Source organism: Nyctereutes procyonoides, unplaced genomic scaffold, assembly GCF_905146905.1.
Source record: "Nyctereutes procyonoides isolate TBG_1078 unplaced genomic scaffold, NYPRO_anot_genome, whole genome shotgun sequence".
NCBI classification, from domain to species: domain Eukaryota; kingdom Metazoa; phylum Chordata; class Mammalia; order Carnivora; family Canidae; genus Nyctereutes; species Nyctereutes procyonoides.
In genome coordinates this window covers 52,218,330-52,276,133 of record NW_026575046.1, presented here as the reverse complement: position 1 = coordinate 52,276,133, position 57,804 = coordinate 52,218,330, and the positions used below count along the sequence as shown (strand labels likewise).

Sequence of the window (57,804 nt, the reverse complement as noted above, 5' to 3'; positions counted from 1 at the left end):
AACTCATTTTGGCTTAGTGTCACATCAGTGAACCAATCCAGTCGGTCATGCCAGGAGAGAGAAAATATGTTCAGCTACCCAGCAGCCATTTCCTTTTCTTTGGATACAAGCACCCTATTTCATCAGGGGAACTCACTGCACCCCATGGGTGCCATCATGCTGGACCTGTGAACCCAAGTGCCCAGCTCCCTCCATGCACAGTGAGCAGATTTCCAGCTGGGCCTTTTGTGCTCCTTGGGTTTGCAGTAAGGCTCAATGATGCAGACACAAACATGGCTGTAGCATCTTACTCCTGGGGATCATACCCTAATGAGAATGGGGTCTGTGACTAAGACCCTGGAGGTGTCCCAGTTCTGGTTCTTCCTATCATGTTCCCCCATATCCTCGTAACACTCTAAGTTAGTTGAAGGACAGTTCCGTCACTTGCAACCAAAGATCTCTAACAGCCTCACCGGGGTCACTCTGGGTGTATATGTATGCAGCGCATGCAAACCCAGCCCCATCAAAACCACGTGGACTGAGACAGGAGGTTCCCCAAAGTAAACATGGGGTGATTTTTGTACATACTAGGCAGACATCCCAACACAACCAGTTGAAATCCTTTAGGGACATCCCTGCCTTTTAGATGGGGCCCCACATCCTTAACATGGCTTTCAAAGCCCTACGTGGTGCTCACAGACTTGGCTCCAGTCGTTCCCTTCACCCACCCATCATCACCCACCCCACCCCAAGTTATCCTAAACCACCAGAGGCCCTAGACCATCCATCTGGCTCCTCCACCCAGGTACTTCTGGTTCTGTCTCCTGGAGGGAACCAATTCTGAGACTTTTGTGGCCAAGAGGGCTCCCTGCTTGGTGTTGTCCTCCAGCCCCAGTCCCTCAGCATTCGCAGCCCCGCTAGCTCTAGAATCATGTCTGCGATAGTGCTGATTACACTGGGGCTTACCTGTTCCCATTTCTGTCTCCCTACCAGACTGAGCTCCAAACAGGCAGGGGTCCTGTCTCCATTTGGGTCCCCAGCTCCCACCATAGAGATGGACTCCCTAAGTAAGAGCTTTAAGGTAAACTGGACTATAGCCAACCAGTTCCTTGGGTGCCCACCTAACCCACGGGGGGAGCTTGGTGGGAGGTCTTGACCCACTTGCAGGTGGAGTGCTCTAGGGACCTATTGGTCCAACTCGTCCCCACTCGCCCTTGTACACCTGCTCAGGGCTAGGCTTTGACCAACTGACACCTAACTGCCCTCCCACCAAAACGGAAGGGCAAATGCACCTCAGGCCCCAACATTACTCATTATAGGTAGGATCCGGCTTCATCTTCAGCTGGCTTCCTTGCTACCATGCAATAGCCGCTCACCAGCTGGAAGACCTTGGGCATGGCCCTCTCTGGTTCCTCTTGTTAACGGAAGCAGCAGCACATACCATCAGAGCTGGGCCACCACCACAGGGGCCCCTTTCACTAAGTCAGTGCTTACAGCCTTCTGGCTGCCCTTGAGACAGCCGTCAGCTTGGCACCCAGCACCCAATCCTCTAATTGGTAAGGGTCCTGTCAGTGACACAGGGGCAAAGGGAGGTGATTGGCTGTTTTCATGGATTCTCACAGTTGCCCTGTGAAGTGATGGGTATCACACCCATCTTTCTCAACAAGGGAAGGGCCTATGCAAAGCCAGCTTGAAAAGTGGCCCGGCTGAGACCTGAACCCAGAACTGCCCAACTACAAACCTCATGAGGCCCCTGTGGCATTGGAGCCGAGCCCAAAGGCAAGAAACAAACCCTTACTGTGGTTACAGAGCATCCTTGGAGGGCTGGGGGCATTGGGAGACTATGGAGTAGCAACAGGTTTATGAAGTCTAAGACACACTTGTCAATGGACTGTCATCTCCTTCGCATAGGTGGAAGGCTATGGGATGCTCCCCCAATCCCTCTGTCTCCAGGTGGATAAGTCTCTTCTAAGACCTAGCTCAACTTTCCAGAGAACTCCTGATGCCCTCATGGCTGGTCCCCACCCACCCTTGCCGCAACCTAACTTCCAGCATCACCACTGTCTCATCTCTGCCCAGCCACATTTCCTGCTTCCAGGGCAGAGGGATGGCTTAATTCACTGGCCCTGGGCGGAGCACACAACAGGTGTCCAGGGGAGACAGAGTGAGCAGATGTTTCTAACAGCAGCTTCTACCTTGCTCCCCAGGCTGCTCCAAGCCCATAACCAGTCTCCAGGCCACCCTGGCCTTGGAGGGGATCCTGCCAGCTAAGTCTGCCTCCCCAAGGCAGAGCCAGACTCACGCCCTAGTGGGGACCCAGGCTTCTTCCCTCAGGCCTCATCCCATTTAGGAAGCTGAGAAACCCACCAGGTGAGCCCAGAGGCCACCAAAGCCTGGCTGCCTGGAGAGGTTATGCCAAGATCAGCCAGGGGGGAAGGGTCCAGGGCATGTTGGAAAGGTAGCCCCCACCAAGCCCACCTCTGATCCCTTCCCACTTCCAGCAGGGTGAGGAAAGCAGGAAGACCCCTGGAATACCAGGAGCAAGAAAGAGGCAGGCAGGGCGGCTGGCCAGGTATGTGCTCGACTGTATTCACTCAGAGACACGTGGCAGCTTACATTGGACAAAATGAGTAATAAAAATTGGCTTTAAATACGGAAAAACCAGGGCCCTGTAATCCCATGCTACCCTAACACTGGGACCAGGATGGCCATCACAATCTGGGAAGAACCAGAACTGGGGTCTGGGGTATAGGCACACACACACCTCGACCTACCCCCTTCATGCACACGTTCAATCTCTCTCTCTCTCACACACACACATACCACAGGCACACACAGGGAGGGATGGATTATTGCTGGGCACACGTGTCTATTGTTAAGAGGGGAGTCTGGAATGTTTGAGAGTTGGCCAGGGACAACCTCCTCCCCCCTTCCCATGGCCTGGGCCGGGGTGTTTCTATAAGAGGTGTCTTTAGGACAGGGCCCAGCACGTAGGACAAGGCGCCCTGGGAGCTGCAAGGCAGAGGCAGACCCATCTGGGGCAGCTTGGGCAGTGGGCTGATGGGTCCCACAGCCAGCCTAGTCTCTGGTCACACTTTGGCACAGGCCTAGGGGATACAGAGGCCCCAGATCCAGCTTTGACAAGTGCTGAGAAGGGACAACATTGGACCCCAGAGGTGGTGGCCTGAGCCTGGGGCAGCAGAGGCAGGCAGGAGTCTCACTCGGAGGTCGGCGGTGGCGAGCACAGTGCTGGGGGCTCAAGGGCCTTGGCCTGTCCACGCTGGGCCCAAGGAGCCCTGAGTTTGGCAGTGGCCCCTCTGCCAGCTCCAAGGTGGGTCTTAAGAATGGTCTGGTTGCTATATACATTCATACAAATACATAAATACAGAAAGCCCCGAGCTCCACAGACAAGAGCTGAAGGGACGCACCTTTGTCCCAGGGACAGCCCAGGCCTTGCCGAACTCAGCCAGACAGGGACTGAGGGGCAGAGGACGCTGCGGAGAGCTCCGCTGTGTTCCCCAGGCCACAACTTGCGTGGACAATGGGGAAGACCACTGTGCAAAACTGTAAACAGTGCTTGGAGTAGCTGCTACCGCCAACCACCGGTGAGGGCCTCAGGCTGGGGGCTAGAGGCGGGTGGGGAGCTCGAGGCGGGTGGGGAGCTCTTCCTCACTGTCGCTGCAGTTTCCACAGCAATCCTGGAGGGATGGGGAAGACACGGAAGGAAAGAGGCAGAGCAAGTGCCATTAGCCACTGGTGCCATCACCCAGGCTGCGGCCCTGCCAGGAGCTGCCCAGAGCCACGCTCTGGGCTGTGGGATCCCCATGAGGGGCCTGGAGCAGCAGCTCAGGCCAGACATGGGTGGACATCAGTGCAGAGGCTACTGGCAGCAGGCTGGAGTAAGAGGGTCCAGGGGGATCTCAGGCTTTGCCAGAACAAGGTCCCATCCAGACCCTCTCCCTCTGGAGATGGTGGAGGCAGAACATGGGGAGACAGATGGATAAGCAAAGCTAGCAGCTTGAAGGTGCCAGGGTGCAGGAAATGAAGTAGTGGGGGGGGGTAGCGGGCACCAGACTTCTTTCGCCCACATCTTGCCTCTGCCATGGAAGGGCTGCCCGTGGCTCCCCGAGGCTGGGCAGCAAGGCCAACCCATGGGGAGCCCACACTGCTCACCTCTGGAAAGAGAAAAGAGGCCGTGAGCCCAGCCAGGGGTAGGGGACAGGCGGGAATGAGGCCAGAGACCCTGGGCACACCTGGCATGGCTGGAAGATGCCCACTCCCAGCACATGCGGGCACATGAGGCTCTGCCTCCCACCCACCGTCCCCTGGAGCCAGGTTACGAGCCGAGATAGGACACCACTGGGGGTTACCTGGCGGCTGAAGAGCCTCTGCAGCAGTCCCTTCTTAGGGGGTGCAGGTGGCTGACCCTTCCAGTCCAGGTCTGGGGGAACCGAGCCATCTAGCCCAAAGACATTCAGCTCCTGGAAGCACTCGGTCTCCACCATCTGCCGAAGCACAGGCAGCTGTGAGAGCTGCCTCTGGGGCTGCTCCTCTGGAGCCCATTACACCAGCTGGGCAGGTCCTTACCTCATTCTGCCAGGGGATGGGCACACTGCCCGTGGCAAACTTCTGGTAGAAGTCCTGGTCAGTGGGTTCCAGCTCCACACCCTTAACTGTGGAAAACTGTTCAATGTCCAGAACATCCTTGCAGTAAATGGCCTGGGGCTGGTGGGGACAGAAAGAGCAGTCAGACAGGAGCAACACACACACACCAGCATGCACACAGAGCATGCCTGCCCACACATGCGGGCAGCTCAGCCCTGGAAAATAACTCCAGCCTTGGCCTGGCCGTGCCCAGACCCTTGCAGCTCTCTGATTTGGAGTCAGAAACTAGGTACCCCATGCACTTCCTACACATGGCAGTCCCTCCTCTTTGAGGTTATTTCCCCTTTGTAAACCAGGGATCATTACTAATCCTCATTGCTTTTTTTTTTTAAGATTTTATTTATTTATTCATGAGAGACACAGAGAGAGAGAGGCAGACACAGGCAGAGGGAGAAGCAGGCTCCACGCAGGAAGCCTTATGTGGGACTCGATCCCAGAACTCTGGGATCACACCCTGAGCCAAAGACAGACACTCAACCGCTAAGCCACCTAGGCGTCCCACTCTCATTGCTTCTGACTGATGAGGCTGCGTCAAGGCCATGCCTTTCCTAGCCGATAGTAGCTGACCTGCTGCAGTCAACTAGCCCCCACAGTGCTTTGGGGCATCAGTGACAGGTACCCCCTCCACCCACACATGGCTGTCTGGGGTTGCAACTGCTGAGGTGCGGGCAGGCACAATCTTAGCTGGTTGTTTCAGCTGAACATCTCCATGCAGGAACTGGAGCTGACAGGTCCTCTGTCCCAGGATGCCCAATGGCCTGCTCCATCTCCTCAAGCTTCATGGCCAATCAGAGGATTAGAATAGTCCTCCTAACCCCCCACACTCCTGGGGCCTCTGCTGGGAGCCCACTTCACTCCAGAAGGCCAGTGTCTTTTTCTATCTTCACACTGTTTTCTAAATCCTACTATTAAGGATGTCAATTAAAACAACATCATGGGATCCCTGGGTGGCGCAGCGGTTTGGCGCCTGCCTTTGGCCCAGGGCGCGATCCTGGAGACCCGGGATCGGATCCCACGTCGGGCTCCCGGTGCATGGAGCCTGCTTCTCCCTCTGCCTGTGTCTCTGCCTCTCTCTCTCTCTCTGTGACTATCATAAAAAAAAAAAAAAAAAAAAATCATGGGGATCCCTGGGTGGCGCAGCGGTTTGGCGCCTGCCTTTGGCCCAGGGCGCGATCCTGGAGACCCGGGATCGAATCCCACATTGGGCTTCTGGTGCATGGAGCCTGCTTCTCCCTCTGCCTGTGTCTCTGCCTCTCTCTCTCTCTCTGTGTGACTATCATAAATAAATAAAAATTAAAAAAAATTAAAAACAAAAAACAAAAAACATCATAATGTAAGATGGTACAGCTGCTTTGGAAAACAATCTGGCATTTCCCCAAAAGATTAAAAGTTATTAGCCAGCAATTCCAATCCTAGGTATATATCCAAGAGAAATGAAAACATTATGTCCCCACCAAATCTTGCATGTCAATGTTCATTGAATTATTTGTAATAGCCCAAAGTGAAAACAACCCCGATGTCCATCAACTGATGATAAACAAAATGTGGCATATTCATACAATGGAGTATTACTCAAAAAAAGGAACAAAGTAAGGGTGCCTGGGTGGCTCGGTCAATTCAGCATCTGCTCAGGTCATGATCCTGGGATTGAGCCCCATGTCAGGCTCCCTGCTCAGCAGGGAGTCTCCTTCTCCCTTTCCCTTTGCCCCTACCCCCTGCTCATGCTCTCTCTTAAATAAATATATAAAATCTTTTCTTTTTTTTTTAAGAATTTATTTATTTATTTATTAATGAGAGACACACACACACAGAGAGAGAGGCAGAGACACAGGCAGAGGGAGAAGCAGGCTCCACACAGCGAGCCTGACGTAGGACTCCATCCCGGGTCTCCAGGATCACTCCCTGGGCTGAAGGCAGGAGCTAAACCGCTGAGCCACCCAGACTGCCCAATAAAATCTTTTTCTAAAAAGGGGGTCGGGGGGCATCCCTGGGTGGCTCAGCCGTTTAGCGCCTGCCTTCGCGGCAGGGCGTGATCCTGGAGTCCCGAGATGGAGTCCCACATCAGGCTCCCTGCATGGAGCCTGCTTCTCCCTCTGCCTGTGTCTCTGCCTCTCTCTCTCTCATGAACAAATAAATAAAATCTTTAAAATAATAATAAATAAATAAATAAATAAATAAATAAATAAATAAATAAATGGGGGTGGGCTCCTGGGTGTTTCAGTCAGTTAAGCATCTGCCTTCGGCTCAGGTCATGATCTCAGGGTCCTGGGATAGAGCCCCACGTTGGGCTCCCTGCTCAATGGGGAGTCTGCTTCTCCCTCTGCCTCTCCCTCCTCTGCTTGTGCTCTGTCAGTCTCTTTCTCTCTCAAATAAATAAAATCTTTAAAAAAAATTTTTTAGGGATCCCTGGGTGGCGCAGCGGTTTAGCGCCTGCCTTTGGCTCAGGGTGCGATCCTGGAGACCCGGGATCGAATCCCACGTCAGGCTCCCAGTGCATGGAGCCTGCTTCTCCCTCTGCCTATGTCTCTGCCTCTCTCTCTCTCTCTCTCTCTCTCTGTGTGGGACTGTCATAAATAAATAAATAAATAAATAAATAAATAGATAGATAGATAATATTTTTTAAAAAAATTTTAATTAAAAAAAGGGACAAAGTACTAATACAAGCCTACGATACTGATAAACCTTGAAAATATTACACTAAGTGAAAGACACAAAGGACCACATATTGTATAACACCACTTGCATGAAATGTCCAGAACAGACAAATAGATAGAGAAAGAAAGTAGATTCGTGATTGCCAGGGCCACAAAGAGAGGAAAATGGGGAATGAGTGCTAATGGACCCAGGGTTTTTGTTGGGTGGGTGGAGAGAGGTGATGTGAATGTTCTAAAATTGATTATGGTGATGGTTGCACAAATCTAAATATGCCAAAAGTCATTTAATTACACGCTTTGAGTGAGTGAATCATATAGTATATGCATTAAATCTCAACAAAACCATTAAAAATAAAAATATCATCATCAAACTTGCTTCTCATCTGTTGCTTCTAAAAAGTTAAACTCCAGGGCACTAATTTCTAGCTTTGAATAAGACTCTGGGGTGGTGGGATGATTTCAAGGTTAAATGAGATGACGTGCACTGGAAGTAGTATCCCTGATGGCTGGGCAGGCCCCAAGCAGGCTGCTCTCAGTTCAATCACTCACAGCAAGGCCCACACCCCAGGGTGCTGGTGAGGCCTACAAGACACAGTCCTTCACAAGCAGTGGCTCCCTAGCTGTCCTCTTGCTTCTATTCGCCACCTCTGGGCCAGCCCCCACAGCTTGCAGGCCTGCTCTACAGTCCCCAGAGGTCCTCTGTCACACTTAGAATAAAACCCTGTGCCTCCCCCAGCCCATGCTCATTATGGCCACACTGGCCTCCTTGCTATTCTATTGCTAGAGGTTTCTCCTTCTCCCTGGAATGCTCTTACCCCAAAGTTCTGCATGGCGCTCTCCTTCATATATTTTAGGCTTCTGCCTAACCATCAGGTCCTCAGAGACCACCTTGACTAAAAATACCCCCCCCCTTATTCCTTATCTCCCTCTTAGCTGGGTTTATTGTTTTCATATTATCTGATATTCTTTCTGTCCTAGTGCTTTATTTCACCATGCTCCCCACCACAACAGGAAGGCAGGACCGGGTTATGGTGACCTCTTTATCTCTGAGGCCTGGCACTTATGGGCACTCAGATATTGGCTGAGTGAATAAACAGTTCCTGTGTGGCTGCCAGCCATCAGTCCAGTCTGCCCATTACCTTCCTGCCTCCCCAGAGGTCCTGGTGAACTGTCAATCTCAGGACCCAGTCCCCTTACATATGGGAGGGAGGCAGGCACAGAACTTCATCTTGGCCAATCACAACCTTCCCTGTGATTTCACACAAAGCAGCCTGAATTCAGAGGGAGGACAATAACAGGTTGAAGGAGAGCCAAGAGATGAAGTCCTGGCAACATCACACAAAACCCCGATGTTGGCCCTACTCTAGGATCTAGGATCTTCTGGCCCAATGAATCAATAAGCTCCATGTTGGACACAAGTTTTAGCCGGGTTCATGCCACTTGGAATATGATGACTCGAGGATGTTTCTGCCTGCAGAGACACTTGGTAAGTGGGTTGAGACTCCACAAGGGTGAGGTCAGCACTACCAGGTATGGTGGGCGACCAGAATTCAGTCAGCCTAATAACTCCTTAGCCCTGCTGGCAACAGCATTCTTTAGGAGACTGACCTCCCCCTGCCCCCTGCCCCAGCAGCACTTTAGGTGGGCAAGTGATCCAAGTGTGGCCCCTGAGGGCCTCTGAGCCATCAGTGACAATAAGCACTAGCCTTAGGACTTTTCTCTCCCCGTTTAGGACCTCTTTTGAAATTATTGGGCAGGACGTACACCGTGTCTCCCGGGCTGGCCGAGGAAGGGAGACCTGAAATGCTGGCTTCAGGATGAATGCACATTTTCAGGATGTGGACCTGAAATGCTGGATTCACCACTACCATCCCCTAGAGAGAGTAGCCAGGAAGTAAAGACTGCATCCTGGCCAGTAGAGTGGGGAGGGAGAGGAAGAGGGAATTCCTGCAATGTAGCTGGAGCCCCAGATCCAGGTATGCCAAAAGGCCTTCCATCTGCCTGAGTCCGGTGAGTTATGTTCTATTGGAGAAGCCATCTGAGTTGGGTTTTCTGACACTTGCACTGAAGGTGTCTAGACCTCTCCTCCAAGAGCCCCACCCTGATCAGGAGTGAAAAGCACTCACGTCGGGCTTGAATGGTGGCTCCAGCATGCCGGCTCCCAGCCGCTTGAAGTTCAGCTTCTTGAAGAGGGGGTGTTCCTTCACCTCGCGGGCACCACCTCCACGACACCCTAGGCGCTCAGCAGGATCCTTGCACAGGAGCTGCACCAGGGCAGGGGCAGTCAGGGTGGCCTGGGAGCAGTGCCCGCTACCCCCCAGCCCCAGGCCTGGCCACTCAGCCTCCTGCTGGCTGCCTTACCTGGGAGCAGAGCGAGCGGGCCTGCGGGGAAAAGCGTTCTGAGTATTCCTCAGGCACCTCCTTCACCAGCCGCTCCACCTCCTCTCGCTTAATTTTCTTTTTCCTCTGTTGGAAGGGTGACTGCCCTGCGATCATCTCATACAGGAGGCAGCCTAGTGCCCACCAGTCTGGGCTAAATGTGTACCGTTCGTTCTTCACCACCTCCGGAGCTGGGCAGAGTGAAATGGGAGTGAGGGCTGGGCAGGAGGCAGGAACCAAGCCCTGGGGCCCTGGGAATGCCCAACACACTTCAAATGGGGTATCAGCTCAAACAGCTGCCTGCCAGCAGGCACAGCCTGGTAGGGACTTCAGTGCATAGGACAGCACATGCCCCATCAAAGGGAGCCAGTGTGGCTCTGCAGGAGGCCAGGTCTTCTGATTTTTCAAAAGAAGTCAGAAGTTTGTATTTTATAATGTGAAGCTGTCTGGCCTATCAAATGTTGGCAACTCATTCCAAAGGTTTTAAAAACAATTTGATTTAAGTACAAATGTAGGCCACATTAGGCCTGTGTGGTTACCAGTTTGCAACCTCTGGATTTAATACAGAAAGAAAGAAACTCATCTGCTGTATGCCTACTGCCTGCCAGTGGGCTCATGGGGGTTTTTGCCTCTCCTCCCTTTTCATCTTCAGGCAACCCTGGGAGTCAGTATGAGTGCTTTATAGTTGGCCAAAGTAGGCTAGAAGCAGCAGTATATGGCCCACGGTCACAGAACAAACAACAGGTGGGCCCTGGGTGACTGGGGCTCTGTCTGCTGTGTCACATAGTCCCCAAGGGGAATATGAGGGCACTTCCTCTCTGAACCTGGGCAGGTCAAAGGAGGGCAGAACTGAGAAGATAAGATCAGCTCCTTCTCCTCCTCCTCTGGAAGCCAACCTGCAAGCCCAGCCAATAGGAAGAGCTCAGTATTTGGTGAGTGTGTATTCGCAGGTGTGTGGAGTCCTGGCTGAGTCTTGGTCCTAATTTATAAACTAGAGTTATCACCTCTTTCTACTCCCTGAGACACAGAGGTGGAGGGGTCCAAAGGGCAAAGAAGTAAGGATGGAGGGAGACTCACCCATGTAGCCCACAGTGCCCACACGACCCTTGATGGTCTGGCCCTCTGGCACATGCACAGCCAGCCCCAGGTCAGAGATTCGGATGTGACCTGAATGTAGGTGGAGGGCGGTGGGGGGAGCATTAGACAGGTGGGCCAGACCCTGCCCTACTCCACTACATCCCACCTCTGTGGCCCTCTCACCCACCATGGTCATCCAGTAGGATGTTCTCTGGCTTCAGGTCCCTGTGGGGAGAGAGGGGCAGGGTCAGATGTTCAAAATGCAGAGGAGCCAGACAGGACGGTACCACCTCCTAGCTCACTTGTCTTCTGGAATGGGAAGTGCAGCAAGGTGCAGAAGCCATTTATCATCAGGGTGAGGGACAGCTCTGCCCTCGCTCACCACAGCCCCGACTTGAGGGAGGCAGCCTGGGGATCTGTCCAGCTAGGACCCATCCTGCAAGTCCCCAGGCAAGTGGAGAGCAGGTCCTTGGGAAGGCAGCACCAGGAGCTTTGCTCACCACTAGTGCTGAGGTGACTGACTTTGGTGGCTAACTCTACGTTTCCTGTCAAAGGGGCTACTCATCTGTCCTCTCATGGGGCTGTTACTGGCAGTGATTTCATCTGAATATCCCAACAATGCACAGAGCTCTCTGCTGCCAAGCCCTCCATGCCAGGCTCTGTGCACTGCACTGCATCATCCCATTTGGTCCCTAAAACCAGCTACAAGGCAGGAATTACAGTCTCTGCTTCCCAGAAAAGGAAACAGTGTAGGGAGCAGGAAGCTGACTGGCAGAGAAGGGTGACAACACTAGCATTCCCGTGAGTGAGCCAGACCCAGAAGCTCTCAAGTCCGCCTGGCTAAGGGCACCCCAAGCCAGTGCGCAGCAGGGCTCAAACTGGCTTATGCCTGCCACGACAGCCCCAGTACACTGGCATCCTTTCATAGCCTCCACCCATGCCCAACCACAGACCCCCACAGGGAGGGCCAAAGCCCAGAACCTGTACACGATGCGTTCCCGGTGTAGGTCCTCCAAGCCACAGCAGATCTCCGCGGCATAGAAGACAGCTCGAGGCTCGGGGAAGCCGGCCTGGCCCATGTGGTAGATGTGGAACTTGAGGTCGCCTCCATTCATTAGCGTCAGCACCAGGCACAGCGCATCCTTGGTCTCATAGGCATAGGCCAAGCTCACCTGTGGCCGAGGGGACCCGAGCCCTCAAGCAGGGGCCAGGGGCCACCTGATGGCAAGGCTGGCACCAGCCACCCAAAAAATCCTTCTCAGTGCCACTCCTTGGGGTCCCACCTGCTCCCCAGGCCTGATGTCAATACCCCAAGCCTGCCCTTCCTAAGTATTTCCAAGGGCAGGAAGAGATCTGGCCTGGTGAGCGGGGAGGGCAGGGCAAGTGCATGGCCAGGGGAAAGGGAGGGGTCTCCTGTCTGTACTTACTACAAACCTACTGTTCACTTTCTCCAGGATCTGTTTTTCATTGAGTGCCATGGCCTCCCCTTTCCGCTTCTTGATCCGCTTCTTTTCCAGCTTCTTGCAAGCGTACATCTTGCCTGTTGCCCGCACCTGGCAGGCACACACCTGGAGCCAAGGCAGATGGGCAAATAGGAACCAGCTGTGCCCTTCCTGGGGCCACAAGGGTTTGGGGACGGGGGTTGGTCCAGGGCCCACCGTACCCCACATTCCCACTCCATCAGAGACTCTGGCGTGGCCACTTACCTCACCAAAGCCACCTTTGCCCAGGACTCGGTACTGCCTGAAGGTGTTTTTGGTCACTGGCTGCCTGTGGGCATGGGATTTCAGAGCAAACACTGGCTGAGCAGGGCCCCAAGGCCCGTGAGAGTCCTAGAAACTCCCAGCCTTCAGGGAGCTCACCTTTCCAGCCACTTCCACTGTAGGAAACGGTTGAAGTAGATGCTGTCGAGGTAGTCGGCAAAAGGAGCCATGCTCAGGTACTCATGGGTCAGCCTGTTGAGAGGTTCCAGCCCACTGGTCAGTCCCTAACACCTCAAGTTCTCGGCCTGATGGGCCAGACCCCCTGCTATGTGCACGCTTGGCCTGAAAGGCAGCATCATGAGCCAACCCTCTGGCTGACCCAAAGAGAAGGGAGGCATGCACCCATACAGAAGCTGAAGATGCTACAGAGAGGGAAGGCCACCTGCCCAAGCTCACACAGTGCATGCAAGGCTAGGGTGAGAGGCTGAGCTCCCTCACCAGCTGCTGAACTGTTCGCAGCCTTCCAGGCCCACAGAAGCCCCCTCCTCAGGATACAACTCCAGGCCTGTGGGCAGGGAGAGGCTTACCGGCTGAGCTCCTGGAAGAGGTCTTTGCAGGGCCCCTGCTCCAGCCGCTGGGAGCAATTAGTCACCAGCTGCCGGGGAACCTCAGGAATGAGGTCAGGACCCTAAGGACAGGCAACAAATAGGTCAGTGCAGGGGGTCCTGTGGCCAGCTGCCCACTCCCAGGGCAGAGAAAGCCAGTATCTTGGGCCTGTGGCGCACCAGCCTGCCCAGATACTGAACTCAGTTCCACTGCTACCCTTGAGGCAGGGTGAAGCAGAGCCACCGGCTCTGGCCCACCCTCCTGGGCTCCGTGCCCCTGGTCTGCCAGGTGAACTTGGTGCGACTCCAGGGCACTCTCTGCCCAGGCTGCAGTCATTCCTCTCTCCATCACTGAGCTCTGCCCACTGGTGTCATCCCTCCATCGCTGCTCACTCACCGTGTGGCTCAGAAAATTCTGCATTAGCTGTCGCCCGCAGGCCTTCCGCTTCTCATCAGGGGTCACTTCATACTCAGCCTGCAGGGGGGAGGCAGAAAAGCTTGGGGTCTGGGTGCATCAACGGTGTGAGGAGATGGAGAGCACTTGATTTGGGGACCTCTGCCTCCCGCTCAGGGCCAGGCCAGGATGGGCCGCACTCACCACTCCATCCAGGAAGGCAATGCAGCGGGTCAGCTCAGGCCTTGTTGCACAGAACTCTCGGAACAGCAGGCGCCCAATAGGCTGCCGCTCACACAGGCTATGGTAGTCACGTTCTGCAAGCAAGCGTAGGAGCTACTGGGTTCCCAGACCTGGAGACTGCCAGCGGGCCACTCCTATCCATACCACCCAGGCCCTGGGCCCCAATAGCAGCTCCTAGCCCTGTAGTATGAAAGCCATTATCTCCTTTAGAGCCCTCACTACAACACTGAGATGGGCATTACTCTTATTTCCATCAGACTTTGGGACTGAGGCCCAGAAAAGCTAAGTAATTAGCTCAAGGTCACACGGCCAGGAGTATGGCTCCAGAGGTAGGCCCTCACCTCCCCTGCTATCTCCCGGTTCACACCACCTACATACGTGACAGTGCCGGGCTTGGGTGTGGTTTGTGAGGTTCCGGCCCGGCCCAGGCTAGGCCCAAACCTGCTGCCTGCCTGGCGAAAGTGCAGGAGGAAGCTGTGGCTTCCGGCGAGCTCAAGGCTAGGCCTCCTTCCAGGCGGTGGAAGCAGCCACGGTATACTCCTTGCCCACATGCAGGCCATCAGAGGGCTTGAGACAACCCTGGGTGCTGCACAAACCTGGGGCCTCAACCAAGATAAGCAGGAGCCGGGGTCCCGGCCCCTCTGGTCAAGGCTTTGCTGCCCATCCACCCCCACCTTACACTCACCCCACACCGGGCTGGGCTGTGCTAATAAGCACAGGCTTGGGGCTCCTAATGCATCAATCTGTGGGTTGGCTCCAGCCTCCCTTGTGCTCTCTACCCCTCAAACCCTAGGCCGGGCCCTCCTTTCCTCTGCTTCTCTCAGACTGCCCCGAATATGTCGCTGCCCTGCTCCTCATCCACTCCCTCCCTCAACCCCCGCCCCCATTGTCTGCACTGTGCTCTCCACCCATCTCAAGCCCAGGAACTGAAACTGGGTTGGGTGGTGCAGCCTCAATCTTCCTGCTCCCAGGACCCTCCACCATGCCCCTCTGCCCCAGGGGTGAGGTCTGAGGAGAGGCCCTCCAGCACCTCCAAGTCTATACCCAGGCCTCACCGAGGCTGAGCCGCAGCTCTTCACACTGGCTGATGTGGGGGAACTGCAGCATCTGTCGCCATTTCTTGCTTTTGCCTTTGCGATTCCCACCACCACCTATGGGAACAAAGGGGCACTGGGTCTCCAGTCCCACAGCCACCACGCTTCACCTCAAGCACTCTTCCCCTCAAGCACTCGGTGTACCCAGAGGCCTTCTGGGCTCAGCCCAGGCCCAGGCCCAGCCCACTCCAAGAGGCACCACAGGTCTCCATTCTGCATGCTTCAGCATGCCCTCGCTGGGCTCCGGGACACCCAAGGTACCCTGGGCCTCCTGCTGGGGGCTCCTGGGCTGCAAGATCCAAGAGGGGTGGTGAAGACAAGGCCACCAGGCCGGGGGAGGGGGGTAATGTGAATGGAGGGGGGGCAGGGGGTTCCAGGAAGCCTTGGCTGCTTCCTACCAGGTAAGGGTTTCTCAGGTATAGAAAGTAGAGGACATGACAGTGATAGGAACTCTGTAAGTCAAGGCACAGAAGGAAGAGATTCCAGGACATGTGCAACATGCCTGAGAGACACCAGAAGCAGAGGGCAGCCTATGTCCCTAAGGAAGCTTCAAGCCCCTGTTACCTGGCCCTGCATCAGAGCTACCAGAGACTCAAACAATGTGGTGGCAAGAAGGCAGGCATTTGGGATGTCACTTCAGTACACAAGGGCTTCCATGGCCTAGATACCTGCCTTATTTTACCTAGCTGACTCCCTCTCAGTAGCTGCTGAGACCAGAGTAGCACCTCAGGTGCTTAGAGAGCCAGATAGGTATGGTAAATGTGAGCCAGATGGGAGGCAACAGGGAGTGGTGGGGAGTGTGGTGAACTGAGCCATATCCACACCTTCCAATAGGGGCAGCTGCAGCTTGGCTGTGGCCAGGCAGGAATGCAGGCTCAGTTTGGCCAGCCGGGATCTGGACTGTTGTGTGAAATACTGGGTCGTATTTTTTGTAAAAACCCACTGTAGCCAAGTGAATTAAATATGTTAGAGAGCTAGCCAGATGTGGCCCATGAGCCAGGAGGTTGAAAATGGAAAGGACTGAGTCTTAGAGCCCTACAGACAGAGGTTTGAATCTCCAATTCACACTTTAGGCCCATCTAGGAGCTCAATTTCTTCACAGGTACTAGGGATCCAAAGCCACCTCCAGAGGTGCTATCAGAGTACCTGGGAGAGTCTGTGCCTAGTGCTTAGCAGGGCTGTGGCAAGAGTCGGGCCTCAGCTCCAACAACTCATGGCAACCTCAGGCAGCCACTTCCCCTTGCCTGGCCTCAGTTTCCCTGATGCTTCCCAAGCCTTGTTTCGATCTGGCCCAGCTGAAAGCAAGTGGCACAGGGGAAGGGGCTGCTCCAGGGAGGGGGCAGAGCTGAGTCCCTCCAGGGCTTCTGTGACCTAAGCTGCCTGGAGGAGGAAATGTTGCAGGACACCCATTGGGAAACTTGCTGGCAGCCCTCCTGCAGCCTGCACCCAGCATCCCCCACAGTCATTGCTCCACTGTGAATGAGCAACAGACCCCCACCCCCAAGCCGAGGCAAGGCCTCCCCAGAAGGGGAACTCCCCCCCCCCCCCCCCCCCGCCCACCCCGCCACAGGTCCCTCACCCAACTCTCCATCCGCTGGCCTCCCCCCACCAGTTACTTCCTCCTCCCCCTCCGCCAGGCCACATCAAGGCAGCAGCAAGAGTCACATGCAAATATCCTGTCCTGGAACTGCCACCAGAGTCAGTGGGGCTTCTCCCCAGCCTAGCCTGGCCCCCTCTCTGTGCCTCTGGGCACCTGGGCAAGCAAAGACGGAACCCCAGCCCCCCAAGCACTGCCCCACTTCATCCTCAGAGCAACGCTGCCGTACCAGGCACAACCTTGGGAGAAAACAGAGGCCTTGAAATGAGGAACCAATTTGTCCAAGATCACAAAGCCTGGGGGTGCCAGAGGCAGGATTCAAACCCAGCTCCCTAGGACCACAGCCCACACTCCTTCTCCTGCCAAATACACCATGCTGACATCCATTAGGTGTCAAGTGAATACACATACCCAGGGTTCCCAAACCACTTAGGGCCTCAGATCCTTTGGGGAGGTGGCAAAGGCCCAGCCCCAAGCTGTCAGCCAGCTAATGAAGGGGTTCCCATGCAGCCAGCCTAGGGGCCAGGGTTTAGGACTGAGTGACAACAGGGATTTCTCTTAGTTTTCAGGTCCTATCCCCAACCATTCCACAAAAAGGGTTACTCAAATTTAGAGAGAAGAGACTTGTCTAGAAGCCTGCAGGTGGGAGGGGCAGGACCAGGTTGGGTAAGGGCTCTCCAGCGGAGGCATCAGTCCAGGTCTGGCCATACCAGCCTACACCTAACCCATGGCCTGAGGAAGCCTGTTGGGAGGTGCTATGCTCTCTGGCCAGGCAAGGCAGTGCTTAGCAGGCCTGAAGCCTGAACTGGCTGTAGCCCTAAGGAGGGAGGCCTGGCCAGGCTCTCCCCACCCCTCCTCCCTAGCTGGCTGGATGACGAGGCAGAACAGAATCGGCAGATGCCCCCAGAGGCTAGGAGGAAGGCCTAGCCCTGAGACTTGATAAGGGACAGGAGATAAGGAAGACTCCGAGCACTGGGGACCCGGCCTGCCATGCCTACTTCCAAGCAGCACCTCGCAGGGGGCAACACACACTGGGCAGGAAGGGGGTACATATGCTGTGCCATCTGAGGGCTCCACTGGGCTTCCTACACACTACTGGGCGCATCCTGTGTCCTAGGCCTGGGGCAACCACAGTCTCACTGTATGAATTGGGGGCGAGTCCTGAGGCTGGGCCTGTTTCCCACCTGCAAAATGGAGCAGAAAAGTGAAACAGATGACCTGGCCCGGAAGCCCAGGAAAGAGTAGAAATGACCATGTCATGACCTCTCTGCCCTAGAGTTCAAAAAAGAAGGGTCTTGTTCACGGCTGATCCCCAGCACCCTAGACAGGACAGGGCACAGAATGAGCGTTCTGTGATTATGTTACTGAGGTGGACAATGGCAGGTGAGGACCAGGTCTGGTCCTCTGTGTCCCCCAAGACCCTCAGAGAGCAGGTGCCTGGGAACGTTTGCAGTGGGAGCTCTGAGGAACTCAATACACATTCACTAGATTTGCTCCCTCTGCCAGGCCTGCACTTACAGTCCTGCCAGTTCCACATGCTCTCTTCCTTCAAAGCTCAGCTCCCACTTATTTCTGTGCCCATTTGACCCACTAGACGGTGGGCTTCCTGAGGGCAGAAATCATAACCCATTCGCCTTTGTCCCCAGTGTCCTAAGGCACGGAGCAACATATGTGACCAGTAGTTTCCTCAAACGGGGTGGGCTGTGCTACCGCAGTGGCTCCGCTCATTCATTCCCCAAACCTTTATCCTGCAGCAACTTTGCGCGGATCCAGTCTGGGCGCCAGGGTCTGGGCCCGAGGCACGTGGGGCAGGCTACCCTTTCTCGGGGCATCTTCTCACCTATCACCTGGGGGAGACCTCAGGCAGGCTCTCCAAGGACCCGGGTCCCACCCTTCCCTCTTCCTTCCTCTCTTCTTCACCGCCTCACGCCCTCCCCCCGCCCCGCTGCGCAGCGAGGGCGGTGGCCTGACCCCCGCCCCTTCCTGGGCCCTGGCACCCTCGGGCAGGTGCGGAGGACTACCGGCCGGAAGGGCTAGCTTCTGCGCGGGGTGCGGGGCGCGCTGCCCTAGGGGATCTCGCTGCTGGGGCGCCCAGCTGAGCTCCGAGGCCGCGCGCCCGCGTTCCCTGCACCCGGCCGCCCGTTCGGCCGCCTCACCTTCCCGGGCCTTGAGTAGCACCGTGTTCGCTACGATGTTCTCGAGCTCCATGGGCTGCGGCGCCGCGGGGCCCGCCGGGCCGCGCCGCCGGCCGGGAACGCTCGCGGGACCCGGGGCGGGATGGCGATCGGCGCGGCTCCGCTCGGCTGGCAGTGACCGCGCCGCGGCCTCCCGGGCCTCCCCGGCCGCCGCCGCCGCCGCCGCCGCCGCCCGCCGCTCACGCCCCGCCCCCTCCCGGGGGCCACCCGGCGCCGGCCCGCCCAGCCCCGCCCTCTGTTTACTTTACGCGGCCAATAACCGGGCGGGCGCTCCCCGCGCCGTCTCCCCATTAGACAGCCTCTTCATTAATCCCCGCCTTCCGAGCCAGGGATTAGCTCAAAGGAGAAGGGAGGCGGGACTTTATACGTCATCTCTTCCTGGTTGGTCTGAGGGGGGCGTTCAGCCCCTAGGTTCGAATTTCTGGCCCTTCGTAGGATAGCGAACTGCCAATTAGGGCCGAGCCCTCTGCTGGGACAGCAGAGGTGGGTCCTCTGGGTCACGCCCCGGAAGCCGGATGTTTGATTGGGTCAATGGAGCGTCAGTCATTCTAATCGCTGCACTCTAATTGGGCCATCAGATGAGGGTGTGACCCGGGTCCCTTTGACTATCCTTGGCTTTTCTAAGGTTTGCAGGGATGCACTTGCTATCTTGGGCCTCCTGCTGGCCGGCTGCGAACTGCTTTGAGCCATTTGTCCAGCGGTATTCCTTTGGGTTGGCCCGTTCTGGAGAGTGCACATCGGAAGCGGGTAGAGGTCCAGAGGAGGTGGTTGGCCTCCCCAGCTGCTCCCCGGCCTCCGGCACCCGCCCCGCTCCCCCAGCCGGATGTTGTGATTTCTCTCCACCCACACGGCCTCGCCCGCCCTCGGCTCTGCTGCCTTATAAGGCAGCGTTACCACCCTGAGACCTTTGAGTGAGCTCACACCCATTATACAGGTGGGGAACAGAGAAGTGCCAGAAGTCCAGCGGCTGGCTCCAGGCGGACATCCTACTGTCTCCTCTCCCACTTGACACAACAGAAAACGAAGACTTGCCCAAACTCAGCGAGTAAGAGTAAGGCAGAGCCGGATTCAACTAGGTTTCTCTGATCCCTATTCATTCATTCATCCAAAAATACAGAGCACCTGCTTTGTGCCAGGCATTGAACCAGGTGCGGGGCAATACAGTGGTGTCAGCAAGATAGCCGAGCTCTCTGCTTACATGCTAGACGGGTGGTAAAGGTTAGATCCGTAATAATCAAATAGGATGGTCTCAGACAATGATAAGTGACATTAAGACAAAATACTAAAGTGTGAGGGGGGGAATGGTCTCAGGGTGTGACATTTGAGGAGATCCAATGGCCATGTGTGGTTACCATATTGGACAACATAGAGAATGTTTTCATCATTATGGAAAAGAAGTTCTGCCAAATAGCACTAATCTGGAGGAAGGAGTGGCTTCCATTTGTACAAAGGTTCCATGGTGACAGCCTGAATAACTGGGAGAAAAATGGTGCCACCAACTGAGGAAAAGTGAAGGATGGTAGGCTGAGTACTTTCTGATCCCCTAAACTTGACTTGAACAGACAGTTTTGCCACTTCTTGAAATATATACCTTAAGTCTCTGCTAGAGAGAAGTGGGATGTTGTGTGTGTATATCCAGACATTTGTAAGCAGGAGCTTGATGGCTTCCTACTTCTCATCCCATAGACCTATACCCCAGCTGTACGAAGACAGAAGCCAGGGCAAGATGGTGCCTTTCTGCTCTAGTCCAAAGTTGCTGGACACCAGATGTGCAGGGAGAACTGGGGCAGATGTGTAGAAATTGTTGAGAAGGGGGAATGTGTATATATGGGAAAGTTTATTTGCAAACTTCTGTAGATTCTTAACCATATGCCAGGCTCTGCCCTTTCTTTTTTATTATTATTAATTTATTTGAGAGACTGAGTGCAGATGGTGGAAGAGGGGAGGCAGAGAGAGAGGGAAAGAGTCTTAAGCAGACTCCACTGATGAGGACGCTGAGCTGGAACCAGGAGTCTGACACTAAACAAACTGTGCCACCACCACCCAGGTGCCCTCAGGCTCTGCCCTTTCAAATGCATTCCCATTTAGCTAAATGACCACAACAAACTGACCAGGCAGTGTGAGTGCCCCTCCCTTCCTAGAGAGGTGTGGCAATTAAGGATCATAGAGGCTCACAAACTATAGAATGAGCCCAAATGTCCATTGAATGATGAATAATAAAGATGTGGGGCGCCTGGGTAGTTCAGTCAGTTAAGCACCTGACTCTTGATTTTGGCTCAGGTCAGGATCTCAGGGTCGTGAGACTGAGCACTGCATCAGACTATGCACTGGGCATGGAGCCTGCATAAGATTCTCTCTCTCTTCTGGGGCACCTGGGTGGCTCCATTGGTTAAGCATCCAACTCTTGATTTCAGCTCAGGTCATGATCCCAGAGTCCTGGGATCAAGTTCCAAGTCCAGCTTCTGGCTGAGCAGGGGGCCTCCTTGTCTCTCTTTCCCTCTACCCCACCCCCTACTGGCTTTCTCTCTCTCTCTCTCTCTCTCTCTCTCTCTCTCTCTCAAATAAACAAATCTCTAAGAAAAAAAATTCTCTCTGTCCTTCTCCTCAGCCCCTCCAACTTTTTCTCTTTCTTCCTCTCTTAGAAAAAATAAGGTGATGTACACACAAACACACAATGGAATATTACTCGGCCATCAAAAAGCATGAAATCTTGCCATTTGCAACAACATGGATGGAACTAGAAAATGTTATGCTAAGCAAAATAAGTCAGTCAGAGAAAGACAAACATCATATGATTTCATCATATGTGGAATTTAAGAAGCAAAACAGATCAACACAGGGGAAGGGAAAGAAAAAAAGATAAATAGAGAGGCAAACCATAAGAGACTCCTAATCATAGAAAACAAATTGAGGGTTGCTGGAGGGGAGGGGAGGGTGATGAGCTAAATGAGTGATGGGTATTAAAGAGGGCACTTGTTGGGATGAGCACTGGGTGTTACACATGAATGATGAATCACTAAATTCTACTCCTAAAATCAATATTATACTATATGTTAAGTAACTTGAATTTTAAAAAAAATTTTAAAAAGATTTTGTTTATTCATGAAAGACAGAGAGAGAAGCAGAGACACAGGCAGAGGGAGAAGCAGGCTCCCTGGGGGGAGCCCAATGTGGGACTTGATCCCGGGACCCCAGGATCACACCGCACGCCAAAGGCAGATGCCCAACTGCTGAGCCACCCGGGCACCCCATTAACTTGAATTTTAAAAAAAAAAGGTTCATAGAGGACTGAGCCTCTGACCCATTGTCATACTGGGGGGTTAGTGACCAAAATGGAATTGAAGGTTTCCTGAGGCAAGTTCACTGCTGTTTTTTCCCTTCCAGTCTCTGTGACTAAGGTCATTATTTCCCTACTTTAAGCCACTGACTTACAGAGTGATCGTGAGGGGTTTTGTTTTGTTTTGTTTTGTTTTGTTTTGTTTTAGGAACTTCCTGGTAACAATATATGAATTCTTGCCTCAGTTAGGACTTCTGGTTTCAACTAAAACTGGCTCAGGCAAGAAAAAAAAGGGGGGGTGGCGTTTAACGAATAAATTGGTTCAAGTAACTGAAAAGAAGAGGTGGTAGTTCTGATTTTCTGTGTCTTTGGAGTCCAGGTCTCAAATAATGTCACTTAAAATTTGTCTTTCCCATCTTCTGACTTTGCTTTTGATCTGTATTGTCTTTATTCTCAGGCAACTTTTCTCTCTGAGATTTAAAGATGGCTGCTAAGAACTTATTAAACTCAACAGCAAAGAAACAAACAATCCAATCATGAAATGGGCAAAAGACACGAACAGAAATTTCACCGAGGAAGACACAGACATGGCCAACAAGCATATGAGAAAATGCTCCGCGTCACTGGCCATCAGGGAAATACAAATCAAAACCACAATGAGATACCACGTCACACCAGTGAGAATGATGAAAATTAACAGGACAGGAAACAACAAATGTTGGAGAAGATGTGGAGAAAGGGGAAGCCTCTTGCACTGTTGGTGGGAATGTGAACTGGTGCAGCCACTCTGGAAAACTGTGTGGAGGTTCCTCAAAGAGTTAAAAATAAGTCTGCCCTATGACCCAGCAATTGCACTGCTGGGGATTTACCCGAAAGATACACACGCAGTGAAATGCCGGGACACCTGCACCCCGATGTTTCTAGCAGCAATGTCCACAATAGCCAAACTGTGGAAGGAGCCTCGGTGTCCATCGAAAGATGATGGATAAAGAAGATGTGCTCTATGTATACAATGGAATATTCCTCAGCCATTAGAAACGACAAATACCCACCATTTGCTTCGACATGGATGGACCTGGAGGTTATTATGCTGAGTGAAATAAGTCAATTGGAAAAGGACAAACATTATATAGTCTCATTAATTTGGGGAATATAAAAATTAGTGATGGAATAAAGGGAAAGGAGAGAAAATGAGTGAAAATATTAGTGAGGGTGACAAAACATGAGAGATACCTAACTCTGGGAAATGAACAAGGGGTAGTGGAAGGGGAGGTGGGAGGGGGGTTGGGGTGACTGGGTGATGGGCACTGAGGGGGGCACGTGGCAGAATGGGCACTGGGTGTTATGTTATATGTTGGCAAATTGAATTCTAATAAAAAAATTTTTTTAAATAAAATAAAAAATAAAGATGGCTGCTAGCAGCCCCATGCTTACTTCTTACTAGTGAGGCAATTTCTAGGGAGGGAGAAAGCCTCTACTCTACCTTGAAGATTCCAGCAAAAATCCTGGGGCTGCCTCTGACTGGTTTGATTTGGGTCAGGTGTTCATTTTGAACCAATCATTGAGGACAGAGAGAGACAGTTTCCTGATTGGCTAGATATGGATCACATTCCTACTCCCACTTCAGCTGAGGGATGGGGTAAGTCATTAGGAATCAATCTATCTGTATTAGTCATCAAATGCTGGGTAACAAAATACTCTAAAACTATGGCCTAAAACAACAACAATCAATTATCATTTCTCATTGTTTCTGAAGTTCAAGAATCAATTATAGCTTCGAAAAAGAAAGAAAGAAGAAAGAAAAGAAAGAAAGAAAGAAAGAAAGAAAGAAAGAAAGAAAGAAAGAAAGAAAGAAAGAAAGAAGGAATTCAGAAGCAACTTAGTTGTATGGTTCTGGCTTGAGGTCTCCCATGAGGTTGCAGCCAGATGTTGTTTGGGGCTGCAGTGTCTACTTCCAAAGTGGCCCATTCAAACTAATTTTGGTTGTCCACAGGTGATATTAGTTTCTCCTCATATGGGCCTCTCTGTAGGGTTGCTTGAGTGTCCTCACAATATGGCAGCTGGCTTTTCCCAGAGTGAGCAATCCAAGAAACTAAGGCAGAAACTGCAATCCTTTTTGTGACCTGGGCTTCTGTCATACTCTATTGGACACAAAGAATAGCTCTGACTCTGACTCCATGTGGGAAGACTATACAAAGCATGCATTCCCGGAGGTGAAGATCAACAGGGAACATCTGCCTTCCACAGCATCCCATCCTTCCCTGTTTGTTCTGCTTTTCCTATGTGTAGGCTTCATTCTCAGGCAGGCTTTCCCCAACAGTGACAAAGATGGCCATCGACATCTGTAGGCTTGCATTCCTGGTGATACTAGTGAGAAGAAAGTGTCTTTTTCCCAAAAGTTCTGGCCAAAGTCCTAAGCCTGATTCCCACTGGCCAAACATGTATATGCTTATCCCTGAACAATGGCTGTGGTCTAGAGTTACCATGCTCTGATTGGCCAGAACTAGGTCATACCCCCAGCCTTAGAACTGAGGGTAGAGCTAGAAGCACTAGAGATTCAGAGAGGGTGAAAGAGGAATGGTTCCCAAAGGAAAAATCAGGGTGTCCCTACTGAACCAAGGTAAATGGTTTTGGGGCAGGAGAAACAATAATGCCACTTCATGTCCCTCCCTTGTGCTCCAACTGCACATCTCAGTAGTATCTCTTGGTTTGGAATTTTTCTTTTCTTTTTAAGATTTTATTTATTTATTCATGAGAGACACATAGAGAGAAGCAGAGATACAGACAGAGGGAGAAGCAAGCTCCCTGCAAGGAGCCTCATGTGGGACTCGATCCCAGATCCCAGGATCATGCCCTGAGCCAAAGTCAGACATTCAACCACTGAGCTACCCAGGAGTCCCTTGGTTTAGCACTATTCTTGTGGGATCATCTACTTTCTTGGCTCCCTTTCTGTGGTAGCTAGAATTCTAAGATGGCCCCAAGGATCTGTGGTATATGCATACTTTTTCCTAGTTATGCAATCCAACACTAATCTAGATGTTCTATAGAATAATGCTGCAAATGTAATTAAGGTACCAAATAAATTGACATTCAAATGAGATTATCCTTGGTGGGCCTGATCTATTCAAGTGAACCCTTACATGGAATGGGCTTTTTTCTGGCAAAGGAGATTCAAAGTGTGAGAAGGAGTCAACATGGGAGGAGACTCTCTGTTGCTGACTTAGAGGATGGAGGGGGCCACATGGCAAAAGTGCAAGCAGCTTCTAGGAGCTGAGGCCAGGCCCTGGCTGACAGCCTGCAAAGAAACTGGGATCTCAGTCCTACAAATGCAAGAAACTGAATTCTGTCAATGATCTGGATGACCTTGGAAGTAGATTTTGCCCCTAGACCTTCCAGAGAGCTCAGCTGTGATCAGTTTCATGATGCCCTAAGCAGAAAACCCAATCACAGTGCCAGACTTTCGACCTACAGATCTGTGAATAGAAGGGTATTATTTTAAGCTGCAAAGTTTTTGGTTAATTTTAGGCGGCAATAGAAAACGAGTATACTTCCCCATAGACGCTATGATCCCCGAAGTAGGAAGCTTCTCTTGGATCTCCTTAACATCCTCCCAAGAGGACCTGAAACATAAAGTCCCTCTTCCTGCTTCCTGCCCTACTATCTGTGAAAAGGATGAGAAGACCAGCTCCTTATTCTATCCACACACACCAAATCCCAATTCCCTCACCCTTGGGGGCCTAGCAAGGAAGCTGCTCTGCTTGGCTTTCCACAAACAGCCTGTGCCCTGCCAGGCCCAAGAGGGCAGCTTGACCCAATCTCTGCTTCCCAGGACTCGGGGACCTTTGACCAATTCTATTGATCTGGATTCCTGGGCAAGCAGCTGGACTAATAGACAGACGCCATGAGGCTTCTGCTGTTCCTGGGGTCCCTGCTGGGAAGCCTGGAGTCAGTGCTTTTGGTGAGAGCTGTGGGAACAAGGAGAATTGTGCTGGGATGGCCCTGGGAGTCCCTATCACAGCCTTGGCCTCTGATCATGACCTTTTGGTCCAGGTGACTGGGAGGCCTATTTGGAAAGGCAAGAATAACCCATAAGGCCCAGGTGGAGGAGAAAGAGACACCCAGAGCCAGTGGATAGGAGGACATGGTCTTTATTTCCAGAGGAGGGGATCTTGAGGAGACAATGGAAAGAGGAAGGAATGGTCTAGGTCTTTTGAGGAAATTTCTGCATTTCTGAGATGCGAAAGGAAGCTGAGGACTGGCACAGATTCAGAGGCTGGCTATGACTTCCTGGGACAATTCTCTGCCGTCTTCTCTGTAGACTCCACCTTGGAAAGCCCCCAAGGAGCATAATCACAGAGTGGACGAGCACACAGTGGGTAAGTACCCTGGCTGCGCCTCCTAAGAGACCCTTGGGTGGGAATGAGTACTGTGGGGAGTGTGCCGATGGCAGTTTGGGGCTCTTGGAGCGCAGGGAGGGATCCTAGGTATTCTTCACTTTGTCCCCACTTTGGCTGACATTCAGACCAGAGTGTCTACTATGTGTCTGGTCTTGTGCCCATGGGCACTGGGGACCCAGAGTGATGACAAACTGTGTGCTCCTGGAGGGCAGGGCTTGAGCTGTATCTGAGTGCCCAGTCCAGTGCCTTCCAGTCTTCTTTAGTTTCCCTAGCCTCTCTCCTCCCTCCCTCAGTATATCTTACAGGCATCAGTCATGCTACACAGAGGCCATGGCCCTTGATGGACAAGGAAGGATCAGAGCAGGGCTTTGGTGCCTAAATGCCTCTGAATCTTGGCTTCATCACTTATGTGCAGGTGACTCTGGGCAAGTGACTTGACCTCTCCGAGGTTCAGTTGCTCCCAATCATAAATAGTACACCTCTTAGGGTTGTGGAGGAGAAATGAGTTGTTAATCCATGTGAAGCCTTCATCCCACAGATTGCTGCATGGTAAATGATTAAACTATATTAGCTTTTATTTATCAAGCTCCCTTTTAGGTGGAAGATGTCTGCATCCCCCCCACCTCAAATCATGCCGCAGCTCCCCATTGCCTATATTCTTTCAGGCACTCAATATTTGCCTAGAATTGTGACCTAGATGGACCCTGCCCTGGTAAGCCTGGTGTAGTGGGGCCAGACCCAGGACCTCAGCATGGCACTAGGGCCCTCACATCCAACCCTGACTGTCTCTGCCTCCTTTCCTCTTCCTTCTACACCCAGCCAAACTGCTTTCCTCTCTCTTGCCTGAGCCAACCTAGGTGCCCTGCCCTTGTCTCATTACCCACTTGCAGTTGTCCTCCTCTCTGTCCATCCCATTGGCATCTTAAAGGTCCATCTAAGACTCTTCTCTCCTCCTTTATTCCTGTTCTTGGTTTGGCCCTCATCAAGTGCCACTGTGCTTTTAATAACAAAAGAGCAGCTAATGCTTATTGAGCACATTCTATGTGCTAGACTCTGTGTTAAGTATGTGATAGACATTATCTCATATGAGCCTCACAACACCCCTCTGAAGTAGACAGTCAAGTTTTGTCATTCATGGTTGCCATGTGCCTATTAAGTCACCGAGAACACTGAATTACCAAATGCTGAATGGCTGTTCCTAAAGGAAATATCAGGTTAGATTTCTGTGAGCTTGAGTCTCAACATTTTCATCAACTGTCAACATAAAAGCTTGTTTTATGTGTGATTCTGTTTCAAGATACCATACTTAATATACCGTTGCTTCATTAATCCTGAAGCCACACTTCGACATGGATGGAACTGGAGGGTATTATGCTGAGTGAGATAAGTCAATCAGAGAAAGACAATTATCATATGGTTTCACTTATATGTGGAATATATGAAATAGTGAAAGGGACTATAAGGGAAAGGAGGGAAAGTGAGTGGGGAAAAATTATAGAGGAAGACAAACCATGAGAGACACCTAACTCTGGGAAACAAACAAAGGGTTGCAGAAGGGGAGATGGGTGGGAGGTTGGGGTCACTGAGTGACAGGCACTGAGGAAGGCACTTGATGGGATGAGCACTGGGTGCTATACTATATGCTGGCAAATTGAATTTAAATAAAATATTTTTAAAAGAAAAAAGAAAAAAAATACTGAGTCCATGGCCAGCAGCACTATAACTCATGGCTGGACGAAGTTTATCTCACACAGAAATACTCTCTGTGGTACCCATAGTGACCTGCTTATGCTTAGGAACTTCAACACTGTATTTGGGGGCCATTTTCAACAGCAAAAGCATCTACCAGAAGCACAAAATTTCAAAACTGTGGCTCTAAATGACTGTGAAAAGGACACTTCTTTACACTGGAAGAGCTGAAACAAGAAGCAGAGCATTACCTTGTTTCACCTCAGCTGGGAATGCTTCAGGCACCTCAAACTTTTCACCATCCTATGCATGTCCACAAATGACCATATAAACACCTTGAGAATTGGTTAGGGGATTACAAATAAATTTTAGCAAGAAGGCAAATTTGTAAGTATGGCAAATAGAGAGGCTCGACCATACTGTTTTAAAAAATAATAGTAACAATATTTTTATTGTAAAACTTTGGAAATTACAGAAATGCAAGAAGAAATTCCTCCATAATCCACTATCTTCTGACAAACCACTCCTATAAACTTTGGGGCATGTCCTTCTAGACTTCTTTCTGATGCATATGTAAATATATTTGTACAAAAATAGGACCACATTTGACATGCTGTTTTTAACTTGCTCTTCATTTAAATTTATGCTTTCTGTACTATTATATCTGCATCATTAAAAGTGATTTTTTAGGGGCACCTGGGTGGCTCAGTCAGTTAAGCATCTGACTTCAGTTCAGGTCATGATTTCAGAGTTCTGAGATGGAGCCCCGCATCTGGCTGAGCTCTGCTTGTCCCTCTTCCTCTGCTTCTCTCCCATCCCCCACTCTCCCTCTTTCTCTCTCCCCTTCAAATAAATAAAATCTTCAAAAAATAAAAGTTATTTTTATTATGAAATATGCATAATTAAAATTTGCTATCATAATCATTCTTAAGCATACAATTCCATGGTATTAAAGACATTCTATTGTCCTGCAACCATTACCACCCTCCATTTCCAGAACCTTTTTCATCTTGCAAAATTAAAATTCTTCAACTGTATAGTTGACCCTTGAACAAGAAGGTTAGCAGTAGAAAATCCTTGTAGAACTTTTGACTCCCCAAAATTTAACTACTAATAGCCTACTGACCAGAAGCCTTACTGACATTGTAAACAGTCGATTAACACATATTTTGTATGTTAAATGTATTATAAATTGTATTCTTGCAATAAAGTAAGCTAGAGAAAAGAAAATGTTTTTAAGAAAATCATAAGGAAAACACATTTATAGTATTGTACTTATTGGAAAAAAATCCACATATAATCCCCCATAGTGAGTATGGTTCAAACTTGTTTTTCAAAGGTCAACTATACTATGATCATTGCCATTTTACAGGTGAGGAAACTAAGGCTTAGAGTGGCCAAGTGACTTCTACATTCATCTAGTATTTTTTAAGTGCCTACTTTGTGGCAAGCACTCTTCTAGGCCTGGGGGCTGCAAATTTGCCCAAGGTCACACAACTAGTAGGTGGTGAAATCAAGGTCACACAACTAGTAGGGTGGTGAAATCAGGAGTCCACTCCAACTGTCTGACTACAGAACTGAAGCTCTTAAGCAAGAAGCAGTCTTGAAGGCACAGCAATCGTTTCAAGGGTCTATTTTTCAACCAGACTGTGAGGGGTGGTACCTGGGCAGGGGGGCATGGGGCATACCATCAGGGAGTGTGTTATCTCTGCAGTTCTCACTGTCACTGGGGAGCCCTGCTACTTCCCTTTCCAGTACAACCGGCAACTGTACCATAAATGCACCCACAGGGGCCGGCCTGGCCCCCAGCCCTGGTAAGACTCCCCAGAAGGGGTTGGAACAGGGCCCTGGGGGAGATGGATTCTGCCCACTTTCTGCCCAAGGAATCCTTCGTGGAGAGAAGGGGCTCTGTTAGGGAAGGGTGGGCCAGCCCCTTGGGCAGAGCAGGGAAGCTTCATCTCTTTCTACAGGTGTGCTACCACCCCCAACTTCGAGCAGGACCAGCAATGGGCATACTGTCTGGAGTCCAAGAAAGTGAAAGGTGCTACACACAGTCTTTGGGGGTGGTGCAGGGCCCTCTCCTCCCCACTAGTTACTCTCCTGGGTAACATCAGTCCCTACACACCTGGTATTCTGGGCCCACCCAGACCCTTCCTTCCCTCCAGAGGGAAAAGTTCTAGGAAAAGGTAGCCCCATTTTACAGGTGGGTGAAGTAAAACATGGAAACTTGGAATGCCAAGATCACAAGACAAGCAAGGTTTGGGTAGGGACTTGGCCTCCATGAGCCAGGCTGTCTGATTCAGGCTCCCCACTCTTACTTCCACTGTGTCCATCTCTCAGACCACTGCAGCAAACACAGCCCCTGCCAGAAGGGAGGGACCTGTGTGAACATGCCAGATGGCCCACACTGCATCTGTCCAGAACACTTCACTGGGAAGCACTGCCAGAGAGGTAAGGAGATGGTGAAGGCAGGGGAGGAGATGCTGAGGAAACACAGGCCTACTGAAGAGGTCTCTGGATCCCCAGAGACTTGGCATGATCCCAGCCTCTCCTGAGACCCCTGCCCTCACCCCTTTGTCCCCAGAGAAGTGCTTTGAGCCTCAGCTTCTCCAATTCTTCCATGAGAAAGAAATATGGCATAGGCTTGAGCCAGCCGGTGTGGCCAAGTGCGAGTGCAGGGGTCCTGATGTCCACTGCAAGCTGGTGGCCAGCCAGGGTGAGTGGACGGGCGGAGAACTGGCCTGAGTCGGGAAGAGAAGCTGTTAGAACCCCAGGGTAGTGTGTCCAAGGAAAAGGGAGTTCTCTGTGGGGGTCTTTGGGCCCAGAGGTGGCTCAATGCACTCCATCTGCCAGGCTGTCACACCAACCCGTGCCTCAACGGAGGCACTTGCTTCCAGGCGGAGACTCACCGCCTGTGCCGTTGCCCCGCGGGCTACGCTGGACGCTTCTGCGACGTGGGTGAGTCGGCACCCAGAGGAGCGGGAGCTCCGCCCCCAGGGAGGAAGGGCTGAGGAGCGTGGGGAAAGTGGCTGAGAGCGTGGTTCCGGGCTGCAAGGAGTCTCCTCTCTCCCCAGACACTGAGGCGCGCTGCTACCACGGCCGCGGGCTTGACTACCGCGGAGCGGCCGATGCTGCGCTCTCGGGCGCTCGGTGTCAGCGGTGGGCCTCAGAGGCCAGCTACCAGGAAGTGCCTGCAGAGCAAGCGCTCAGCTGGGGGCTGGGCAACCACGCCTTCTGCCGGTGCGCTGGGGGGGGGGGGGCGGCAGGGTGTCCCCCCTGCCCCAGGGCCCTCTGGGGCTACTCGCGCCTTAACGGCTCCCGTTTCAGGAACCCGGACAATGACACCCGCCCTTGGTGCTTCGTGCGGAGCGGCGACCGGCTAAGCTGGGAATACTGCCGCCTGGCGCGATGCCAGGCACCGGACCTGGCGATCCCTCAGATCCTGCCTCCAACCCAAGTCCCCTCTGGCCGTCCGACCCTTCCCGTGCCCTCGCTCTCAGCGCTGCAGAAGCCCCAGCCCCCGACCCCAGGTAGTGGGGAAGGGGCGAGGGGCCAGCGGCTGCGCTGCCCGCTACCTGGCAGCCCCCGGCGGGTCTTCCCCGCGCTCAGCCTGGGCTCCTCCCGCAGCCTCGAGCGCCACGCGGGAGCAGCCCGCGGCCGTGCCCAGTTCGGGCTGCGGACAGAGGCTCCGGAAGCGGCTGTCCTCGCTGAGACGCGTCGTCGGGGGCCTGGTGGCCCTGCCCGGGGCGCACCCCTACATCGCCGCCCTGTACTGGCGCCACAGCTTCTGCGCGGGCAGCCTCATCGCCTCCTGCTGGGTGCTGACGGCGGCTCACTGTCTGCAGAACCGGCGAGTCCCCGCCCGCCCGGCGCCCGCGGGGGACCCCAGCTCCTCTCTCCCGCTCGCCCAGCTACCGCGCGACGCCGAGCCCGCGTCCCACCTCCCGCTCCCTTCCCCGGCGCCCCAGGACGGAGCCGAAACCCAGGGAGGGGCTCGGGGGCAGGAGGCCTGTGGCGGGCTCTGAGCGCGCGCCCCCGCACCCCCCGCCCGCAGGCCGGCGCCGGGGGAGCTGACGGTGGTGCTCGGCCAGGACCGCCATAACCGGAGCTGCGAGCAGTGCCAGACGCTGGCCGTGCGCGCGTACCGCCTGCACGAGTCCTTCTCGCCCGTCACCTACCAGCACGACCTGGGTGCGTGGCGGCGCCCCGCGGCGCCCAGGGGAAAGGGCGGAGGCGGGCTCGGAGTCCCGGCGCCCGGGGCTCACCGTGCTCCCCGCCTGGTTAGCGCTGCTGCGCCTGCAGGAGACGGCGGACGGCCGCTGCGCGCTCCCGTCGCCTTTCGTTCAGCCGGTGTGCCTGCCTAGCGGCGCCGCCCGCCCAGCCGAGGCCGAGGCCGAGGCCGCACTCTGCGAGGTGGCCGGCTGGGGCCACCTATTCGAGGGTAGGCAGAGGGCTGGGGGCGGCAGGGACACCTCTGGCCACCGGGGTAGGCGAGAAAAACCCGCAGTTTGGGCACCACGAGGGACAGGCGGCGCCGACCTTGCGCGTTGGGAGGACTGGCGGGGCCCTCGCAGTCCGCTCCTGCCAGGTCCTGGGCTTCACTGCTGGGGACGGGGATCCAAATCTCCTAAGGGGTCCAGGGGGAATCACACTTTCCCTTGGTTCCTTCTGGGCGCTCTGAAGCAACGGCTAAGGATGCCGGCCTGGCGCTGGAGCAGTCGGCTCGCTAGCTGGGGAGCGTTGTTCCGAGACACTGGGCGCTGGGAGTGGGGAGTGGGGTTCCAAAGCAGTCCTGCTCCGCCCCGCCCATTCAAATCCCCGCTCGTCTCTGTTTTGTCTGTAAAATGGTGTTAAGAGCAACTCTCTTCCTCACCGGCTAAATAGTGGGCGGCAAGCAAAGTCGAGAGGGGTGTGAGGAAAGCGCTCTCGGTTCGTAGGTGCGGGGGAATATTCCAGCTTCCTGCAGGAAGCGCAGGTGCCGCTCATCCCTCCCCAGCGCTGCTCCGCCCCCGAAGTACACGGAGCCTCTTTTATCCCGGGCATGCTCTGCGCTGGCTTCCTCGAGGGCGGCACCGACGCCTGCCAGGTGAGTCCGTGGGCCGCCTTGGCGCCCTCCACCCGGTCAAGTGCAGACCCCAAACCAAGTGCGCTGAGCCACGTGTCCCCGACCCAGGGTGACTCCGGGGGCCCACTAGTGTGTGAGGAAGAGGCCTCAGAGCGCCAGCTCATCCTGCGAGGTATCATCAGCTGGGGTTCAGGTTGTGGCGACCGCTACAAGCCAGGTGTGTACACCGACGTGGCCAGCTATGTGACCTGGATCCAGGAGCATACCAATTCCTGACCGTCTCGGGACTTCTCCTTCCCTCCTGGGCAATTCTGGAATGGGAAGGTGGCTGGCCTATGATTACGGATGGCAAGGAATGTGTTTCATTCCTCTTAGCACCGTCACTGTGGCAGGCATGGAGTAGGCACTCAATAAAGTGCTTTAAAAATGCTTGAGAGGCACAGCTCTTCAGGGGGCCCCATGGAAAATGCCAAGACAGTAAACTGCTGCAGTTCTCCACACCTCTCAGGGAACAGAATCTATTGAGGTCTTAAGCAAAATATAGAGATTCATGTCCAGTTAATATTTACTGAGCTGTTCTGTGTACCAAGCCCTGAGCAAGGTGACTCCATAAATCATTCCTTGTATGAAACTATCTTAACATTTGAAGTTTGTAGAACAGAGGCTCTCAACCTCTGCTGCACACCAGAATCATCTGGGGAGCTTTTTTGAACCTATGCCTGAGAACTACCTCAGATCAATTAAATCAGTTATCTCTGACGGGGGTGTTGGTAGTAGTATGTTTTTATAACTATCCAGGTGATTCCATGTTCAGCGGAGGCTGAGAACCATGGTCAGAAATGCTTAATATTACAACAGTGGTGTGGACTCAGAGCTGGCAATGTGGAAGATGACTCCCCCCAACTTGCAGTAGGGCAGTGGGGCTCAAAGTGTGCTGGACCACCAGCAGCAGCCTCAGCGGGGAACTTGTTAGAAATGCATATTCTCCAGCTACCTCCTGTACTACTGAATCAGAAACTCTGAGTTGGAACCCAGCAATCTGTTTAACAGATTTCCAGGAAATTCTGATGTTCCTAACATTGAACCAAACTGGGGATTCTGGGGGTTGAATGGTTACCAGGCCAAAAGGTCTGGCTGTCCAGACTTGCTCTCTTTCATTTTGTTCTTTTTTTTTTTTTTAAGGTTTCATATATTTATTCTTGAGAGACACAGAGAGACAGAGGCAGAGACAGAGGCAGAGGGAGAAGCAGGCTCCATGCAGGGAGTCCAATGTAGGGCTCGATCCTGGAACCGTGGGATCACAACCTGAGCCAAAGGCAGACACTCAACCACTGAACCACACAGGCATCCCTCTTTCATTTTGTTCTAAAACCCACGAGTACACTGTGCTTGGTGAGCCATTTAAGTTGGTTTTTCAAGGGTTATATAGACTTAACACGATTTCCTCTTTTAGGCTAAACTTACAACTTCACCAGGCCTCAGAACCTCTTTCCCTCACCCCACATATACATTCTCCAGTGTACATAGCCTCTCTGTGACATCATCATGCCTCAATATCACAACCCCGACCCCACGTGCGTCACAGTGTCTCGGGTTCCAGGCACATGGCACAGCTGGATATCCCTTGAACGTGCAAGGCGAGGGACGCACTCTGAGCCAGAATGGGAGACTGGAAAGGCTATATCAGCGCAGTGCTCCGGGACCAGCGTATTGACGACGTGGCCATCGTGGGCCACTCGGACAATCGCTGCGTGTGGGCATCACGCCCCGGCGGCCTTCTGGCTGCCATATCCCCGCAGGAGGTGGGTGTGCTCACAGGGCCCGACCGCCGCACTTTCCTGCAGGCAGGTCTGAGCATTGCAGGCCGCCGCTGCTGCGTCCTCCGTGACCACTTGCTGTCTGAGGGCGATGGCGTTCTGGACGCACGCACTAAGGGGCTGGATGGGCGCGCCATCTGCGTAGGCCACACCCCGCGCGTGCTCCTCGTGCTTATGGGCCGTCGTGGCGCGCACGGCGGCATCCTCAATAAGACAGCGCATGAATTGATCAACGGGCTCCGTACGCAGGGCACCTAGCAGGACAGCTAACCTGCCCTCGCAGCTGGGCCAAAATAAACAGCTGGGCGTGGCTGGTTCATCCTCTGTTTGTGAGCATGCAGGGCAGTTGCAGATGAGGAAACCAGTTTCCTGGAACATTCTTACAGAGGGGTTACCTAATGGGGCTGGGATTCTGAGCCCAAAGGCTTCCCGGCCTCCTGGCCCTCTTTCCATGAGTGCCCTCCAGAGGCCTCTGGCCTGACTTCCCAGAGTCCTTTCCCAAAAACTTTCCATACTTCCAAGACACACTCTAAAGGGAGCCCCTCCCACACCCCTTCCCAGGTGCATCCCAGCTAGACCCAATGGGGTCAGGGAGTCAGGCTGGAGATCAGTGTACTTCTCACCCCCTCTACTTGGCAGTAGGAAGCCTTTGCAAGTGTTGTGAGTGGGTGAGGGAACAGGGCTGGTAGCTTGGAGAGCAGCTCTGGGGTCCCCTCCCAGGTTCTTGCATCTCCTCCCACATAATCCAACAAGAGTGGAAAGAGAGCACAAGTCCAAGACCATCACAATGAGGTCTGGGACCCTAGAGCCTTCTTTCCCTCTTGGGGTCCAAAGGCCCCAGAGGACTCCCTGGACTGCAAGGAAGAACTTAGGTATCCCCCACCCCTTGATCATCACACTGTAGGCTTTAGCTCCAGGGGCCTTATGGAAAAGGAGGAATTGAAAAGTTTGGATGGATTAAGGGAGGCTTGATTATTGCTCAAAGATAAAGGACAAAGGTGGGAGGGAAGATGGCTTGTCCCCACCCACTCTGTGCTGGGGCCCAGGGCCTAGCCTCTCTTGCCCATCTTCACCTTCCCTGTTCCCTCCCTCTGTGTCTCCCAACAAAGCCCTCACCTGTCATTTGTTTGCTGGAACTTGTTCTTATCCCAGAAAGGGGGAGGAAGTAAGGTGGGTGAGTCTAGAGGCAGGGAGAGACCAGAAGTCAGCTGGGTGGGGTGGGTGGGGATGGTGCAGAGAGCCTTTCTTATATTTGCCTTGGGGGTGGTCCCAGGCCCTAGGAGGGACTCCCAGGAAGTCTGAATCAGAGGTTGGACTCATTAAGGCAGGGTTAGGAGGATTATTGGGGTGGCTTGCAGGAAATAGTGCTGCTGAACCCCAAAGCCATGGTCTTGCCCCCTCCCCAGATGGAGAGCAGACAGATTTTTAAATGCAAATGAGAATTTAATTCCTTTTTCATCACGAAGTATTGGGAAAGGGAGTTGTAGCGGTGCTGCAGAACAACTGGGTGAGGATGAGCAGGATGGTATCATGGAGGAAGGAAGGTGACAGGGAGGGGTGAGAACTCAGCCAGTGACTCAGGCACCCACATCTATGCACAAGCAAACAGCTGCAAGTCATGTCCTCAGACACACCCTTACTCCTGCTGCACCGAGTTGGACTTGCGTGTACAGGAAAACCAAACACAGGCCTCTGAACTAGATCTTCTTGTGGGCAAAGGACTCAAAAATTTCACCAGGTGCCCCATAGCCTGCACACAGCCCCCCACAGGTGCTTTAGTACACACATGCAAGATGACACACAGTCTCACTTGAACACGCCCACACACGCATACACACTGACTCTCAGTCACACAAGCTCAGACCTCTGAAGAGCTGCACAAGGACAGGCCCATGCCCAGAGTGCACAGACACACCACTTTGCCCTTCTACAGTGGCACCAAGCACAGGCCCTTCCCCGGCCCCTGGGGTAGTTTTGGGCTGCAGGCTAGAGGCGGGTGGCATTGTGTCGAGCAGGCAGTGCCAGGTGGGGGGAGGGTGTGGCAGGGGGCATCTCCTCCAGGAAGACCCTGGCAGGCAGCGGTGGGGAGCGAGGCTCGGGCCTGGCACAGCACAAAGTGGCACGTGTGATGAGGCGGTCCAGAGGCTGCAGGGAGTGCATCCAGCGGGGCAGGAAGTCCCATGTCTGCAGCCACTTGGGCAGGTGTCTGGGGCTGCGATTCTGCAGGACACTGATGAGCACCACAAAGGCCAGCAGAGCCCCAAATGGTGTGCCCACACCCACCATGGCCTGCCAGCCTGCCATGGAGATGCCAAACACCAGCGAGGGCAGCAGCAGGAAGCACAGGAGGAGGTAGAGGACAGCAAACCAGCGGTATTTAGCAGTGCGTTTACCCAGCGCCTTGGCCATGCGGATAGGCAGGCGTGTGCAGGGCACCGGGTACCACAGCAGGATGCCCGAGATGTTGAAGAAGAAATGGCAGAGGGCAATCTGTAGAGGAGAGGGCAGAGGGGCTGAGGTGGGCATGGGCCCCGACTCCCCATCATGCCAGTAGGGATAGATAATAGGAGTCAGGCCTGGCCTGGGCAGCAAGAAAGTCAGGGCTGATGGGTTCCTAGTAAAATATTGAGACACTTTTGAACCAGGTGATAAATGCTGCCCTAACTCTACACATTTTCCCCACTGATCTGTCTCACAAATTCCCCAGCAGACTGTACCCAAACCCAGCAACAAAAAGATGCATACTAGTTTCTGGCTCACAAGCTCTGGCCTCCTGATTGGTTTGAGCCCTAGTCCCAGCCCCAGCCCCAGGCCCAGGCTTGTCATTGCTCCATTGCTCCTAGAACAGCTGCCCCTTTGCCATCTGGACCCCTGCTTGTCCTTGACCCCTGAGAATGGGCCGGCCCCCCTCTGGTTGCACCCCTTCCTGAGTGCAAATCCCACCTGCTGCTGTTTGTGTGATTATTTGATTAACTTTTACCTGTGAGATGCTAAGGCCTTGGAGGTGGCACCAGGTCTACTTTGCACCGTGTGGTGTCCACAGAGCCTGGCATAGTGGGTGGCCCCTAGTGGGCAGTCAAAAACCTTGTTCCATGGTGTCCCACCCTGGGTCTGGTGCCACCGTGCCTCAGTCACAGCCCTGTCTTGCCCTGGGCAGGCTCCCAGGCGCACCTGGACAGCACTAGACAGCTTCTCCCTGGGACTGGCCAGTGCGGCCAAGATGGCGGTGGTGGTAGTGCCGATGTTGGAGCCCAGTGTGAGGGGGTAGGCCCGCTCGATGCTGATCACACCCAGGCCTGGGGGCAGACAGAGAGGATAGGTTCTCCCCAGGTCCTTCCTTTAGCCTTCCCTGCCAGCCTGCCCCGCCCCCACCTTGCCATGGTCACTCACCAATAAGTGGGGTGATGGCTGAAGTGAACACAGAACTGCTCTGGACAATGAAGGTCATGCCGGCGCCCACCACCATGGCAAAGTAGCCTGTGGCCCAGGTGAAGGGGGCGGGGAAGTCTACAAGGACACCCCCGTCCCAGTAGGGTCAGTAGGAGGACTTTGGGAGGGTAGCCAGGACCTCCCTTATGGAGGAGGTATTGGACGCTGGCTTCTGAGCAGGGCCTTGCCAGTTCAGTCCCCTGCTCAACTGCAGTGGCTTCTACTCTGCCCTCCTTGATCTTGGATTAAAGGCTCTTCTCAGCCTGGTTCCATTACTATTGCTTGGTAATATTTCCTCTGCCCGGGATATCCATTTCGCTTCTAAATGTTCATCCTCAGGGCTCAGTGCAGATATCATGTGCTACAAAGCCCTCCTGGACCTTGGCCCTCTGGCAGACAGGGCCCTCCTGTCCCTAAGCTTCCAGAGATCCATAAATGCACCTGACTCCAGCATTTGTTACACAGCCCTGCCAGTGCCAGGCCCTGTCCCCAAAGCCTGAAATGAAGCTTAAAATGAAAATCAGATGGTGTCACTCCCCTGCCCCAACCCTTCAAGTATAAAGTCATCCGTATAAAGTCCAGGCTCTGAGCACAGCTTGGGGGGTGGGGGGTGCACGATCTGCTCCTCCCTGTTACCTTGCTGACTCCTCCCTGCCTCACTCACTGAGCTCCCACCACACTGCTGGCCACCTTTCTGCCCAGCTGGTTCCTGCGTTTGTGCCTTTGCACTTGCTGTTCCCTCCACACAGAACACTTTTCAGCCACCTCCGATTACTACTACTCATTTTAGCCTCACAGAGGCTGCTGAAAGCCCATTGAAGGAAGCTTCTTCCATATTCTCTGTCATTTTTGCTTTCTCCTTGGTCACTCCTCTCTTTATCTGAATGTATCCCCCCTTGATCATTTATCTTTCATTGTATGTCCATCTCCTTCTCTGGGCTGTGAATCCCCTGAGGGTAGGATCCATCTCTGCGGCTCACCTCTGTATCCCTGGCACTAGATCATGCTTGAGCACATGGGTTTAATGAGTATTTGTTGAATAAATCAGTGGCCTCTGAGAATCTGTTTAGAGCCACCTACTAGAATGGAACCACAGCCAGAGGCAGTCACAGATCCCCAGCTGCCAGCACCTCAGGAGCCTCATAACCTACCCAGCCCAACCTCTTCTTTGTTTGCAGGGAGAAACTGAGGCTCAGAGATGGCAGGGCTTTACCCAGATCACACTTACCCTTGCTTTACCCAGCAAGGCAGTGGTGGGACTTAAGATTTGGAAGGGTCCATCCTGGGGCCCACACACCCAGTTCTTGGGGCTCACCAGTGTTGATAACCTTCTGAATGACCTTAGCCACCTGGCCCTTAAGCAGAGAATTGAGCATCTTGACAAGGAGGATGAGGCAAGTGCACAGGACCATCAGGGAGCTGGCCAGCAGAATGAGCCCCACAGCCAAGTCAGGCAGCCATGTGTCCACGAAGATGTGGTTGCCTAGCAGGGAGAAGTGTCAAGCTGCTGAAAGCTGAACCCCCCCACAGCTAGTATCCCAGTCCCCTGCCTTTGCTGCCCTCTCAGGATTGGAGCTTAAGGACCCACCTCAGGCTCCCTCAGCCTCAACAACAGGGCCTAATCCAAACCCAGGAGCTGAGCTGGTAGACAGCTGGCTTTCCTGGGACTGGTAGCAGCAGTAGCCAGGAGAGGGATAGCCCTTTCTCTGCCCAGCTCTGCCCCCACCATGCCAGACATCTCCCATGATGCAGGCACTCACATTTCTCCATGGAGGCATTTCCAGGCATCCTGCTGATGTTCGCCTCTGCCCTGGGCATAAGGGTCGGAACCTAAATGAAGAGGAGAGTGACTTAGAATATAGGAAAATGTAGCCTGGGGTTGGGGATAAGATGGGAATTAGGGAGAGGTAGGGTGTAGGATGGAGGTGGGCCTCCTGGCTCCATGCTTGTGGATAGTTTGCTTGTACTCTGAGCCTGTCTCCTCTGCTAGAGAGATGGGGATGGAAATGCCTGCTGCAGAAGAATCTGGCCGTGGTCAGCCCTCTGAACACTCTGTCCTATCAGTCTGCTGATCTGGACCTCACTGTGACCTACAGAGGTATCCTGATCCTGTGGCTTCTGACCATGTCCCTCCTTCCAAATACCCTCCCTTGCCCATTCTTTATTTACCAGTCCCTCTCTTGGTGCCCCCCCCCCCCGCTTCCCCAGCATCTGTGCCCCATCTTCTCACCTGAGGCACCATTAGCCCAGACTTCATTGTCCTCTTGCTCAAATCTTTATAGGGGGAGGTTGGGTACAGGAGGTGGGGGAACCACTCGTCTTCAGCCCTCACCTACTGTCAGTAAAGTGAGGGGGGCTCCTGGAGAGGCCCTCCTGTTCAGAGGGCGCAGGACTAGGCAGGTAGCTTATAGGGGCAGTAGCCACTCAGCTCTAGGCCACTGTCACCATCCAGGGACAAGCCAGCATGGCCAAATGGCCCGATTCTACAAGAGAAACCCCATATTTTCCAATTATGTGAGGGCCAGTTTGTTCTGGACCACTAATTTGCAGCCTCATTGGATCGAGGAATTATTTTTTCTCAAGTGCAACTGGGGTGCTTATCTTTCCCTTAGGATCCCAGCCTTGAAAGGAAAAATTGGGCTGGGCTTGGATGAGCAGAAACCGTTTCCCCGAGGAGGAACTGAGCCCCAGTGAGGGGCAGTTACTCCCAGGGCCATAGGCAAAACACAAGAGCCACAACGTTTCCTTATTCACATTCTGCCTTCTCTGGAGGCTGATTTAGGCCCTGGTCCCAGGAAGTTCTGCATCCCACACCCCCAGACCTCCCTTGTGCTGAGGGTAGTGTCTCAGGCAGGGCACTGGCACTTCAATGTCACAGCTCCTTTAGGGTTTATTCCAAACTGTGTCATTTATAAAATGTATGATAGAGATAAGAACTATTTCTGGTGCCTGGCTTTAAATCTGGTTTATTTTAGTGACATGTGCTGCTGTGAGTGGGGCACTGTACCCCAATGTGTTCCAGCTGTCCATACCAGCAGTCCTGTTTTTTATACCAACATCCTGGAGCAAGTCATGCCACCTCTCTGAGCCTGTTTAAAGCAGGATGACATAAGAGCTGTTATAAACAATTACAGGAGAAAATGTGTGTGAAGTGCTCTCCAAAGGCTTATCTCATGATAAGTCTTCCGTAAGATACTGTGCCTCCTGATAAGGATTAGACCCCCCTTTGTCCCTGAGCCTATCTAGGCTTACACAGTGGGAAGGGTGTGTGCGTAGGTGTTTGTGTGAGATTGACTTCCTAGGTCAGGATCAATGGCTCCTGCAGGTGTGCCTGAGGATCCTGGCTCTAGTGGGAAAGACCTTGGTGGACCAGCCCGGAGCCCTGGGAGGCATATGATCCCTGAGATGAACGGCTGCCTGACCAGCCTGTGCCCCTGACCTGGCTGGGCCGGCCCACGGTTTCTTAAGGGAGGATGTTCACAGCTGGAAGGGGAGGGTCCCACTGGGGGCTGGCTGCCTAAGGGCAGGCCAAGGCTGAGGGCTCAGGCCTCTTGACCTTCCTGCCTGGGGTTGCGGGGCTCTGGCAGAGCTCCCACAGTGGGGGAAGTGGGGGAAGGCGGGGACAGCATAGAACCTGTGACGTGCAAGAGAGGAGTGGTGGTGGGGATGTCGGAAGGTAGGCAGGCTGGACCTGCACGGTCAGGCGGTCAGGCAGGGGGTGGGTACTGAGTGAGGGGAGGGAGCAGGCCCACACCTTCCTTGTCAGGAATGTGGGAGCTCTAGCCTAGAGAAATAACTGGACCGCCCAGGGTCTGGGACATACCCTGTAGACACACCCATCCTTCCTGGGCCAGGGGTGTGTGGTGGGGTGCTGATTTCTGTGGGAAGAACAGAATAAATGAACCCCAGGAGCCCTAAGCTGAAACCCCTGCTGCACCTTTCCCAGCTGTGTGATACTGCACCAAACACTTAACCTCTCTGGGCCTTAATTTCCTTCCCTACAGCAGGAGTTCTAATGCTGCCAACCTCTTCCCAGGGGCTAGTTTTGAGGAATCTTGGAAGAGAGGATTTAAGTGCCTGTAGGAACATCCAAATTAATGAGGCATCTCTGGAAACTGAAGGCCAGAATTAAGCTCACAGGCTCTGAGAATCCTTTCCCTGGGGAGAAACAGACAGGATGTGTGGCTTGTGCTGTGCTGTGTGTAGTTCAGCCTGCAAGGTAAAGGGAGCTCCAGGGTCTTTCTTTTTCTCCACACAGAAATCACTGTGCCAGCAGCGCCGTCTGGTGGCAAAGAGGAGAACTCCCTCTTAGAGCACTACCTGCCACTCTGGAGCAGTCTGGGAGTGGTTGTGGTCACCCATGGCATTCAGGCCCGATAGGAAGAGTGGAGAATGGACATATATGGTGGATTACCACACTGGCTTCTGGAAGAGGCAGCAAGATGGGGATTCAGAAGTATGGGCTCCAGATTACACCAGGATTTTCATCTTACCTCAATGGTATGGACTTGGGTAAGCCTCTCTGAGCCTCAATTTCCTTAACTGTAAAATGGGCAAGTGATAAATCCTGTTTTCCCCCTTTGCAGGTCCTCAAAGGATGCTTGTTTAAACCATTGTCTCTGGAGGGGCACCTGGGTGGCTCAGTTGGTTGAGTGTCTGCCTTCAGCTCAGGTCATGATCCCAGGGTCCTTGGATTGAGCCCCAAGTCGGGGCTCCCTGCTCAGCAGGGAGACTGCTTAACCCCACCCCCTCTCCCCCTGCTCGTTCTCTCTCTCTCTCTCTCTCAAATAAAATCTTAAAAAAAAATTAAGAAAAAATTGCAATTGCCTGTGGATTTTCTTCCACTATTTGAAAACCCTCAGATTCCCAACACTGTCTCTGATGACTTGGTTTAGGTGAGGTTGGGTCCAGTCTGGTGAAAGTTGGAGGCCACAAGGACAGGTTGGAAGGGAGACTGGGTGGCCAAAGGGAAATTAGGAGTCTGGTGTGGGAGGAGCTACCAGCACACGTAGTGAGAGCAAGCACAGGGCAGCAGAGCCCTGTTCCCCTGATCTGACCTAGAGGGGCGGGTGAGAACAGGGAGCTTGTATGCCACCCCCTCCCCCGCAGCTACTGTCCAAGCCAAGGAAATCCCAAGTGGATACTGCTCTCGAGGAGAGGCTCTTCCCAGAGAGCTGGGATGCGAGACCACTACTCAGGCAGGTGGCGTCTGCGACAGTGAGGACAGCCCCCGCCACGTGAACTTGGCTGGCTTACTTCACACCACGAGGCCCTGGGTTCCTCTTGTGGAAGACAGGATACTCAAGTCCACCTTGCCAGCGTTTTGCGTGGATCCCATCAGGGGAGGGCTACATCCGGGGCACATGTGAGGGGATACCTGCCCAAGGCAGCTGGGGCAGGGGCAGGGCTTTCAGAGCGAGGGAGGTACTCCACAGCTGAGGAGCTCCCTCCTGTGGCTGGTTTTCTGTGAAGACCAAACCCTGTGATTTCTGTGTTATCCAGGTTCTGCTATTAAGTGAAAAGGATTTGGTCAATTCAGAAAGCTCAGAGAGTGCCCAGGGGACTGGTGAGAAGGTGGCACTGTGTTGGAGGGGTCAGAAAGCCAGCCCAACAGCTGCCCACATGGACTTTTGATGTCAAACTGCCTTGAACACTCAGAAGTGCCGAACCAAAGCTGCACACTGCTCAGACACAAAGGTACCACAGAGGGCAGGTTGAAAGGATGCTCTCTGTTCAAGCTGGGATAGCTGGGATAAAGGGCCATCAGGTAACAGGAAGGATGAGGGGGCCACCTGCGTGGAGCCTTGGGCTTTGGGTTTCCTTCTATCTTGTTCTAAGTGGAGTTGCTTCTTATATGTGACAATTAAGAAGCAAATACTGTGGATTACAGTTTTGATGAAGCACTTCCATTTTCGTGGCTGAGTGAGAAAGTATGCTGATTGCCTGCTTTCTTGTGAGCTTAGTGTCATGGCAGGTCCACAGGTGTCCAACTGATCCAAACAGATCTTCATTCTGGGCAGTAGACATGGTGCAGAAGGACACTTCTGTGGCAGTCTCTGGGGAAGGGGCCCCAACATCAGTACAAGTAGCTGTTGTGTTTCCACTGAGGTTTCCATGTGGCCCACTTGTCTCGTCCCCGTTTTTCTAGCTTTCCCAGGCATCCTTGTAACCCCCTCACTACCCCCTCCCTGTCTGGGCCCCAATACGTGGCACAGCTGAATCACTACTCCCCCTGGCACCCTAGTGGGGAGAAGAGAGTCCTAGACTGCTACACCTGTACTCAGGGCCCTGAAATGGCTGGACAAGCTCCAGTAAGTGTCTTAGCCTCTAGGAGCCTATTCTTTACCTGTGAAACCAGCAGGATGAACCAGATCAGTGATTCTCAAACTTGAGCATGGAGCAGACCTAGAGGACTTATTGCAACATAGGGTACTGCGTCCCACCTCACCCCCAAGTTTTTTCTAATATGTTTTCCCTGGACCTACTAAGGTCTTGGGAAGGGCTGAATAGCCTGTAGCTCTAATAGGTTCCCAGTGGTACAGGTGCTGCCGGGCCACACTTTGAGAACCATGGGGCTAGATTGAGTTGATTGGTAATAGCTGCCTAAAGCCGCTGTGAGACTGGAAGGGACTGGACAGGACTACTTGTGGCCAGACCTGAGACTCACCCCCATGGGGTCTGGGTGGCACCAGATCCGGATGAGACTGTGGTTTCTCAGGGACTCGTCACCAGTGGCAATGCTGGTAATCACAGACTTGTCCAACTGTGGGCAAGATGAGGGTGGGGGGAGTGAGAGAGGGGTCCTTACTATCCCCCAGCCCCCACCCCATGCCCCATGCCCACCTTGCCCCCACCTGGATGATGAGCTTGGTAAAGGGCTCTGTGATGATCTTGAGCAGATCAGGGGCATCGCGGCCGCCATGAATGTTGAAAGAGGCAACCACCAGCCCAGTAACATGGTGCAGGTACCCAGTGGCAGCCTCCAGGGGCAGCAGGACCAGAACTGACAGCCAGTTAAAGCAATCATGCACTGTGGCCCCTGCAAAGGCCCTGGGTGGGGAGGCCACATTGCAGGACAGGCCAGAGCCAGGATGCACTTATACCAGGGGCTCCTGGCATCTGGAACCACCCTTCCCCGACAAACACAGGCCCCTCACCACTCTACCCCCTCACCGCCTGAAGTCAGTCCGATCCCCCGCCTGCATCAATGCCACAATGGTATTGGTGACAGAGGTGCCGATGTTGGAGCCCATGATGATGGGGATAGCAGAGCTCACTTCCAGCACTAGCAGAAGAGAGGACCTCTTACATAACTGTGTGAGGGCCTCCTAGCTCCTGCCCCCACATCTCCCTCCAGCTCGCTGCCCACGTCCTGGCCTCCACTGGGCAGTCCTGCCATGATGTTGCCCAGCCTTGATGTCACAGGTACATGTGAGTATACATGATACATATGCGTGCATGTGAATGGATACACTGCATGTGCACATATATGTATATGAGGCACGGGTCCTGTACGCAAATGCAAATCTGTGCTTGTGTGTGCATGCATCCAAAGTGTGATGGTTAGTTTCATGCATCAGCTTAGCTAGGCTGTAGCACTCATTCAGTCCAACACTGGCCTAGATATTGCTGTGAAGGTATTCTGCAGGTGTGATTCACCTCTACAGCCAGTTGAGTTTAAGTAAAGGGGATTATTCTTGATATCTGAGTGGGCCTTATCTGGTGAGATAAAAGGCCTTAAGAGCAAAACTGAGGCTATCCGGCCTTGGCTTCACCTCATAGTTTCAGCCTGCCCTTCCCAACAACCTCTGCTACAGATTTTAGATTTGCTTAGCCAGCCCCACAATTGTATAAACCAATTCCTTGCAATAAATCATATGTATATCTCCAGTAGGTTCTGTTTCCCTGACTGACGGAAGAAAGGACTATGTGGTGATAGGGAGCTGAGCCTTCCTGGGTCTGGACTCCCCATTTGCCACCCTTCCTAAATCTTGAGGTACTTCTCCTGGCCAAGATTCCCAGCCATGCCTTGGAAAATGGAGTGGGAGATGCTGGAGTCCTGCCCCTTGCCCTTAGCTCCCTGGCCCCACTTCTTTTCCTGGCCCCCAGCTCTGATGCACCACCTCAGCTCCCATCCAGCACACTCACCCCCCCCACACTCTTTCCCTAGCCCTGGTGGGCCAACTTACAGCCAGAAGAGACCATGCTGACAATGATGGACGTGGAGGTGCTGGAGCTCTGCACCAGCACCGTCACCAGGATCCCTACCACCAGCCCCGCTACTGGGTTGGACAGGATAGCGTTGTCCTTGAAGATGTCACCAGCCACCTTCCCTGAGGAGTATTAGCCAGCATTGCCTGATGCCCTTCAGGAACCCTGTCCCGGTCCCCTCCTCTGGTCCTACCTCCAGCCAGTTGGAAGGCAGAGCTGAGCACGTCCAAGGAGCAGACGAAGAGGTACAAAAAGGCGAGCATCAGTGGCACCTTGAGGAATGTCATGCCAACCTGGCGCAGCTTCTGGACCAGGCCCAGCTCTGGAGATGAGCCAGTTGTGAGCAAAGGGGCCAGGGGCTAAGGCATCAATTGCTGACATCCTTGCTGTCCACCCCTGCCCAGGCCCACCTGGCTTTTGGTCCTCCTCCAGGGCCAGCTTGGCAGGCAGGGGGTCATGGCACTCCAGAACCTCTCCGTAGGGGCAGCCATGCTCAGGAAGGGCCACAGGGCCCAGGCTGGGGAAGGCGTAGGCGGAGGTCCCTGGGATCCTATGCAGGACTGGGGAGGGAGGCTGATAAGGAGTTCCCAGAAGCCCTGGGATAGGCAGGGTCAAGGTCGTGCTGGGCAGGGAGGGGGTGGAGACCTCACGGGGGCTGGTAGCAACTGTGGGCACTCAGGGTCCAAGGATGGGAGCAGCACTCACCCTGAGGGCTGGGCACATAGGCAAAGGCTGTCCCATGTATCACGTGTCCGCCTCGGACTCGGTGTGGGGAGACAGCTGGGCCCCCCAGCCTTTCTCCATAGGACATCATCTTGGGTGCACGCGTGGAGCTGCAGTAACACTGAATGACAACTGCTGCGTCCTGGGAACCGACCCATGCTCACACGCCCCTGTCCACATCCACATCCACACCCACATACTCACATGCACAAATACCCATGGTGTGCGATCCCTAACGCACATCCTCCACCCTCACATGTACCAGAGATGCACATTCAGGTACTCATCCCAGATTCATGTATTCATTTGTTCAACAAGTATTTGTTGAAAAAAAAAAGTATTTGTTGAGTATCAACTCTATCCTAGGCACTGAGCTAGATGCTAGAGTACAATGATGACTCAATACAAGGACAACCCCTGCTCTCAGGAAGCTCCAAGTCTTGCAGGGAGACAGATGCCAATGAAGTAACCCCTCACATAGAAAGTGGCAATGGGAACAAGGGTTCTAATGACAGATACAGGTGCCACCAGAGTGCCCCATGGAGGGGGTGGAGGGCAGAGATGACTGAGATGAACATGAGTAGGAGTCTCCTGATGGCGAGGGAGAAGGGCATGTGTGCAGCGGCCTCAGGAGGGAAAGGAGCTGTGAGTGCCCTGCAGCCAGAGGGGGCCAGGGAACATGTGTCAGCAGAGCTTGCAGATGTGGGCCAAGGCTATGTGTGTGGGAGGAGTTCTGATCATCCTGAGAGCAGAGAAGAGCCATGGACACCTGCTTGCTCATGGGACCTGCTGGATGTGCACTCGGGAGAGTCCACTGGCCTGGATCTCAGGTTTGGGAGTTCCCTTCGCAAACAAACTTCTTTCCCCCACCTGCCTCTCTCCCTCACAGCAATAAACAAAAACCAATGTCCTTTCTCCCATGAATGACTTTCAGACCAGGACCGGTTTAGGTAAGGAGTTTTCCCCATGCCCGCCCCAATCTGAGAAGCCCTTGGCATGCTTTAGAGCCCCCTGAACTGCCTCAGGAGTTCTTGGTGGTTGGGGTGGGCATACCCAGTCTATATCAGCAGCCCGTACCCCCACACCCCTATGTTGTCTCAAGGGCCCTTGGCTATTTGGTGGAATTGCAGGAAGCTGGAAGAGAAGTGTATGAGTTCTTTCCTTTGCGGGGGTTAAGCCAGGTTGGACTGGGACTGAGATGTTATGGGTGCAGGAAGGGGAAGCACAGTTAGGGCAGAGGTGAGGGAGCAAGACCGATAGACTATTTCCTTCTAAGACTTAGGGATGGGTTTGGGAGTGGGGAGCCCTAGGCTTACCTTGGGATTCTGTGTTTCAGCTCCTGCTCAGCTACTTAAGGAAGCCCCAGGGGCCTGAGGAAGAGCTGGGACCCTCCTCTTTATATCCTTGGGTCAAGGGCAAAGTCCCAAAACCCTAGCTGCCCTCTCTCTGTTCCCCGATTAACCTCACCCCTGAGATTCCTCCCGGTTAATTACTAATCGTCAGCTCTGCCTTGGGAGTCTGTGGTCAGGCTTTCCCTTTCCCCATGCAGAAACTCAGTCTGAAAGAGACCGAAGCCAGCTAGGGCACAGACACATTTGCCTTCAGGCAAAGACCCTTATGCTACTTAGGCACTTTATTCCCAGGGTCCCCAAAAAAATTTCATGGCTCCAGCCCCTTCTCCTCATTCTCGGTCTGACAGGACTCTTGTCTTGCCACACACCTGGATGTCCGTGGATCTGTCTGTGGGTCTTAGGAGCACTTGGAAGAGAGGGAGCATGTGATGGAAAGAGTAATAGAGAAATCTGGGAAGGCTCCATAGTGTTGAGTCAGGGAGGGTCTCCAGTGTGTAACCACAAATCCAGGATGTGTCTGAGAGAATGTGGAGCCCCTGGCCAAATCAGGAAGGGCCTGGTCTGCATTTTAGAATGGTCTCTTTAGTAGGAGAAAAGGGGGTTGTCTGTCAAAAGGGGCAAGTCTGGAAACAGAGAGACCAGCTAAGAGGCTGATGAGATGGTCTAGAGGAGAGACGATGAGGTCTGAATCAAGTGGAACAGGAGGGATGGAGAGAAGATGCATCCCAGGGATACTTTGACAGTGGAATGGGTGATGGGGAGCGTGGCAGAAAGAGGATCCAATATGACAGTTGGATTTCTGGATCAAGAAGCTGATGATGGCATGAGGTCTGTTGCAAAACTTCTAAAACCCAGAGAGGGCTCTTAGGGAGCCTTTAAGAAGCTTGTTTCCCTTTCATGGGACTCTGGAGCCTGAATTGGGGCCCAGATTCACATGAATGATGAGAAGGGAGCTTCCCTTCTAAGAGAGGAAGATTGAACAGATCCAGCAGCGGTGGGTTCCATTCAAAATTTAGTGTGGGCAACTATGTGAGTAACCTGTCCAACATTATCCATCCGTCCATCCATTCATGCACCCACCCACCCACCTAGCCAGCCAGTCATATGTCTATCCACCCATTCCTAAGAACATCAGTTGAGTTCCTCCTCAATGCTGAGCCAAGATTGGCTAGGCCAGCTCCCTCCTGATCTAATCCCTGAGTCAGCCTGGAGTGCTGAGGCAAGTCACTTTACCTATAAAATGGCAATCAGAGGGGCACCTGGGTGGCACAATCAGTTGGGCAGCCAACTCTTAAGTTTTGACTCAGGTCTTGATCTCAGAGTCATGAGGTCAAGCCCAGCATCAGGCTCAACACTCAGCATGGAGTCCACTGGAGATTCTCTCTCCCTCTCCCTCTGTCCCTCCCACTCCTGCTCTCTCTTTCCTTCTCTCAAATAAATGAATAAATCTTTTCTTTTAAAGATTTTATTTATTTATTCATGAGAGACACAGAGAGAGAGGCAGAAACACAGACAGAGGGAGAAGCAGGCTCCATGCAGGGAGCTCAATGTGGGACTTGATCCCAGGACTCCAGGATCACGCCCTGGGCCAAAGGAAGGTGCTCAATCACTGAGCCACCCAGGCGTCCCATGAATAAATCTTTAAAAAATAAAAATAACAAAATGGCAACCAGAAGCTCTTTTGCAGTGAGTTGAAGTCAATGAGCTAACTGACCCATCTCAGTGCCTACAAGAGTCCTGGAGCATGTGTTCTCTTCACATTCTTGTGCCCCTCTCCCTGTCCCTGAGATGGCTGCATTCCCAAGGTAATGGCCCCACTTCCTTTAAGTTCTCAGCCCTAATTCAGGTCAACAATTCCTCTTGGCTCACTGGTTGCCCTTTGATAGCTTGGGGGCCCCTGACTGAGCTGCAGTCCTATTCAATATCTCCTATTGACACAGACCCAGCCTTTCCTATCAAGGTAGATGGTCATTTCTGCACAGTTCCCTTTTAATGTGACAAAAGTTAACTAATTTGGGAGCGCCTGGGTGGCTCATTCAGTTAAGCATCTGCCTTTGATTCAGGTCATGATCCTAGGTCCAGGGATCCAGCCCCATGTCAGGCTCCCTGCTGAGCGAGGAGTCTGCTTCTCCCCTCCCTCTCCCCTTCTCCCCTCTCTCCACTGTGCTCTCTCCTCTCTCTCAAATAAATAAATAAAATCTTTTTAAAAATGTTAGCTAGTTTGTACTTAATTTGCAAAGCATTGTGGAGTTATCCTCTGGGCAGTGTTCACAATGGACTCTCTGTCAAAGTGGTTGAAAGCAGAGAGCAAGGCCACCCTGGGTTTGGATCCCAGCTCCACCACACTGTGGCTGTGTCAGTTTAGGCCACAAAACCCTCACGGAAGTGGGAAGGGGTGAGAGGCAGAGGAGAGGTGCAGCTGGGATTGTTTTTGGGTAGAGTGACCGTAAGTCCTGGTTTGCCTGGCCAACTCCTGGTGTAGGGCTGTTGGCTGAGAGTTCCTTTCCACTTAAAAAGTGCCCTGGTTTGGAAAATCAGCCATATGGTCTTATGGCTTGTTCTGGGAGATTCTGGAGAACTGAGGCAGGCAATCAGCCACTTGCTGCTTACTAGAAAGGTCTCCATTCATACAAAAAGGAAAATAAAAACAAGCGTGCTTCTTTTTTTTTTTTTTAGATTTTCTTTATTTATTCATGAGAGACACACACACAGAGAGAGGCAGAGACACAGATAGAGGAGAAGCAGGCTCCGTGCAGGAAGCCAGACATGGGACTCGATCGCAGGACTCCAGGATCACACCCTGGGCCGAAGGCAGGCACCAAACCGCTGAGCCACCCGGGGATCCCAACAAGCCTGCTTCTTTAACACATTGCTGTTAACAGAACACTGCCTCTCGTTCTTTTCTCTGCACCTCTTTAAGCTACTAGGTTTTATTGTCTATGAAAGACTGCCTCTTGCTCCTTTCCCACCTACCATTACATATTGCTTTCCCTGTGTATTTACAATCAGTGCCAATGTTGTTTTTAATGGTTGCATCATGTTCTGTCGTGAACCTAATTTATGTAGTGAACCCTTGGGTGTCCCAGAAACACTTCAAATCGGAGGGAGCGATTTGGGTAAGATTGGGGTTTGTGCATGGGTGGGAGGGGTGCTGCTGAACCAGGGAAGTTCTTGTGTCAGAATCGTCCTTGGGCTCACAAACCTGTTAAAATCACATTGGACTAGAGGCTGTCTGGGTCCAAGCACTCCCATCCACAGCGGGTCCAGGGACCTCAAACACAAGCCCTCTTCCTTTCCCCTGCCCTGCTCTCTGGTCAGACCTGATGCAGGAGCAGCAGTATCCAAGGTGCTCCTAATGAACCAGGAGTGCTTCTTTTTAATAAAGCTAGGAATTCTGATAATTTTTAAGCCTACCTGCCCTGCTCTCACGGAGCTTGGGGTTTTGTGAAGGACGCAGTTATCCATCAAATGCACTATAGGAGATAGAATTATAAAATGCTATGGACAGTGGCTGCTTCTGAATGTATTTGGGAGGGTGGCTGCTAGAGCACTAGTCAAAGCACCAAAATTTGGGAGCTGACCAGAGTTGTTTTCAGGACGCCTGAGAGCTGCCCCTCTGTTCACCTCAACCTCCTTCTACTCACTTTCTGCCTCCTCTCAGTCTGTGACAGACTCTGCATGTCCCCCGAGTGATGACTCCTGCCCTGTCTGTCCATTTGCACTCTGGCTATGGCCTCCCCCAGATGGGAGAGCCTGGAGCCTGGATGATTGGCAGATGTCTCACATTGAGAAATGGCACCCAGGAAGAGGAGCAGTTTTGGAAGGAAGATGCCAAGATCCATCTGTACAGACTGTGTCTGAGGTACCTCTGGCATGAGCAGGTGGATCTGTGGGTCTGAAGCACACTATGTGCTCCTTACCCCAAATAGGGCCTCCTGCATGTTCCCAAGCCTTGATGAGCAGCATGCGGTCCGCTCATCAGAGCCAGAAATAGAGCAGGCTTCTTTGACGTCCTTCTCCCCCTCCTCCCCCTCCTGTCTCTCATCTCTCACCCAGCATTCCCCATTTCCCTTCAGCAGGAGCTCCCTAATCCTTTTGCCACCTCTCTGGTCCCATCCACCATCTCTCACTGAATGCTCTCCCTGCTTCTGCCCTTATGTCCCCCAATCCAGTTTCCAAAATAGCAGCCAGCCAGCTTTTCAAAATCAGTTCTATGTCACCCCTCTCTTTTCAAACCTGCCGCTGCTAGTACTAAGACCAGTGTCCTGGCACAGCCCTGGGGCCCAGAGTGACTTGGCATCCTGCTTGCCCCCAGGGCCTCAGGTGTGGCCTGTGAAGATACACCGCCCCCCCCCCCCCCACTGCCAGGGAGAATAGGCACCAGCACACAGAGGAGAGATAAGGCTAAGGGCTGAGCCCAGAGGAGCACCCACATGTGGAAGAGGGCAAAAAAAAGGGGGTTTCCCACTTGGAAACCAACAGATGTGACAGGGATTGGGTAGAAGAGCAGAAAAGCAGGTGCCCCAGAAGCCAGAGTCACCCTTGTTTGGAGAGAGATACCCTGATCAGTTGGGCCAGATGCTGCAGAGATGTCAGGTAATGTGAGAACAGAGCGGGTTTAGTGACCTGGCAAGCTGTCCTGGGGTAGTACAGGGGGCGGGGACAACTTGTAATGGGGTTGGGAAGGAGCAGGAGGTGGGAGCTGGGACAGCACAACCAACACAAATGTGACAGACTGACAGAATTTGGTCACGCCAATGAAAACAGCTTCCCTGGGAGCAGCATAACTGCTGAGCAGAGAAGAGAAGATCCCAAGAACAAGTGCTTGGGCCAGAATGGAGCAAGCTGTGGAAGTTGGCACAGCCGGCAGTTTCTGTAATCCTCAGCTAAGTTCCATCGGCTCCTTAAATATACAGTTTGCTGCCTGTAAGTTTTCTGCAGGACCTAAATTTTGAGGACAATCAAGAGAAGAAAAACTTACATTCCAGACCATCCCTCCATGAACTGGGTTTTTTTGAGAACTAATGACCAGTGTAATCCCACAACAGGGCTCCTCCTGCCTCTTTGAATTAACATTTTTATTTCCCCAACCAACATATGAGCCCCACTCTGAGTCAGCATGCTGCTGCACATTGTGGACATGGCAGCAAACATTCTATCCCAGTATTTGGGCTGGTACCACTGCACACAGGTGCAGACATGAATGTGCATTGCATGCACAAGGGGCATCCTCTCTCTGTGGTCAAGGAAGCCATTCTCACCAATGGGCTGGGTGACATAACAGGGACCACCTACCACCTCCCCTTAGGGAACAGAGCAATTCCTTCCCTGGCCCTCTTGACTTTATCCTGCCTTTGAGAGGCTGGACTTTCATCTGAGCTGCCTGGCACAGGGCAGGCAGGGCCCTGACATGTTATTCTATCCAAGCCCCATTCTCCAGATTGAATACCATAGGGCTATATTAGATCCATGGATCCAGGGCAGGGGCAGCTGACCCGAGGATGCCCCATCCTTGTTTGGGGATAAGTGTCCTATGTAATGTTTAATCCTGGTGGCCCAGACACTGGTCACTCATTGACTGATGAGGTCAAAGTCTGTGTCCAAAAGAGCTGAGGTTGCTTTGGGCTTTTCTCAGAAATCATGTCTTCCCCTGCAGCTCCATTCCTCATGTGGCTCCAGCCCTCTGCCTTCATGCCGGCCTCAGGCACCAGGCCTGAGGGTGAGGCTGCGGACAGCATACTCCCAGATGGCATTCTCATGTTCTAGCTTCTACGTTCTAGACTCAGGTCCTGAGCTCCACATTCTGGGCCTGAAGCCCTAGGCCCTGAACCATAAATTCTCAGATGCAGGCTCTGGGCTCTGGGCTCCAGGATCTGAGCTCCAGTCTCCTGGCTCCAGTCTCAGGCATCCGATGTCCAGCAGAGCAGGAGCATTGCCTAGGCATTGAGCTCTAGGTTCTTGGCTGCAACCTCCAATCCGAGATTCCAGACTCCAGGTTTTTGGTTTTTTTTTTCTTTTTTTAAAAGATTTTATTTATTTATTCATGAGACATACAGAGAGAGGCAGAGACACAGACAGAGGGAGAAGCAGGCTCCTCACAGGGAGCCCGATGCAGGACTCGATTCCTGGACCCTGGATCACGACCTGAACCGAAGGCAGACACTCAGCTGCTGAACCACCCAGGTGTCCCTTAGACTTCAGTTTTTGATTTTTTATTATTTTTTTTACAGATTGTATTTATTTTTATTTATCTACTCATGAGAGACAGAGAGAGAGAGAGAGAGAGAAAGGGAGAGAGAGAGAGAGAGAGAGAGAGAGAGGCAGACACAGGCAGAGGGAGAAGCAGGCTCCATGCAGGGAGCCCAACGTGGGACTGGATCCCGGGTCCCCAGGATCAGGCCCTGAGCTGAAGGCAGCTCTAAACCGCTGAGCCACCCAGGCTGCCCTACAGATTGTATTTTTAAGTAATCTCTACACCCAATGTGGGGCTCAAACTGACAACCCTGAGATCAAGAGTCTCACGCTCTACCAACTGTGCCAGCCAGGGTACCCCTCCAGACTCCAGTTTTTAGACTTCAGGCTCTTGGCTCCAGGTTCTGGGTCTGGGCTCCAGACTCCAAGCTCCAGCTGTATACTCCACACTCCAGGTTTGGGGTCTGGCTTCCAGCCCCTCAGCAATAGGGCTGGAAGATGGCGGCCTACTTGGCCAGTGGGGTTATTGCTGCCCACCTGTCTTCACGGGCTGGACTTCATTCTGGCAGCCAGCATCCTGGGCTAGCCTGGAAGTGGATGTCAGTTCTATGGCACTTCTCCTTGGCCTCCTGCTTCTGTTCAACCTCTAAGCCAGTTCTCTGGATACCAGAGCTGCGATGGTCACAGAGCACCCCTTGCCTAGACCATGCAAGAGTCACAGGATACACCAGTGTGTCCATGTTCTCAGCTTTTCTTGGACCTGCCAGGACCACCAGGGACATAAATGGTGCCTCCTATTTTTGTGCAGTGTTATGGGCCAGGGTTGCATCTGATTCAGGGTAACCAACCATGTGTGTTCCTCCCTATTTGGGCCTTTCTTTTCCTGTGAAAGCTGAATTCCATCCTCTCATCCCCCAGAAGCTGGTGTCACCTGACCAGCAGGCCAGGCCCCCTGCAGGGTGCACCTTGTGCTCACTCTTGGGGGTAGCGATGGCTGCCCCAGGGAGCATCTGCCCGCAGCTGTGTCAGCACTTCCAACCAGACTCCAGGTGAGTAGCTGATGCCTCTACCTGCCCCCTCCCTGGCCCAGAGCCGAGGTCGTGGTGTGCTTTGTGCTTGCTCTGTGCCCATCTATACCATCCACTTTACTGTCCCCCATGAATTTCAAGAGAGGTAAGGGAACCAGAGACAGGTAACAAGTTTCTTTCTCAGAGGCTCAGGTCCTGTGGGCATCCTCAAGGCAGTCACATCTGCTCTCTCTGCCTGTGTCCTCTGTAAGGTGGGGTGTTGGGGACTGTAGAACAGTCAGCAAATGTGTATTCTCTCCCTCCTTTCACTGGGTGCTAGGTAGACAGGCTGACTCCCCTCCAAGCTTCCCGTCTGGTGGGGTGAGGGGAAACAGCTCCATGATTTTTCCCAACGACCCAGGAGTTCAGCTCCATGCAGTGCATGAAAACAGCCTGCGGGTTGACCAGCTGGTGCCTTCTGCCCCTGGGCCTGGACCCCTATCACCACAGTGAGGGCCCAGGACTTTGAGGGATTCTGAGATTGCAGAGCTGGGAGGAGGGAACTGGGTCTCCCTCAGCCCAGGATAGCTTTAGCTGACGTATTGGGGGATTGTGGCAGAGGGACACAACAGCCAGCCAAAGTGGGCCAAGGTGGGTAGTGGCTGAAGCACCCAAAGAAGAGTTGCTTCTCCTTCTGGAGAAAGGGATGATGGGCCAGCATGATAAAGAAGTGGCCTTGAGAAGTTCTTTGTGTTATTATGAGTATTTTAGTTGCATCCTTTAAAAAACACTAAAGCTACAGTGAAAATTAAAGCTCCTTTAACTACTACCTCCAGTCCTGGTCCCCTCCCCATTTTCCTGTCTGATATGTATCCTCTAGAACAGTCTCTATTCTTTCTGTATATTTATAAGTGTGTCTCTGTGTTTGTGGTTTATAAAAAGGTATCATGTCATATGCATCGCTCTATTTTCTTTTACCAAACAATAACAAGTCTTGAAGAACTTTCCACAGCAGACATGCTGTACTCAATTCTTTATCTGCCGTGTGGTATTGGCAGAGCATAGACACACCACTACCTTTTTGTTACCCCACACCACATGCTATGTGGTTTTAATTTTTAGCAGAAACTCCCAAGCAGCTCCCCAGAGCAGCCATATCAATGTATCCTCCCATGAGAGGGTACTGGCTTCCCATCAAGAGTTCCTACAGCATATGGGCCCTCCCTGGTGTGTGTCCCTAACTCAGACAGCCCGTGTGCTGGTCAAACTCCAGCAATAAATTCCTTACAGGATCCTGGACTAGTCACTTCCCCTCCTGTAGCCTTAGAGTCATCCCCACCAGGCTATTTTGTCATGAGGATAAAAATGAGATAAAAGGATGGAACACGCCTAACTTGGGGGCCTGAGTTGATGTGAATTTTCCTCCCTGCTACAGGAGCTAACATCTATAGAGGCTCTTCCACCTGACTCACGACCTCCTCTATCATGGGGCAATCGCATTTGTTGGTCCGTAAGAGTAGTAGGCATCACTGCTGGGTCTGGAGAAAGGCAGGGGTGGGTGAAGGGTAGGCTTGCCTGTAGGATCTGCCAACTTTGGGAAGATACCCATGTCTTATTTGATGTTCCCAACTCTCTATCCTGGCACATGGAAAGTGTCTCTGCCCCCAAGGGAGAAGCCCCAGGGCCCAGGATGTATAAGGGATGTTCTATAGCCGATTGGGGAAGTGGTACAAGTTTGTCTCCCTACCCCCATCTGGCCACAGACTGTGATCCTGGTGCTATGCTGTCCCCTGTCCAGGACCCCCACTGCCCTGTTGTTCCTGCTTCCTTCACTGGGTCTATCTGAAGCTGTGGAATCATTTCCCACTAGGCCAAAGGGATACAGCAGTGACTAAGATGGACAAGGTCACTGCCATCAGGGCATGGTCATTACAGAGTGGGATGAGCACCATGAAGGAAGAAAACTGGACAGCATGGTAGAGAACAAAGTTGGGGAGTACTTCATATCTGGTATCAGTCTATTTGGGCTGTTACAACAAAAATACTAGAAACTGGGTGGC

The 57,804-nt window shown here is 53.0% G+C and overlaps 4 protein-coding genes across 17 annotated transcripts; 2 read left to right on the top strand and 2 right to left on the bottom strand.

The window, feature by feature from the left end:
• Window positions 1–2,542: 2,542 nt before the first annotated feature.
• Window positions 2,543–18,733, bottom strand: GRK6 (G protein-coupled receptor kinase 6). 3 transcript variants are annotated; one of them, XM_055325836.1, is made up of 17 exons: window positions 18,547–18,733; window positions 14,755–14,850; window positions 13,661–13,773; window positions 13,460–13,537; window positions 13,045–13,145; window positions 12,617–12,709; window positions 12,461–12,524; window positions 12,182–12,322; window positions 11,736–11,926; window positions 10,942–10,979; window positions 10,755–10,844; window positions 9,660–9,868; window positions 9,425–9,562; window positions 4,567–4,704; window positions 4,350–4,484; window positions 4,153–4,154; window positions 2,543–3,677 (listed from the first exon to the last, which is right to left on the bottom strand). In XM_055325836.1, exons 1-17 carry the CDS (start codon window positions 18,596–18,598, stop codon window positions 3,569–3,571), a joined length of 1,788 nt encoding a protein of 595 aa, XP_055181811.1. In that variant the 5' UTR covers window positions 18,599–18,733; the 3' UTR covers window positions 2,543–3,568. The 3 variants fall into 3 exon arrangements, with proteins under 3 accessions (XP_055181811.1, XP_055181810.1, XP_055181809.1); XM_055325835.1 differs by having other exon boundaries at window positions 2,543–4,154; XM_055325834.1 differs by lacking the exon at window positions 4,153–4,154.
• A 7,008-nt stretch (window positions 18,734–25,741) lies between these two features.
• On the top strand, window positions 25,742–43,117 carry F12 (coagulation factor XII). Of its 5 annotated transcripts, XR_008664416.1 has the most exons (15): window positions 25,742–25,820; window positions 26,181–26,238; window positions 29,663–29,762; window positions 29,919–29,989; window positions 30,289–30,399; window positions 30,533–30,664; window positions 30,802–30,906; window positions 31,023–31,188; window positions 31,276–31,478; window positions 31,576–31,798; window positions 32,003–32,139; window positions 32,234–32,389; window positions 32,886–33,034; window positions 42,518–42,759; window positions 42,846–43,117. XR_008664416.1 is itself a non-coding variant. In XM_055325711.1 (14 exons), exons 1-14 carry the CDS (start codon window positions 25,764–25,766, stop codon window positions 42,569–42,571), a joined length of 1,722 nt encoding a protein of 573 aa, XP_055181686.1. In that variant the 5' UTR covers window positions 25,742–25,763; the 3' UTR covers window positions 42,572–43,117. The 5 variants fall into 5 exon arrangements, 4 of the variants coding, with proteins under 4 accessions (XP_055181686.1, XP_055181685.1, XP_055181687.1 ...); XM_055325711.1 differs by having other exon boundaries at window positions 42,518–43,117; XM_055325710.1 differs by lacking the exons at window positions 42,518–42,759; window positions 42,846–43,117 and adding an exon at window positions 33,122–33,442.
• Window positions 34,425–36,160, top strand: PFN3 (profilin 3). Its single transcript, XM_055325715.1, has one exon. It carries the CDS (start codon window positions 34,675–34,677, stop codon window positions 35,086–35,088), a length of 414 nt encoding a protein of 137 aa, XP_055181690.1. The 5' UTR covers window positions 34,425–34,674; the 3' UTR covers window positions 35,089–36,160.
• SLC34A1 (solute carrier family 34 member 1) lies at window positions 36,253–48,590 on the bottom strand. 8 transcript variants are annotated; one of them, XM_055325702.1, is made up of 13 exons: window positions 48,510–48,590; window positions 47,176–47,303; window positions 46,881–47,030; window positions 46,664–46,792; window positions 46,449–46,592; window positions 45,433–45,544; window positions 45,114–45,309; window positions 44,927–45,022; window positions 40,020–40,089; window positions 39,575–39,742; window positions 38,221–38,337; window positions 38,002–38,126; window positions 36,253–37,320 (listed from the first exon to the last, which is right to left on the bottom strand). In XM_055325702.1, the coding sequence occupies exons 2-13, from the start codon at window positions 47,282–47,284 to the stop codon at window positions 36,817–36,819; spliced, it is 1,920 nt and encodes a 639-aa protein (XP_055181677.1). In that variant the 5' UTR covers window positions 47,285–47,303; window positions 48,510–48,590; the 3' UTR covers window positions 36,253–36,816. The 8 variants fall into 8 exon arrangements, 7 of the variants coding, with proteins under 7 accessions (XP_055181677.1, XP_055181678.1, XP_055181680.1 ...); XM_055325703.1 differs by having other exon boundaries at window positions 47,176–47,314; window positions 48,510–48,557; XM_055325705.1 differs by lacking the exon at window positions 48,510–48,590 and having other exon boundaries at window positions 47,176–47,327.
• Window positions 48,591–57,804: the final 9,214 nt, after the last annotated feature.

Coding starts and splice junctions, on each gene's coding strand:
- F12 (XM_055325710.1), top strand. CDS start 25,764: ATGAGGCTTCTGCTGTTCCTGGGGTCCCTGCTGGGAAGCCTGGAGTCA. Junction 29,990..30,288: donor GGAGTCCAAGAAAGTGAAAG/GTGCTACACACA, acceptor TCCATCTCTCAG/ACCACTGCAGCAAACACAGC. Junction 33,035..33,121: donor GCGGCACCGACGCCTGCCAG/GTGAGTCCGTGG, acceptor TCCCCGACCCAG/GGTGACTCCGGGGGCCCACT.
- SLC34A1 (XM_055325702.1), bottom strand. CDS start 47,284: ATGATGTCCTATGGAGAAAGGCTGGGGGGCCCAGCTGTCTCCCCACAC. Junction 45,023..45,113: donor TTACCAAGCTCATCATCCAG/GTGGGGGCAAGG, acceptor TCTTGCCCACAG/TTGGACAAGTCTGTGATTAC. Junction 38,127..38,220: donor AGCCATCACCCCACTTATTG/GTGAGTGACCAT, acceptor GTCTGCCCCCAG/GCCTGGGTGTGATCAGCATC.
- GRK6 (XM_055325836.1), bottom strand. CDS start 18,598: ATGGAGCTCGAGAACATCGTAGCGAACACGGTGCTACTCAAGGCCCGG. Junction 10,845..10,941: donor CATCCTACTGGATGACCATG/GTGGGTGAGAGG, acceptor ACCTACATTCAG/GTCACATCCGAATCTCTGAC. Junction 4,485..4,566: donor CCATCCCCTGGCAGAATGAG/GTAAGGACCTGC, acceptor GTGCTTCGGCAG/ATGGTGGAGACCGAGTGCTT.
- PFN3 (XM_055325715.1), top strand. CDS start 34,675: ATGGGAGACTGGAAAGGCTATATCAGCGCAGTGCTCCGGGACCAGCGT.